Source organism: Oncorhynchus keta, unplaced genomic scaffold (genome assembly GCF_023373465.1).
Source record: "Oncorhynchus keta strain PuntledgeMale-10-30-2019 unplaced genomic scaffold, Oket_V2 Un_contig_20982_pilon_pilon, whole genome shotgun sequence".
Lineage (NCBI taxonomy): Eukaryota > Metazoa > Chordata > Actinopteri > Salmoniformes > Salmonidae > Oncorhynchus > Oncorhynchus keta.
This window is the reverse complement of record NW_026282258.1, coordinates 1-72,089: the sequence shown is the minus strand read 5'-3', so window position 1 is coordinate 72,089 and position 72,089 is coordinate 1. Positions and strand designations below refer to the sequence as shown.

Genomic DNA, 72,089 nt, shown 5'->3' with positions numbered 1-72,089 from the left:
TGTTAGCTGGGACTGACAGGTGTGTTAGCTGGGCCTGACAGGTGTGTTAGCTGGGCCTGACAGGTGTGTTAGCTGGGCCTGACAGGTGTGTTAGCTGGGCCTGACAGGTGTGTTAGCTGGGTCTGACAGGTGTGTTAGCTGGGTCTGACAGGTGTGTTAGCTGGGTCTGACAGGTGTGTTAGCTGGGTCTGACAGGTGTGTTAGCTGGGTCTGACAGGTGTGTTAGCTGGGTCTGACAGGTGTGTTAGCTGGGTCTGACAGGTGTGTTAGCTGGGTCTGACAGGTGTGTTAGCTGGGACTGACTGGTGTGTTAGCTGGGACTGACTGGTGTGTTAGCTGGGACTGACTGGTGTGTTAGCTGGGACTGACTGGTGTGTTAGCTGGGACTGACTGGTGTGTTAGCTGGGACTGACTGGTGTGTTAGCTGGGACTGACTGGTGTGTTAGCTGGGACTGACTGGTGTGTTAGCTGGGACTGACTGGTGTGTTAGCTGGGACTGACTGGTGTGTTAGCTGGGACTGACAGGTGTGTTAGCTGGGACTGGCTGGTGTGTTAGCTGGGACTGGCTGGTGTGTTAGCTGGGACTGACTGGTGTGTTAGCTGGGACTGACTGGTGTGTTAGCTGGGACTGACTGGTGTGTTAGCTGGGACTGACTGGTGTGTTAGCTGGGACTGACTGGTGTGTTAGCTGGGACTGACAGGTGTGTTAGCTGGGACTGACAGGTGTGTTAGCTGGGACTGACAGGTGTGTTAGCTGGGACTGACAGGTGTGTTAGCTGGGACTGACAGGTGTGTTAGCTGGGACTGACAGGTGTGTTAGCTGGGACTGACAGGTGTGTTAGCTGGGACTGACAGGTGTGTTAGCTGGGACTGGGGGAAAAGTGTGACACCAATCAGGCCCCGAGGACTGGAGTTGTCCAGACCTGGTGAAGACAGACATTTCTGCTTTGCAGCCTTCTTCAGTGTGTAGATAGAAACCTTTTCCATTCTAAACAGCATTTATAGGGAACACAGGTGAGCAACGGATGAGCAGCAGGTGCTTCTAATCAGGGTTGCCACTCATCTGCCAATCAAAAGGGATGTGGCTTCTCTGGTCTACCTGTATACAAGTTAACATGTTCAATATAAATCAAATGTTGTTCATATACTTATGGGTTTAGCCTCAGATAAAGATAGAAGACCCATCAACCATGTTTCATTAAAACGAAGACCACATTAGACCAGCCCGGAACTGTTTATTTGTGACTTTATGGTGATATACTGACCCCCAGTGGCAAGTATTATAGCATCCACAACGTAACCTATTGTCGGTCCTATTTGGGAGACACAGGGGCTTGTTCAGGTGAAGGCAATTTTACAATAACATAGAAATACATTGTGAAGAGCAGATATGATTCCCATGTGGACCAGGGAATCTCATCTGCTTTAAGTGACATCAGTTGTTGTATCATATCCGTCGTTGTATTATTGTATTATGTTGTTGTATTGTTGCCTCTACCTTCTTGTCCTTTGTGCTGTTGTCTGTGCCCAATAATGTTTGTACCATGTTTTGTGCTGCCTCCATGTTGTGTTGCTGCCATGCTTTGTTGTAGTCCTTAGGTCTCTTTATGTAGTATTGTGTTGTCTCTTGTCTTGATGTGTGTTATGTCCTATATTTATATGTTAATTATTATTATTTATTTATTTTTAAATCCTAGTCCCTGTCCCCACAGGAGGTCTTTTGCCTTTTGGGAGGCCGTCATTGTAAATAAGAATTTGTTCTTAACTGACTTGCCTAGTTAAATAAAGGTTAAATAAAATATAAGTTATCTGATAGTTATCAGTTATTGTACTGTAACTGTTGTATCATGTCCGTTATCAGCTGGTTGTATCATGTCCGTTATCAGCTGGTTGTATCATGTCCGTTATCTGCTGGTTGTATCATGTCCGTTATCTGCTGGTTGTATCATGTCCGTTATCTGCTGGTTGTATCATGTCCGTTATCTGCTGGTTGTATCATGTCCGTTATCTGCTGGTTGTATCATGTCCGTTATCTGCTGGTTGTATCATGTCCGTTATCTGCTGGTTGTATCATGTCCGTTATCTGCTGGTTGTATCATGTCCGTTATCTGCTGGTTGTATCATGTCCGTTATCTGCTGGTTGTATCATGTCCGTTATCTGCTGGTTGTATCATGTCCGTTATCTGCTGGTTGTATCATGTCCGTTATCTGCTGGTTGTATCATGTCCGTTATCTGCTGGTTGTATCATGTCCGTTATCTGCTGGTTGTATCATGTCCGTTATCTGCTGGTTGTATCATGTCCGTTATCTGCTGGTTGTATCATGTCCGTTATCTGCTGGTTGTATCATGTCCGTTATCTGCTGGTTGTATCATGTCCGTTATCTGCTGGTTGTATCATGTCCGTTATCTGCTGGTTGTATCATGTCCGTTATCTGCTGGTTGTATCATGTCCGTTATCTGCTGGTTGTATCATGTCCGTTATCTGCTGGTTGTATCATATCCGTTATCTGCTGGTTGTATCATATCCGTTATCAGTTGGTTGTATCATATCCGTTATCAGTTGGTTGTATCATATCCGTTATCAGTTGGTTGTATCATGTCCGTTATCTTATCCATTGTTGTATCGTATCAATGATCCGTTATTATATCATATCCGTTATCCGCTGGTTGTATCATATACAGGGTGGTACCAGTACAGAGTCAATGTGGAGACTACTCTCCCACTTAAAAAGATGAGAGAGGCCTGTAATTTTCATCATAGGTACACTTCAACTATGAGAGACAAAATGAGAAAAAAAAATCAAGAAAATCACATTGTAGGATTTTTAATGAATTTATTTGCAAATGATGGTGGAAAATAAGCCTCGGTCTGTGGTGGTATGTAGACAGCTATGACAAATACAGATGAAAACTCTAGGTAGATAGTGTGGGCTATACCTTATCATGAGATGCTCGCCTGAGGTAGAGTATAACCTCGAGACTTCCTTAGATATCATGCACCAGCTGTTATTTACAAAAATACAGACGCCGCCCCTCGTCCTACCAGACGCCGCCCCTCGTCCTACCAGACGCCGCCCCTCGTCCTACCAGACGCCGCCCCTCGTCCTACCAGACGCCGCCCCTCGTCTTACCAGATGCCACTGTTCTATCCTGCTGATACAGCGTGTTGATAATGTCGTCGTTCAGCCACGACTCCGTGAAGCATAAGATATTTCAGTTTTGAATGTCCCGTTGGTAGTTTAATCTTCCTCATAGGTCATCAATTTTATTTTTCAAAGATTGCACGTTTGCTAGCAGAACGGAAGGCAGTGGGTGTTTATTCGATCGCCTACAAATTCTCATTAGGTAGCCCGCCCTCCAGCACCCGCCCTCAAATCACAATACAGGACACACTGACTCAAGCCTGCACGCCTCCGTACCGAGGAGCACGCCTCCGTACCGAGGAGCACGCCTCCGTACCGAGGAGCACGCCTCCGTACCGAGGAGCACGCCTCCGTACACGTATACAAACAGGCACCCACGTATTCCCTCTCCCCCCACCCAGTCCTTTAGCCACACAGTCCCTCCTGCCCCACGTATTCCCTCTCCCCCCAACCCAGTCCTTTAGCCTCACAGTCCTTCCTGCCACTCATTCAAATAAGACCCGTCGTGACCAGACTCACTATTACATTTAAAAAAACAATCATGACAAACTGCACACCATCAGTATGTCTTAACCCTCTACTGCACATCGGTGCCCTCAGCACAATACCATTCTGTAGGTTTCTTTGTGTCGCCTCAGGGCAACGTTGTCAGTTTGGCTACTTTTCAGGGTAATATCATGCTCTATGAAAGTTGATGTAAAATTATAGCATTGGTGAATATTTTTTCCAACATATCCACTGACAGAGACATTCTATGGGCAGAGCGTCACAGAGCAGTTAGGAACATACATGCCCTCTGAGGACAGTGAGCTGAAGGACACTGACAGAGACATTCTATGGGCAGAGCTTCACAGAGCAGTTAGGATCATACATGCCCTCTGAGGACAGTGAGCTGAAGGACACTGACAGAGACATTCTATGGGCGGAGCTTCACAGAGCAGTTAGGATCATTCATGCCCACTGAGGACAGTGATGCAAATTCTTAATCGCTGCCAGTAGGAGACCAATCTTTTATGGTTCTTTTCCAGCAGTCTAATCTCATCTGACAGCCAACCCTCAGCTCAGTCTAGGGAAGAATATAGGTTAAATGCAGCAGTCTAATCTCATTTTACAGCCAACCCTCAGCCCTGAGCTGAGTGGCATCCATCGCTTGAGAAGAAAAATAAAAGCCAACTAACTCAGTTCAGTTACATGGAGCAACTTTTTTTGGTATTCACCTTCGCAGCCAATGAGGTTAACCTCTCCTCCTCTCCCTGTCCATCAAACTCCCTCTGATAACATCCTGTCTCATTTCATTCACATCCTTATAAGAGCTGTCATATTAAGGTACATAGTCCAGCAGTTATATTTGCCTTTGATTATAGTTGGTACAAATGTAAAATAAATATTTTGTAGTAATGTAGTATTGATAAAGGAGTACTGACAGTGTGATATAGTTGGTAGTAATGTGTATTGATAAAGGAGTACTAAAAGTGTGATATAGTTGGTAGTAATGTGTATTGATAAAGGGGTGCTGACAGTGAAATAGTTGGTAATGATGTGTATTGATAAAGGGGTGCTGACAGTGTGATATAGTTGGTAGTAATGTGTATTGATAAAGGGGTGCTGACAGTGTGATATAGTTGGTAGTAATGTGTATTGATAAAGGGGTGCTGACAGTGTGATATAGTTGGTAGTAATGTGTATTGATAAAGGGGTGCTGACAGTGAAATAGTTGGTAATGATGTGTATTGATAAAGGGGTGCTGACAGTGTGATATAGTTGGTAGTAATGTGTATTGATAAAGGGGTGCTGACAGTGTGATATAGTTGGTAGTAATGTGTATTGATAAAGGAGTACTGACAGTGTGATATAGTTGGTAGTAATGTGTATTGATAAAGGAGTGCTGACAGTGTGATATAGTTGGTAGTAATGTGTATTGATAAAGGAGTACTGACAGTGTGATATAGTTGGTAGTAATGTGTATTGATAAAGGAGTACTGACAGTGTGATATAGTTGATAATAATGTCCATTGATAAAGGAGTGCTGACAGTGTGATATAGTTGGTAGTAATGTGTATTGATAAAGGAGTGCTGACAGTGTGATATAGTTGGTAGTAATGTGTATTGATAAAGGAGTGCTGACAGTGAAATAGTTGATAATAATGTCCATTGATAAAGGAGTGCTGACAGTGTGATATAGTTGGTAGTAATGTGTATTGATAAAGGAGTGCTGACAGTGTGATATAGTTGGTAGTAATGTGTATTGATAAAGGAGTACTGACAGTGTGATATAGTTGGTAGTAATGTGTATTGATAAAGGAGTGCTGACAGTGTGATATAGTTGGTAGTAATGTGTATTGATAAAGGAGTGCTGACAGTGTGATATAGTTGGTAGTAATGTGTATTGATAAAGGAGTGCTGACAGTGAAATAGTTGATAATAATGTCCATTGATAAAGGAGTGCTGACAGTGTGATATAGTTGGTAGTAATGTGTATTGATAAAGGAGTGCTGACAGTGTGATATAGTTGGTAGTAATGTGTATTGATAAAGGAGTGCTGACAGTGTGATATAGTTGGTAGTAATGTGTATTGATAAAGGAGTGCTGACAGTGAAATAGTTGATAATAATGTCCATTGATAAAGGAGTGCTGACAGTGTGATATAGTTGGTAGTAATGTGTATTGATAAAGGAGTGCTGACAGTGTGATATAGTTGGTAGTAATGTGTATTGATAAGGGTGCTGACTGTGATATAGTTGGTAGTAATGTGTATTGATAAGGGTGCTGACAGTGTGATATAGTTGGTAGTAATGTGTATTGATAAAGGGGTGCTGACAGTGTGATATAGTTGGTAGTAATGTGTATTGATAAAGGGGTGCTGACAGTGAAATAGTTGGTAATGATGTGTATTGATAAAGGGGTGCTGACAGTGTGATATAGTTGGTAGTAATGTGTATTGATAAAGGGGTGCTGACAGTGTGATATAGTTGGTAGTAATGTGTATTGATAAAGGAGTACTGACAGTGTGATATAGTTGGTAGTAATGTGTATTGATAAAGGAGTGCTGACAGTGTGATATAGTTGGTAGTAATGTGTATTGATAAAGGAGTACTGACAGTGTGATATAGTTGGTAGTAATGTGTATTGATAAAGGAGTACTGACAGTGTGATATAGTTGATAATAATGTCCATTGATAAAGGAGTGCTGACAGTGTGATATAGTTGGTAGTAATGTGTATTGATAAAGGAGTACTGACAGTGTGATATAGTTGGTAGTAATGTGTATTGATAAAGGAGTGCTGACAGTGTGATATAGTTGGTAGTAATGTGTATTGATAAAGGAGTACTGACAGTGTGATATAGTTGGTAGTAATGTGTATTGATAAAGGAGTGCTGACAGTGTGATATAGTTGGTAGTAATGTGTATTGATAAAGGAGTGCTGACAGTGTGATATAGTTGGTAGTAATGTGTATTGATAAAGGAGTGCTGACAGTGAAATAGTTGATAATAATGTCCATTGATAAAGGAGTGCTGACAGTGTGATATAGTTGGTAGTAATGTGTATTGATAAAGGAGTGCTGACAGTGTGATATAGTTGGTAGTAATGTGTATTGATAAAGGAGTGCTGACAGTGAAATAGTTGATAATAATGTCCATTGATAAAGGAGTGCTGACAGTGTGATATAGTTGGTAGTAATGTGTATTGATAAAGGAGTGCTGACAGTGTGATATAGTTGGTAGTAATGTGTATTGATAAGGGTGCTGACTGTGATATAGTTGGTAGTAATGTGTATTGATAAGGGTGCTGACAGTGTGATATAGTTGGTAGTAATGTGTATTGATAAAGGGGGTGCTGACAGTGAAATAGTTGGTAGTAATGTGTATTGATAAAGGAGTACTGACAGTGTGATATAGTTGGTAGTAATGTGTATTGATAAAGGGGTGCTGACAGTGTGATATAGTTGGTAGTAATGTGTATTGATAAAGGAGTACTGACAGTGTGATATAGTTGGTAATAATGTGCTGACAGTGTGATATAGTTGGTAGTAATGTGTATTGATAAAGGGGTGCTGACAGTGTGATATAGTTGGTAGTAATGTGTATTGATAAAGGGGTGCTGACAGTGGGATGTAGTTGGTAATAATGTGTATTGATAAAGGAGTGCTGACAGTGTGATATAGTTGGTAGTAATGTGTATTGATAAGGGTGCTGACAGTGTGATATAGTTGGTAGTAATGTGTATTGATAAAGGAGTGCTGACAGTGTGATATAGTTGGTAGTAATGTAGTATTGATAAAGGAGTGCTGACTGTGTGATATAGTTGGTAGTAATGTGTATTGATAAAGGAGTACTGACAGTGTGATATAGTTGGTAGTAATGTGTATTGATAAAGGGGTGCTGACAGTGTGATATAGTTGGTAGTAATGTGTATTGATAAAGGGGTGCTGACAGTGTGATATAGTTGGTAGTAATGTGTATTGATAAAGGGTTGTTGACAGTGAAATAGTTGGTAATAATGTGTATTGATAAAGGGGTGCTGACAGTGTGATATAGTTGGTAGTAATGTGTATTGATAAAGGAGTGCTGACAGTGTGATATAGTTGGTAGTAATGTGTATTGATAAGGGTGCTGACAGTGTGATATAGTTGGTAGTAATGTGTATTGATAAAGGAGTGCTGACAGTGTGATATAGTTGGTAGTAATGTAGTATTGATAAAGGAGTACTGACAGTGTGATATAGTTGGTAGTAATGTGTGCTGACAGTGTGATATAGTTGGTTGTAATGTGTGCTGACAGTGTGATATAGTTGGTGGTAATGTGTATTGATAAAGGAGTGCTGACAGTGTGATATAGTTGGTAGTAATGTGTATTGATAAAGGAGTACTGACAGTGTGATATAGTTGGTAGTAATGTGTGCTGACAGTGTGATATAGTTGGTAGTAATGTGTATTGATAAAGGAGTGCTGACAGTGTGATATAGTTGGTAGTAATGTGTATTGATAAAGGAGTACTGACAGTGTGATATAGTTGGTAGTAATGTCTATTGATAAAGGAGTACTGACAGTGATATAGTTGGTAGTAATGTGTATTGATAAAGAGGTGCTGACAGTGTGATATAGTTGGTAGTAATGTGTGCTGACAGTGTGATATAGTTGGTAGTAATGTGTGCTGACAGTGTGATATAGTTGGTGGTAATGTGTATTGATAAAGGAGTGCTGACAGTGTGATATAGTTGGTAGTAATGTGTATTGATAAAGGAGTACTGACAGTGTGATATAGTTGGTAGTAATGTGTGCTGACAGTGTGATATAGTTGGTAGTAATGTGTATTGCTAAAGGAGTGCTGACAGTGTGATATAGTTGGTAGTAATGTGTATTGATAAAGGAGTACTGACAGTGTGATATAGTTGGTAGTAATGTGTATTGATAAAGGAGTGCTGACAGTGTGATATAGTTGGTAGTAATGTGTATTGATAAAGGAGTGCTGACAGTGTGATATAGTTGGTAGTAATGTGTATTGATAAAGGAGTGCTGACAGTGAAATAGTTGATAATAATGTCCATTGATAAAGGAGTGCTGACAGTGTGATATAGTTGGTAGTAATGTGTATTGATAAAGGAGTGCTGACAGTGTGATATAGTTGGTAGTAATGTGTATTGATAAAGGAGTGCTGACAGTGTGATATAGTTGGTAGTAATGTGTATTGATAAAGGAGTGCTGACAGTGAAATAGTTGATACTAATGTCCATTGATAAAGGAGTGCTGACAGTGTGATATAGTTGGTAGTAATGTGTATTGATAAAGGAGTGCTGACAGTGTGATATAGTTGGTAGTAATGTGTATTGATAAGGGTGCTGACTGTGATATAGTTGGTAGTAATGTGTATTGATAAGGGTGCTGACAGTGTGATATAGTTGGTAGTAATGTGTATTGATAAAGGGGTGCTGACAGTGTGATATAGTTGGTAGTAATGTGTATTGATAAAGGGGTGCTGACAGTGAAATAGTTGGTAATGATGTGTATTGATAAAGGGGTGCTGACAGTGTGATATAGTTGGTAGTAATGTGTATTGATAAAGGGGTGCTGACAGTGTGATATAGTTGGTAGTAATGTGTATTGATAAAGGAGTACTGACAGTGTGATATAGTTGGTAGTAATGTGTATTGCTAAAGGAGTGCTGACAGTGTGATATAGTTGGTAGTAATGTGTATTGATAAAGGAGTACTGACAGTGTGATATAGTTGGTAGTAATGTCTATTGATAAAGGAGTACTGACAGTGATATAGTTGGTAGTAATGTGTATTGATAAAGGAGTGCTGACAGTGTGATATAGTTGGTAGTAATGTGTATTGATAAAGGAGTACTGACAGTGTGATATAGTTGGTAGTAATGTGCTGACAGTGTGATATAGTTGGTAGTAATGTGTATTGATAAAGGAGTGCTGACAGTGTGATATAGTTGGTAGTAATGTGTATTGATAAAGGAGTACTGACAGTGTGATATAGTTGGTAGTAATGTCTATTGATAAAGGAGTACTGACAGTGATATAGTTGGTAGTAATGTGTATTGATAAAGAGGTGCTGACAGTGTGATATAGTTGGTAGTAATGTGTGCTGACAGTGTGATATAGTTGGTAGTAATGTGTGCTGACAGTGTGATATAGTTGGTGGTAATGTGTATTGATAAAGGAGTGCTGACAGTGTGATATAGTTGGTAGTAATGTGTATTGATAAAGGAGTACTGACAGTGTGATATAGTTGGTAGTAATGTGTATTGATAAAGGAGTACTGACAGTGTGATATAGTTGGTAGTAATGTCTGTTGATAAAGGAGTGCTGACAGTGGATTTATTCAGGTCTCTTGAATACATAAGCAGGGAAGATCATGATATGAAAGTATCACCTCCAAGGAAACATGTTTGACATTGCTTCTCTGGGAACTTGTAGGTTTTTATATGAGTTGTTAAACATTCATGTTTAGCTTTCTAGCTAGCACTCACTAATTTGTTTTTGAAACAAATGAACAAGCTCACTAGCATGTGATCCGACTGCTCTTTGTTCATCTGTGATTTGTCAGCCGATGTTTGTATATTTACTTTTGAATTGTTAAACAAATGTAGGGTGAGGCAAATTGAGCTCAGAGCCGCCGCCTGCCCCCACCCTGCGGCGTCCTACACCTGCGTCTAGCTTTCATTCTACAGAGAGCATGTGGTTCACTAGGACAACAGAACTCAGGAAGCTTTTTGCATGCAGAGCAAAAATGAAAAGGCTAACTATATATGCTTTGCATATAGGTCTAAACTCTTGGAGATGCCTCACACCTGTCATCAGCAGCAGAGTGACTGGTGAATGATTCTGGGTTAGATTTACCTGGATGTGGGGTAAAAGTCATGTTGTGCACTATGGGTGCTGTGTCTATAGGGGGCGCTACCGCTGCAGATACGATGCCCACGATGTACAGGAGTGGTCACTGGAGCGAAGGTAGGAGTGGTTTGTGTTTGTCATGGACTGTTAATGACTGGACTAAATACTGTATGTGATGTGTGATGTGTATTTGTGCTGTGGCAGTGCTCGGTTGGCCTGCTGTTGCTACTCAGCTGGACGAGGGGGACACTGGGCAACAGGACGAGTGGGGAACATGGACTTCACTGGCACCAGTAGGACAAGGGGAAAGGGAACACTGTTACACCATGTTAGAAATAGTTCCGTACCACCACCCACATTGGTCCTAAGAGACAGTTTAGTGATCAAACTGACGGGGCGAGACAGTATTAATACAGACGGGGCGAGACAGTATTAATACAGACGGGGCGAGACAGTATTAATACAGACGGGGCGAGACAGTATTAATACAGACGGGGCGAGACAGTATTAATACAGACGGGCCGAGACAGTATTAATACAGACGGGCCGAGACAGTATTAATACAGACGGGCCGAGACAGTATTAATACAGATGTCTTTCACCCTTTTGATTCCATTATAATAACGTCCGTTACAGTGCAGACCAAACTATTGCCAATTAAAGCCTGCTTGTCCACGTGTGGTGTGTCATATAGTCTCCCCTACAGGCAGATCAACTGTCACTGTATCACGCACTGGACAAAGGAGAGGGAACAAAGTTACATCATGGAGGGAATTATATCAGTGGGTGGGCAATGACAAGCCCTTGGAACAGATTTAATGAAACATTGATGGTAAAGTTGGATGCCTTGGGGCGACACGATATAGACCATCTGTTACGGGAGGAAAGTGCACTAGTCCGGGCTGAATTCAGTCTACACTACTGCAGGTACAGACTATAATATTGACAACTCCATTAAATATGGAACCAAAATGAAATACTGTGAAAATGAATATAGTCAACCATATAATAAACCACTAGTGTGTTCTAGACCAGTTGATTCGTTTTCATTCATCTAAAGACTTGGTGTATAAAGAGATTTCTTTACCCGATATCTATATTTAAATCATTTCCTGCTGTATGGCCAATCCTTGAGACGTGCGAACCTTAAATTGTCCTGCAAATCTCCCATCCTCCTACTGCGTAATGTATATGCGCGCATCGCTCATGAATCTAGTCGGTCATAATTACTCACGTTTTTTTGCACAATTGCTATCGCATTCACTATTGACTTAACTAAATACATTTCCATAGTCCCGCTTACTCACTCAATACAACTATTCGGTTATACTTCTACTAGAACCAGACCAAATCTGATACATAAACCACACATGTATTCATTGTTCTATTTGATAAGACAATTTAAAGTTGACGTTACACTATACAGGCAGACGTAGGTTAAGATAATGTATTACACTTCTAAACGTTTTTATTCTATACACCTGACGTATTTGCATTATAAAAGATGGCAGGGGCACACTATTTGACTTAACGGTTGGCCATCTTCATAGCCCGATATTGAAAAGCGAAAGCACTTGGGAGTTAATACAGAATTTGAAAAGAAACAATCATTTGTGTAAAAGTATTGATTACGTGTTACAGCGTTGGTGTATTACTATACAGCCGTATTAGTGTTAAGGCACAAATCAGAGATCTTCCCCAAATCCCTGTTACGGGCTAGTCAATCGGACCCCCCCCACATTGGTCTCATATCGGAAATATGCTTACATGCTGTAGAATGGATGAGTTGATTTGCATATCGACAGCGAGGGTAATAGCATCTGCATCTCCGTGCGGAATAATGAGCAGTAAATTTAAAGCTCGTGGGATTAGTATATCTACCAACGAGCCATAATGAGGCAGATCTCATAAATGAGTCAGTGTAGGGCTCGTATATAGGTCTACTGCTGCTACAATTTGTTGAGGCACTCTTTCAAGTGCTGTCAAATGGAACGACTGCTGCTCTTGTTTCTCTAGTGTGTGTGAGGGGTGGGCAGGTGGTGTCCCTGTTCATCTCGTTAGCCATTTGAGGGCTCACGAATACAATAAAATGAGCAGAAAGTCCAAATGTAAACTACATTGTTTTAATAGTTTCCCCAGCTACCATTTAAACAATCGCAGAAAACTTAATTGAATTAAAACATAAATTAGTTGAAATCAAATAAAATAATTTATAAACATTGTTACTTTGGCAAAAAACCCAAGCCACCATTTGTGAGTTACATCTTTCGTCCAATGGAAAACAATTGCAAAAGGCAGATCAGCTTAATTTGCTACATAGGTTAAATATCATTTGGGGGCTCACTAATGCAATAAAGTGAGCAGAAAGTCTAAATTGTTCGTCTTTCACAGATGCAATTTCAAACAATCAGACACGTAATAAATTAAAAACACAAGTTCATTGAATTATTATTTTTTAAATACATTGTTACTTTGGCATAAACATATGTTGCTTATTTGGGAGGGTTACTCCATCTTTTTTTGGCCCGAAATGGAAAATATTAACTGCAGAAGCGGCAGATTGTAGCATTTGTCAGCGTGGTTAATCAAAAGGTTCCCTCGTTTCTTCAAGGGGAATTGAGAGAAGAATTGTGCTGGGGGCTAGTCATCTCAGACATTGATCTTCTCCTTGGGAACAAATCTGCAGGGAAGAAGTGCAGAACGGTTAGCCTTCAATTCATACTAGTCAATATTACAATATCAACATTATGTAGTCGGCAAGTCATTAAAACAAGTTTCTCATTAAAGAGTTTGTGTTAGTGACAACTAGTCATTCAGGGCAGGTGGGGCAGCGGAGCCTCACCTGTCTTGTTAAGAAAAATAAACTACAGGGAGAGCTAGAAAGTTCATGCCCCCTCGGGTGCTGCCATAGTTACATTAGACATTCCAATCCAAGAAGCCTCAAAGGCATCGAACATAAACATTACACAAGCTGGAAAATCCCATTTCAACAATGAGTGGTTTGGAAAGAGTCAGAGGCGGAGTTGCAAAACAATCCCTAAAAATGTTGACCTCCACCACCAGCTAGTTGGAGGGTGTGGGGTCCAAGTCTGGGTTTAAGGCTCTTTTCCAAGCTTAAAAGGATAAACATTCACAGCAACACAATGGGCCAGAAAAGGTTCAATATATTCTGCCACATTCAAGACAATTGGTAACTGAGGATTAAAATCAAATCTAAATAAAAAGTGCAGACTGGGAAATGGATGAGCATTCAAAATCTAACTCCGAGTTCCAAGTCTAGAGTGCTGACGATTTAACCTTGTTTCAAACCCCAAGTTCCCAGTGATCTAGAAAGCACCATAAATCCAGAGAATGCCAGACTGACAAAGTCCCTTGACAATTTGCCCACAAAGAACGCTATGCCATCCTCCTGTCCAAAAATGTATTGTATGCTGCATAACTAATGTCATATGCCAGGGAGGTATACTGTAGCTAAGGTATGTTGTGTAGTAAGCCATTAGAGTTGTCACATGGGCTACTAACAATTTGGTCCCTCCCCTCCTCCAATATTACCCTATTTTATGGAACTGTCAGATTATTTTAAGAGCTTTCATTGTCTGTTTTTAAAGGCCCACATTAACTAGGCAAGTCATTTAAGAATTATTTTCAATGACGGCCTAGGAACAGTGGGTTAACTGCCTGTTCAGGGGCAGAACAGGTTTACCGTGGCAGCTCAGGGATTCAATCTTGCAACCTTTCAGTTACTAGTCCAACGCTCTAACCACTAGGCTACCTGCTGGTTACTAGTCCAACACTCTAACCACTAGCCTACCTGCTGGTTACTAGTCCAACACTCTAACCACTAGCCTACCTGTTGGTTACTAGTCCAACGCTCTAACCACTAGCCTACCTGCTGGTTACTAGTCCAACACTCTAACCACTAGCCTACCTGCTGGTTACTAGTCCAACGCTCTAACCACTAGCCTACCTGCCACCCCATTTCAAATTGTCAGTGGAAAAGACTTAGGCAAGTCAGAATCTTTAAAAAAAAAATGTTTACTGGAAAAAAAGGCCGAATGAACCGTTTCGCTGCCAGACAAGACTCCACTGATAGAAAGGTGTCGCAGTGGTAAACTGTTGGGACAGCTGTATGTAGGCCCTAACAGTTTGTCACAGTTAGTGAAATGTGTTGTGTTGCATCTAAAAAAGATATACATTATGTTTGCCCCACCAAAATGCGGACGCTAAAATCGCCACTGTATAGACCTACCTATAATTTTAGTGGCGTTGACTGCACGTTCATAAGATGTTGTCCTCGACCTCTTACACCGAGTTGGGTTATAGTTACATTTCCTCGTATTGGACCAATTCTCTTGGTTAACTTCGTTTGAACAAAGTAAGTCAGAGGGGTTTGGTTGAGGCAACAACCACGCACATGATCAGTGACAACCTCAGCGCTATAGTCTGATGTCACAACCTGAAATTTGGAATTGCGCCAAATGAGGTTCACTTTTGCATACTTGCAGGGGGTTTAATTACGTAACCTTTCTGCACTGCAGGATGGATTGTAGCCTACGTATTTCTGGTGTTTAGGGCTGGATTCAAGCTATCGTTGAAATCGCGGAATATCGGCGTTGAATGGAATTAAATTGTATTTGTCATATCGTCAGCCCACCCTTTATGGGATTAATCGACAAAAACATTCATAATTCACTATGGTAAATAAATTAATTCCAGCGTTCTCTGCATCACAGTGAAAAATAAGAAATCAATACATAGTAAATAAGGTTACAAACAATAATTACAACCCTGGAGCAGTAAACACAAAAAAAAAACATTAGTCACTAGGATCCAGTCTGGCACAAATTACTCATGACAGACAAGCCTGTACACAGAAAGTGTACAATTTAATTCCAGGCTTTATCTAAATATTCCTCAAACGGAAATACAAGGGACAAAAAAAAAAAAAAAAAAATCCTCCTCACTCAGCTACATAGTGCATATCTGGTGTGGTTTCTGGAATAAGAGAAAGCTTATATCATGGGAGAAAAGGGCAATAGAGAATTAAACTAATTTTATCCGGCATTTCTTCAAGGTCACAATAGTTACATAGTCTTTCCTCTTCACCACAATACCGAAGTGTTTCAATACGCAGAGAAAATATCCTGGCTTTTAGAAAGGTCAGACATGTATTACGAATTCACCCTTAACTCAAACAGGCTCATGATTAATCTCCTCCACCCATCGTCTTCATATTGCATCAGTTGTTTAATAATATCCATGTCTCCCTTAAATTAGATTCGTGCAGATGTTCAGTCAGACATTTCAGTTGCCCAGGCGCCCCCTATGGACAGATACCACTGAAACCGCTAACTATTCTGGCAAATAACAACAGTCTATTCCAAAATGTCACCATAGACGCAATCCATCTCACCTGGTTCCCAGCCCATGTCCCCAGTTATTCCAAGTATAGGTGCAAACGTGGACCTAAGTAACGTACTGTTCGGTTATGAACATGTTAGTTTTTAAAATACCTCTTGGCACCCAACACTCCTGCTGAATAGCCCAGAACACAGTTTGGAATACGTAGCGTAACCAATATCTTTGAGTGTTTCCTATAACTCCCAAGAGCCCTACTCGCCGAGGCGGCCAGGGCAGATGTTGCGTATAGAAAGGTCTGTTTATCAATAAAAAAATGTTTTAATGTTTTAAAATGTTTTAATAAATGACCACCAAAACGGAAACTTTAGTAGCTGGTTATCTGCGTGTTTGGTTCGTCACGAGTCGACATTTTACACACATACCATGTTCTGCAGTTCTTGTTTAGTTCACCATCAAAATAAGAAGCACAGGCAGTCTTATCACGCTGTTTTTTAATGATTCATACACCGTTCTTTTATTCCCATTTTTACACTAACAATAGGTACTCAGCCTTGCGCATTACTGACCCTAGATCCATTAACTCGTCATTCCAATAAGGCTTTTTAGGCTTGATAAATTCAAACCTCCCATTTCAGAATATATTACGTCGTCATTTTTCATACCACACATCCAAATCAAAATGTTTCTAGGCATCGTCACAGTTGAAAAGGCAATGAGCGGAGACTGCGTTCACGGTGAACCCTGGGTATGTCGGCTCAATCGGAAATTACATTTACATTTTAAGGCCGATCTTCCGCGATACAAATTCAATCTAGCCTTAAACAAGTGTATATTTTAAATAGGCTTTATACCGTGTAGACCGACACCTTTCTAAAAAAAAAAACTTTACTTTGAAATTGTACCTGATCCTCAGTGGAACAGGTACAGCTAATAGGTTTCAGAACATATGCCGTTATTTGAAGCTTGTTCCAATGACATACTGGTTATTACTTTAAGCGTTTCTGCCCATCTAAACTGTAGGACCATTTGGAGAATCTATTGAAAACATACTCAAGCGGGGGAAAAAGTCGTGGCCTTTCAAAAGAGGAACATCGGACTCGCCTAGAAGTTAAGTTGGTGCGTAAAACCCGTAATTTTAGATATGATCAAATGTGATGGCCCGCATTCATAAAGTAGTTGCTTAACGTTCACTTAATTTCGTATTGTCGCTGCGTCAGGGAAGCGTACACACGTTTCTGCTTTAGCCTTCAGTGTGGGTATTCATCATTTTCAATCAAACCAGCACAGGGAACAGGTGAGCAGCAGGTGTTTCTAATCAGGGTTACCCCTCATCTGCCAATTAAAAAGGATGTGGCTTCTGGTCTACCTGTAGACAAGCAGGATGTGTGGTGGCCTCGTGGTTTATTAATATATATCATTTCTTTAAAAACGTGGGTTTAGCTAAGTGGTGGTGCGGCAAGCAAGCAGCAAATAGGAACATTGTGCCATGATTGGCTCAGTGTTCTGTCACTCATGGGGACAGTACATAGTCCAGATTAAATACTTAGTAAGGATACACATTAGAGCTGTTGGGTCAAGCCATGTAATATAGTTCTAAGTGGCCTTCTAAAAGAAAAGGCTCAGTCATTGGCCACAGAAAATGAAGTCAAATTAAATGTACAGTAGCTTTGGACTGAACAGGTCAATATTTTAGCTAGTGGTCATCATTAAATCAAACCAGTGTTTACCATGAAGCTAGAGAAGCAACCACTAGCCTGCTATTCAATGGAGTGGTGTGTTTAGCATAAAGCTAGAGAATGCCAGACTAACAAAATGCCCACAATCTTCCTGTTTACGTGATCAGATCACAAGGAGAGTCAAAAAAACATTGTATGGTGCTGCATCGATGATGTAATATGCCAGGGAGAAATGTATACTGTAGATAAAGTAATACTAAGTGCATGTTGTGTATTAAACTGATAGTAGCACATATGCCTCAACCTAATAATTTGGTCTATTTTCACCTCCTGCTCTGACTTGGTGGTGCACATGTAGCCTATAACCCGTTCGAGAAATGGCATCTAATGTTGTATGAGACTTCATTCGCTCCATTGTGCTGGAAAGAACTCTGCTGGGATAACTATATGTAAGCCCTAAGTTTGTGGGAACGCTTGTCGTGGTTAGTGCAATTAATGTATTGTGGCTTTGCTGGTATGCATAAGAAATTAAATATGGAGTTCGCACCACCAAGATTTACATAACGTCGCCACTGAGCTCAGTGAAGACTGAGTGGTCAGAAAAAGGCTTACCTGCGTGCTCCAACTTCCGACACCTGGTAGAAGGCAGGCATCGACTCCGCTGACATTCCTTCCCATTCATAAATCCCGGGAATTGGTGTGTTTGTCTCGAAGTGGAAATTCCATCGACGCTGGTCTCGTTCAGATATTTCCTTCAGCTTCGCCGTCAACTCGCGGCTCAGCGCATCATGGTCGACGGGTCCAAATAAGTTCCGACAAACGCTTGAATGGCGACGGGGAAGCGTTGCTCTCTCTGCCACCGCGCTCTCCAAACCAGTTGGTGTCGGAACGTTCGTCATGACGTCCTGCAATATGTCCAGATTTAAGAAATAAAAAATGGATGTTATCTCCCGATGCGATCACTGACATTTTGTGAGCGGTAAGCTATTTAAAGGCCCGAGGATGCCGACTATATTATTGTCCGGTCTTGATTATTGGTTGTCCATTTGAGGGAAAACACGCCCCTTTCACCTTTTAAATGGCGTGACTGTAGTCTAATTAGGAGTTTTTGCCGTTTGATCAGTTCATTGGGCAATTTCAGGTTAATATTACTCAGAGAGAATATATGAAGGTTTGCAAAGCAATTCCACTTTCTTTACTTGGACTTATTATGAACACTTTGTTATTTGTCAGCTCGGGGATTCGATCCAGCAACCTTTCAGATATTCAATGAAATGTATTTATAAAGACCATTTTACCTCAGCCGATGTCACAAAGTGCTATACTAAATTCAAAAGGCACTCGCTCATCTGAGCAATCTTATTTGCAGGTGCATGGCAACAATTGAACAAGATGAAGGGAAAAGCTAACCGCACACTGCTCTTGATAGTATCACAGTTATTTAATAAGATTATGTATCGGCCTCACGGCCTACGTCAGAGCTTTTGTGAATTTTTAACCCTAACCCTAATTTTTTTAAATTTACAAAAGCTCTGACGATACGTAAGCTTATTAAATATCAGTGATACTATCGAGAGCAGTGTGCGGTGGTCAGTACATGGCCAAGATGTTCAAACGTTCATAGATGACCAGCAGGGTCAGATAATAATAGTCACAGTGGTTGTAGAGCAGGGGTGTCAAACATACGGCCCGCGGGCCGGAACCGGCCCCCAAGGAGGTTCGATCAGGCCCGCAGGATAATTTGAAAGTGGAAAAAAATGCATAAAAGACATGGAATTAATATTTTTTTTTTTTAAGACAAGCCGCATCACTGAGACAGACTGAAAACAGCAGACGGTATCAATGCGCCATCTGCTGCTTGTTACGACGTTGTTAAGATTGTTAATGTCTCTACCTCTCCACTACACCCTCATTAGCCAAAATGTCGTTATCCAAACGGAGAAAAGTAGATAAGGAGTGTAGAATTTTCTAAGAAAAATGGACCACGTCCTATTTATTTACAGAGATGCACGGAAAACCTTTGTGCTTGGTGTGTTTGCAACAAGTTTCGGTATTGAAGGAATATAATATTCGACGCCACTACGAGACTCATCACAGCGAAAAATATGACGGCTTGCAAGGACAACTGAGAAGAGATAAGATTAACGAATTGCTGGCGGGTCTGAGGAAACAGCAGTCAACTTTCATCCAGAGCCGAGAAGTCAGTGAAGCAGCGGTAAAAGCCAGCTACCTAATTGCTAGCGAAATAGCATTAGCATCGAAGCCGTATTCCGACGGTGACTTTGTTAAACGATGCATGATGAAGGCGGCTGAACTTGTATGTCCCGAGAAGCGACAAGCTTTTGCCAATATTAGCATGACGAGGAATACTATAGCAGAGAGGATTTCGGAACTATCGGCAGATTTAGACAGTCAATTGAAACAGAGAGTCAAGTCATTTATTGCATTTTCCGTGGCAATTGACGAGAGCACTGACATCACAGACGTGGCCCAACTGGCCATATTTATTCGAGGAGTTGATGAGACATTGACTGTTACTGAAGAGTTTCTTGAGTTGGTGCCAATGATGGACACCACAACAGCCGAGGACATTTTCGGCTCTGTCCTTGCTGCATTGGACAGAGTTGGAGTGGACTGGTCCCGCGCTGTCAGCCTGGCTACAGACGGCGCGCCATCCATGGTCGGAAAGAAAGCAGGTGTCGCGACAAAGTTCAAAGACAAAGTACAAGCCCTTAATGGAGGAGATCGTTTCTGGACATTTCACTGTATTTTGCACCAGGAGGCATTGTGTTGCAAGTCGCTGAAAATGGACCACGTCATGGAGGTGGTTGTTCGCACTGTAAATTTCATCCGGTCCAGAGGTCTGAACCATCGTCAGTTTGACAAACTTCTCAGCGACAGCAACATTACCCACAGCCTGCCATACCACACTGAAGTGAGATGGTTAAGCCGAGGCGCTGTGCTGAGGCATTTCTTTGATCTACGAGAGGAAATCGGACAGTTCATGGAGAAAAAGGAAAACCGGTGTTGGAATTACAATCTCAGGAATGGCTACGGGACCTTGCATTCTTGGTTGATATTACTGAACACTTGAACAATCTGAACAAAATGTTGCAAGGCCGCAAAAAGTTGTCACACAGTTTTCTGACAACATACATGCATTTAAGTTGAAGCTGACTTTGTGGGAGATGCAACTGGCAAATGGCAACCCTGCTCATTTCCCTGTCTGAGAGATGTGTGTGTGACCAGACCTGATGCGGACATGAAACGGTACAAAGACAAAATTGCAGGACTACTGCGGGAGTTTGAGAAACGTTTTCAGGTATTTGGTGAACTTGAGACAGAATTTTCAGTTTTTCGCTCACCTTTCACAGTTAAAGCTTCTGATCTGCCGGTCGAAATTCAGCTAGAGATAATTGATTTGCAGTGTGATGCAGATTTGAAGGGCAAATTTGCCTCTGTAGGTCTGGACAGATTTTATCAGTATCTACTACCAGGGTACCCCAAATTAACAGCCCTGGCTGCTAAAATTTTGTGCATGTTTGGGACAACCTACCTTTGTGAACAAATTTTCTCAGTGATGAATATCAATAAAACAAAAATGCGTTCAAGGCTCACAAACAAGCACTTAAATGACATTCTGAAAGTGACAGCTAGTCAGGACATGACACCTGGTGTTGATGCACTTGTACAGGCCAAAAGATGCCAAGTTTCAGGTACAAATACAAGTCCAGACTAGACTAACACCTTTAAAATGCTGCCTTAGATACTGTTTGCATTGAAAGAATACAGCTCTGTGAAGATGAATCCTTACTGTGGTGATTTAAAAAATGTGCACTTTAATGTTAGTCAGCAGCTTCAAAACAAAAGTTGTGTGATGGAATTGTACTGTTCATACAACTCCATACATTTTCAGTATGTATTGTATGTGTATGTATGTTTCATGTATGAAGTTTACAGATTTACAGGACAGGCGAACACTTTCTTCATTACACATTTAAAATCACTCTCCTTAGTTTGTAAGGTGTACGCAGGGATTACATTTAGATTTTATATGCGTATGTGTAAGTGGTTTAAAAATTCCTTTCTTTAAAAGTCTCATTTAATCTTAAAGTGCATTACTATATTTTTCAGTACCAATTAAAGTTTTGTGCCTTTGTACAATCAGTGGGATCAGTTGCAATGCATATTTGTGAATGATAAAAGTAAATTGCACATTTGTCTAAGGAAATATGAGGTGTTTCATGAAATGTTTTGTAAAAGGATAGTTCATTAAATTTCAATATTTTCCTAATGTTCTTGTGCTTCTTTACACCAAAACAAAGGAAAGACATGATATTTTGGTTATTTATAGCAGAGTATGGTATAATTTTAATGGTCCGGCCCACTTGACATCTCCCTAGGCCGTATGTGGCCCACGATGCGAAATGAGTTTGACACCCCTGTTGTAGAGGGTGCAACAGGTCAGCACCCCAGGAATAAATGTCAGTTGGCTTTTCATAGCCGATCATTCAGAGTTAGAGACAGCAGGTGGGGTGGAGAGAGAGAGAAAAACAAGTCTAATTGGGTGGCTTGGTGGGGGGGTATTTGGAATGGCACCAAATGAGGTTCACTTTTGCATCCTTGCAGGAAGTTTAATGACAGACTTTCTGCACTCCAGGAGTGATTGTAGCCTACTTATTTCTGCTGTTTGGGGCAGGATTCCATCTGTATCGTCGAAATCGCGGAAGATCCGCGTTATAGCTGGATTGAAATGTAAAAGGAATGAGCAGAGACGGTATTAACTGTAAACGCTGTTATATCGGCTCAATCTTAAATTGCCTTTACATTTCAACGCAGATTATCTGCGATATTTCCGCGATACGGATTGATTCCAGCCTTTAATAAATTCGTCTGTTTTAAAATGTTTTAAACCGTGTTGGCCTTTACCTTTTAACAAAAGACAACTTTGCTTCGAAAATGTGTCATATCCTCAGTGGAACAGATAAACAGCTAATAGGTTTCAGAACATTACAGAGGTTATACAGAGGTTATGTTCAAATGATAGACGAGGATATGCTTGTCAATATACTGGTTATTACCAGTATTTATTACGCTCATATTTCAGGAGTTTCAGTCTATCCAAGCTGAAGGACAATTTGGAGAAAGAAATATCTATTGAAAACTTGGAATGATTCAAGCTGAAACTTGTATGGTGCCGTGGCCTATCAAAAGGGGACCGTCAGGCTCTCCCAGAAGTTTGGTTTGTTCGTGAAAACCCGTAAAATCAGATGAATAAAAATGGGTAATGTGTCCGCATTCAAAAACATGTCGTTCAAAGCTTACTTAATTGTTATTATTATTGTCACTGCATCAGTGTTCACATACACAGACGTGTTTGCTTTGCAGCCTTCTTCAGTGTGTAGATATAAACCTTTTCCATTCAAAATAGCATTTATAGGGAACACAGGTGAGCAACGGATGAGCAGCAGGTGCTTCTAATCAGGGTTGCCACTCATCCGCCGATCAAAAAGGGATGTTACTCACCGTTTTTGCACGATTGCTATCGCATTCACTATTGACTTAGGTATGTGCATGTACATGACATTATACATTAACATATAGTCACGCTTACTCCTTATTCTCACAATAAAACTATTAGTTTATACGTTATTCTCCCACTAGAACCAGATCAAATCTGACTAACGTCAGTGGTATATTTATTTTTCAGTCCATTTGATATGGACCGTTAGGTCAATTTGACACATTCATCTTCTATACCGTCAGATGTAGGAGAAGATACAATGTATTGCACTTCTAAACTTGTTTATTTACGACAGACGTGTTTGCTTTAGAAAAGGTAAGTCAAATAGTGTGCACATGCCATTAACGGTTGGCCATCTTCGTAGCCTGTTATTGAAAAGTGAAAGCATTTGGTGTTAACACAGAATTTGAAAAGAAACGACAATCATTTGTGTAAAAGTCTTGGTGTTACATTGTATGGTTATTACTATACAGATGTATTGGGTGTTAAGCCACAAATCAGAGATCTTCCCCAATACCGTCATTCAGAAAAACCCCACATCGATCTCAAACCGGAAATATGCTTATGCTGTTGAATGGAGTATTCATGTACACATCGACAGTGCCAGGGGGTGTCCCTGCGCATTGCTGTTGAGGGCTCACTAATGCAATAATAAAATGAGCAGAAAGTACAAATGCAACATTTGTTTGTCTTTTCCCCAGCTACCATTTAAACAATCTCAGAAAAACCTGTTTAATTCAACTAAGTTAGCTCAAATAAAATATTTTACATACAATATTTTATACAATATTTTATTGTATTAGCCTTCAATTACATTCCAATCAATAATACAAGAACATCAACGTTACATAGTTGGCAAGTCATTAAAACAAGTTGCTCCTTAAGGAGTTAGTGTCAGTGGCCACTAGTCATTCAGGGTAGGTAGGGCAGTTGAGTGTCAGTGGCCACTAGTCATTCAGGGTAGGTGGGGCAGTTGAGTGTCAGTGGCCACTAGTCATTCAGGATAGGTGGGGCAGTTGAGTGTCAGTGGCCACTAGTCATTCAGGGTAGGTGAGGCAGTTGAGTGTCAGTGGCCACTAGTCATTCAGGGTAGGTGGGGCAGTTGAGTGTCAGTGGCCACTAGTCATTCAGGGTAGGTGGGGCAGTTGAGTGTCAGTGGCCACTAGTCATTCAGGGTAGGTGGGGCAGTTGAGTGTCAGTGGCCACTAGTCATTCAGGGTAGGTGGGGCAGTTGAGTGTCAGTGGCCACTAGTCATTCAGGGTAGGTGGGGCAGTTGAGTGTCAGTGGCCACTAGTCATTCAGGGTAGGTGGGGCAGTTGAGTGTCAGTGGCCACTAGTCATTCAGGGTAGGTGGGGCAGTTGAGTCACATGTTTAGTTAAAAAACGAAGAATACAGGGAGAGCTGGAACGTTCCTGCCCCGTCGCCATAGTTACATTACCTTCCCATCCAAGAAGGCTCAACGTCATTGGCCACAGATAAAATGATGTCAAATCTACTGTTGCTTTGATTTGACTGATCATGTCAACATACTTTCAGAATCACATATACATATATATTTTTTTAATTTAACTAGGCAAGTTAGTTAAGAACAAAATTCTTATTTACAATGACATTCTACCGGGGAACAGTGGGTTAACTGCCCAGTTCAGGGGCAGAACACTTGATTTTTTTTACCTTGTCAGCTCGGGGATTCGATCCAGCAACCTTTCTGATACTCAAATATATTTATAAAGCCCTTTTTACATCAGCCGATGTCACAAAGTGCTATACTGAAACTCAGCCTAAAACCCCAAACAGCAAGCAATGCAGATGTGGAAGCACGGTGGCTAGGAAAAAGTCCTTAGAAAGGCAGGAACCTAGAGGAACCAGGCTCTGAGGGGTGGTCAGTCCTCTTCTGGCTGTGCCGAGTGGAGTTGATAACAGTACATGGCCAAGATGTTCAAACGTTCATAGATGACCAGCAAGATTTCCCTCACAGCACGAACCCGAGGGGGTGTCAACCCAGACAGGAAGATCACGTCAGTAACTCAAACCACTCAGGTGACACACCCCCCTAGGGATGGCATGGTAGAGAACCAGTAAGCCACTGACTCAGCCCCCGTAATTGGGTTAGAGGCAGAGAATCCCAGTGGAAAGAGGGGAACCGGCCAGACAGAGACAGCAAGGGCGCTTTGTCGCTCAAGTGCCTTTCCGTTCACCTTCACACTCCTGGGCCAGACTACACTCAATCATAGGACCTACTGAAGCGATGAGTCTTCAATAAAGGCTTAAAGTTGAGACCGAGTCTGCGCCTCTCAAATGGATAGTCAGACCATTCCATAAAAATGGAGCTCTATTTTTTTATTTTTTTTATTTCACCTTTATTTAACCAGGTAGGCTAGTTGAGAACAAGTTCTCATTTGCAACTGCGACCTGGCCAAGATAAAGCATAGCAGTGTGAACAGACAACACAGAGTTACACATGGAGTAAACAATTAGCAAGTCAATAACACAGTAGAAAAAAATGGGCAGTCTATATACAATGTGTGCAAAAGGCATGAGGAGGTAGGCGAATAATACAATTTTGCAGATTAACACTGGAGTGATAAATGATCAGATGGGCATGTACAGGTAGAGATATTGGTGTGCAAAAGAGCAGAAAAGTAAATAAATAAAAACAGTATAAAAACAGTATGGGAATGAGGTAGGTGAAAAAGGGTGAGCTATTTACCTATAGACTATGTACAGCTGCAGCGATCGGTTAGCTGCTCGGATAGCTGATGTTTGAAGTTGGTGAGGGAGATAAAAGTCTCCAACTTCAGCGATTTTTGCAATTCGTTCCAGTCACAGGCAGCAGAGTACTGGAACGAAAGGCGGCCAAATGAGGTGTTGGCTTTAGGGATGATCAGTGAGATACATCTGCTGGAGCGCGTGCTACGGATGGGTGTTGCCATCGTGACCAGTGAACTGAGATAAGGCGGAGCTTTACCTAGCATGGACTTGTAGATGACCTGGAGCCAGTGGGTCTGGCGACGAATATGTAGTGAGGGCCAGCCGACTAGAGCATACAAGTCGCAGTGGTGGGTGGTATAAGGTGCTTTAGTGACAAAACGGATGGCACTGTGATAGACTGCATCCAGTTTGCTGAGTAGAGTGTTGGAAGCCATTTTGTAGATGACATCGCCGAAGTCGAGGATCGGTAGGATAGTCAGTTTTACTAGGGTAAGCTTGGCAGCGTGAGTGAAGGAGGCTTTGTTGCGGAATAGAAAGCCGACTCTGGATTTGATTTTTGATTGGAGATGTTTGATGTGAGTCTGGAAGGAGTTTGCAGTCTAGCCAGACACCTAGGTACTTATAGATGTCCACATATTCAAGGTTGGAACCATCCAGGGTGGTGATGCTAGTCGGGCATGCGGGTGCAGGCAGCGATCGGTTGAAAAGCATGCATTTGGTTTTACTCGCGTTTAAGAGCAGTTGGAGGCCACGGAAGGAGTGCTGTATGGCATTGAAGCTCGTTTGGAGGTTTGATAGCACAGTGTCCAATGACGGGCCGAAAGTATATAGAATGGTGTCGTCTGCGTAGAGGTGGATCAGGGAATCGCCCGCAGCAAGAGCAACATCATTGATATATACAGAGAAAAGAGTCGGCCCGAGAATTGAACCCTGTGGCACCCCCATAGAGACTGCCAGAGGACCGGACAGCATGCCCTCTGATTTGACACACTGAACTCTGTCTGCAAAGTAATTGGTGAACCAGGCAAGGCAGTCATCCGAAAAACCGAGGCTGTTGAGTCTGCCGATAAGAATTTGGTGATTGACAGAGTCGAAAGCCTTGGCGAGGTTGATGAAGACGGCTGCACAGTACTGTCTTTTATCGATGGCGGTTATGATATCATTTAGTACCTTGAGTGTGGCTGAGGTGCACCCATGACCGGCTCGAAACCAGATTGCACAGCGGAGAAGGTACGGTGGGATTCGAGATGGTCAGTGACCTGTTTGTTGACTTGGCTTTCAAGACCTTAGATAGGCAGGGCAGGATGGATATAGGTCTATAGCAGTTTGGGTCCAGGGTGTCTCCCCTTTGAAGAGGGGATGACTGCGGCAGCTTTCAATCCTTGGGGATCTCAGACGATATGAAAGAGAGGTTGAACAGGCTGGTAATAGGGGTTGCGACAATGGCGGCAGATAGTTTCAGAAATAGCGGGTCCAGATTGTCAAGCCCAGCTGATTTGTACGGGTCCAGGTTTTGCAGCTCTTTCAGAACATCTGCTATCTGGATTTGGGTAAAGGAGAACCTGGAGAGGCTTGGGTGAGGAACTACGGGGCGGAGCTGTTGGCCGAGGTTGGAGTAGCCAGGCGGAAGGCATGGCCAGCCGTTGAGAAGTGCTTATTGAAGTTTTCGATAATCATGGATTTATCGGTGGAGACCGTGTTTCCTAGCCTCAGTGCAGTGGGCAGCTGGGAGGAGGTGCTCTTGTTCTCCATGGACTTCACAGTGTCCCAGAACTTTTTGGAGTTGGAGCTACAGGATGCAAACTTCTGCCTGAAGAAGCTGGCCTTAGCTTTCCTGACTGACTGCGTGTATTGGTTCCTGACTTCCCTGAACAGTTGCATATCACGGGGGCTATTCGATGCTATTGCAGTCCGCCACAGGATGTTTTTGTGCTGGTCGAGGGCAGTCAGGTCTGGAGTGAACCAAGGGAGAAAGCCCTGCCTCCAGCTGTTTGCTTAGAAATTCTAGGGACAATAAGGAGGCCTGCATCTTGTGACCATAGTGTACGTGTAGGTATGTACAGCAAGACCAAATTGGAAAGATAAGCGCAAGCCCATGTAATGCTTTGTATGTTAGTTAGCCCTAAAACCTTGAAATCAGCCCTAGCCTTAACAGGTAGCCAGTGTAGAGAGACTAGCACTGGAGTAATATGATCACATTAATTGGTTCTAGTCAGGATTCTAGAAGCTGTGTTTAGCACTAACTGAAGTTATTTAGTACTTTTGGTTCTAGTCCAGATTCTAGAAGCCGTGGTAAGCACTAACTGAAGTTATTTAGTGCTTTTGGTTCTAGTCCAGATTCTAGAAGCCGTGATAAGCACTAACTGAAGTTATTTAGTGCTTTTGGTTCTAGTCCAGATTCTAGAAGCCGTGTTTAGCACTAACTGAAGTTATTTAGTGCTTTTGGTTCTAGTCCAGATTCTAGAAGCCGTGATAAGCACTAACTGAAGTTATTTAGTGCTTTTGGTTCTAGTCCAGATTCTAGAAGCCGTGTTAAGCACTAACTGAAGTTATTTAGTGCTTTTGGTTCTAGTCCAGATTCTAGAAGCTGTGTTTAGCACTAACTGAAGTTATTTAGTGCTTTTGGTTCTAGTCCAGATTCTAGAAGCCGTGTTAAGCACTAACTGAAGTTATTTAGTGCTTTTGGTTCTAGTCCAGATTCTAGAAGCTGTGTTTAGCACTAACTGAAGTTATTTAGTGCTTTTGGTTCTAGTCCAGATTCTAGAAGCCGTGTTAAGCACTAACTGAAGTTATTTAGTGCTTTTGGTTCTAGTCCAGATTCTAGAAGCCGTGTTAAGCACTAACTGAAGTTATTTAGTGCTTTTGGTTCTAGTCCAGATTCTAGTCCAGATTCTAGAAGCCGTGTTAAGCACTAACTGAAGTTATTTAGTGCTTTTGGTTCTAGTCCAGATTCTAGAAGCCGTGTTAAGCACTAACTGAAGTTATTTAGTGCTTTTGGTTTTAGTCCAGATTCTAGAAGCCGTGTTAAGCACTAACTGAAGTTATTTAGTGCTTTTGGTTCTAGTCCAGATTCTAGAAGCCGTGTTAAGCACTAACTGAAGTTATTTAGTGCTTTTGGTTCTAGTCCAGATTCTAGAAGCCGTGTTAAGCACTAACTGAAGTTATTTAGTGCTTTTGGTTCTAGTCCAGATTCTAGAAGCCGTGTTAAGCACTAACTGAAGTTATTTAGTGCTTTTGGTTCTAGTCCAGATTCTAGAAGCCGTGTTAAGCACTAACTGAAGTTATTTAGTGCTTTTGGTTCTAGTCCAGATTCTAGAAGCCGTGTTAAGCACTAACTGAAGTTATTTAGTGCTTTTGGTTTTAGTCCAGATTCTAGAAGCCGTGTTAAGCACTAACTGAAGTTATTTAGTGCTTTTGGTTCTAGTCCAGATTCTAGAAGCCGTGTTAAGCACTAACTGAAGTTATTTAGTGCTTTTGGTTCTAGTCAGGATTCTAGAAGCCGTGTTAAGCACTAACTGAAGTTATTTAGTGCTTTTGGTTCTAGTCCAGATTCTAGAAGCCGTGTTAAGCACTAACTGAAGTTATTTAGTGCTTTTGGTTCTAGTCCAGATTCTAGAAGCTGTGTTTAGCACTAACTGAAGTTATTTAGTGCTTTTGGTTCTAGTCCAGATTCTAGAAGCCGTGTTAAGCACTAACTGAAGTTATTTAGTGCTTTTGGTTCTAGTCCAGATTCTAGAAGCCGTGTTAAGCACTAACTGAAGTTATTTAGTGCTTTTGGTTCTAGTCCAGATTCTAGAAGCCGTGTTAAGCACTAACTGAAGTTATTTAGTGCTTTTGGTTCTAGTCCAGATTCTAGAAGCCGTGTTAAGCACTAACTGAAGTTATTTAGTGCTTTTGGTTTTAGTCCAGATTCTAGAAGCCGTGTTAAGCACTAACTGAAGTTATTTAGTGCTTTCGGTTCTAGTCCAGATTCTAGAAGCCGTGTTAAGCACTAACTGAAGTTATTTAGTGCTTTTGGTTCTAGTCCAGATTCTAGAAGCCGTGTTAAGCACTAACTGAAGTTATTTAGTGCTTTTGGTTCTAGTCCAGATTCTAGAAGCCGTGTTAAGCACTAACTGAAGTTATTTAGTGCTTTTGGTTCTAGTCCAGATTCTAGAAGCCGTGTTAAGCACTAACTGAAGTTATTTAGTGCTTTTGGTTCTAGTCCAGATTCTAGAAGCCGTGTTAAGCACTAACTGAAGTTATTTAGTGCTTTTGGTTCTAGTCAGGATTCTAGAAGCCGTGTTAAGCACTAACTGAAGTTATTTAGTGCTTTTGGTTCTAGTCCAGATTCTAGAAGCCGTGTTAAGCACTAACTGAAGTTATTTAGTGCTTTTGGTTCTAGTCCAGATTCTAGAAGCCGTGTTAAGCACTAACTGAAGTTATTTAGTGCTTTTGGTTCTAGTCCAGATTCTAGAAGCCGTGTTAAGCACTAACTGAAGTTATTTAGTGCTTTTGGTTCTAGTCCAGATTCTAGAAGCCGTGTTAAGCACTAACTGAAGTTATTTAGTGCTTTTGGTTCTAGTCCAGATTCTAGAAGCCGTGTTTAAGCACTAACTGAAGTTATTTAGTGCTTTTGGTTCTAGTCCAGATTCTAGAAGCCGTGTTAAGCACTAACTGAAGTTATTTAGTGCTTTTGGTTCTAGTCCAGATTCTAGAAGCCGTGTTAAGCACTAACTGAAGTTATTTAGTGCTTTTGGTTCTAGTCCAGATTCTAGAAGCCGTGTTAAGCACTAACTGAAGTTATTTAGTGCTTTTGGTTCTAGTCCAGATTCTAGAAGCCGTGTTAAGCACTAACTGAAGTTATTTAGTGCTTTTGGTTCTAGTCCAGATTCTAGAAGCCGTGTTTAGCACTAACTGAAGTTATTTAGTGCTTTTGGTTCTAGTCCAGATTCTAGAAGCCGTGTTAAGCACTAACTGAAGTTATTTAGTGCTTTTGGTTCTAGTCCAGATTCTAGAAGCCGTGTTAAGCACTAACTGAAGTTATTTAGTGCTTTTTTCGGGTAGCTGGAAAGTAGAGCATTGCAGTAGTCTAATTGTCACGACTTCCACCGAAGTTGGTCCCTCTCCTTGTTCCAGCGGCGTTCTGCGGTTGAAGTCGCTGACCTTCTAGCCATCGCTGATCCTCTTTTCATTTTCCTTTGGTTTTGTCTTGTCTTGTATCACACCTGGTTTCAAACCCATTCATTACATGTTGGGTATTTAACCCTCTGTTCTCCTCATTGTCCTTGTCGGGGATTGTTTGTTTGTAAGCATTGTGCAAGTTATGTTCTGGTGTGCGACGGGTTTTGTACCCAACTGAAGTTATTATTTTGGTTTTCAGAGTTTTTGAGCACTTATTAAACTGCTCCGTTTTATACCAAGTTCGATCTCCTGCGCCTGACTTCCCTGCCACCAGCACGCACCCTTACACTAATCTAGAAGTGACAAAAGCATGGTTGAAACAGTAATCAGGGCCCAGAGAAACAGTAATCAGGGCCCAGAGAAACAGTAATCAGGGCCCAGAGAAACAGTAATCTGGGCCCAGAGAAACAGTAATCAGGGCCCAGAGAAACAGTAATCAGGGCCCAGAGAAACAGTAATCAGGGCCCAGAGAAACAGTAATCAGGGTCCAGAGAAACAGTAATCAGGGTCCAGAGAAACAGTAATCAGGGCCCCATCGCTGATCCTCTTTTCAGAGAAACAGTAAGCAGGGTCTTTAAAACAGTAATCATTGTCCAGAGAAACAGTAATCAGGGTCCAGAGAAACAGTAATCAGGGTTTTCCAGAGAAACAGTAATCAGGGCCCAGAGAAACAGTGATCAGGGACTCCAGAGAAACAGTAATCATGGTGACAGAGAAAACAGTAATCAGGGTCCAGAGAAACAGTAATCAGGGCCCAGAGAAACAGTAATCAGGGCCCAGAGAAACAGTAATCAGGGCCCAGAGAAACAGTAATCAGGGTCCAGAGAAACAGTAATCTGGGCCCAGAGAAACAGTAATCAGGGCCCAGAGAAACAGTAATCAGGGCCCAGAGAAACAGTAATCAGGGCCCAGAGAAACAGTAATCAGGGTCCAGAGAAACAGTAATCATGGTCCAGAGAAACAGTAATCAGGGCCAGAGAAACAGTAATCAGGGCCCAGAGAAACAGTAATCAGGGCCCAGAGAAACAGTAATCAGGGCCCAGAGAAACAGTAATCAGGGCCCAGAGAAACAGTAATCATGGTCCAGAGAAACAGTAATCAGGGTCCAGAGAAACAGTAATCAGGGCCCAGAGAAACAGTAATCAGGGCCCAGAGAAACAGTAATCAGGGCCCAGAGAAACAGTAATCAGGGTCCAGAGAAACAGTAATCAGGGCCCAGAGAAACAGTAATCAGGGCCCAGAGAAACAGTAATCAGGGCCCAGAGAAACAGTAATCAGGGCCCAGAGAAACAGTAATCAGGGCCCAGAGAAACAGTAATCAGGGCCCAGAGAAACAGTAATCAGGGCCCAGAGAAACAGTAATCAGGGTCCAGAGAAACAGTAATCAGGGCCCAGAGAAACAGTAATCAGGGCCCAGAGAAACAGTAATCAGGGCCCAGAGAAACAGTAATCAGGGCCCAGAGAAACAGTAATCAGGGCCCAGAGAAACAGTAATCAGGGCCCAGAGAAACAGTAATCAGGGCCCAGAGAAACAGTAATCAGGGTCCAGAGAAACAGTAATCAGGGCCCAGAGAAACAGTAATCATTGTCCAGAGAAACAGTAATCAGGGTCCAGAGAAACAGTAATCAGGGCCCAGAGAAACAGTAATCAGGGCCCAGAGAAACAGTAATCAGGGCCCAGAGAAACAGTAATCAGGGCCCAGAGAAACAGTAATCAGGGTCCAGAGTAACGCTGAGGTCCTACAGTTTTATTTGAGACGACTGTACAACCATCAAGATTAATTGTCAAATCCAATAGAAGATCTTTGTTTCCTGGGACATAGAACAAGCATCTCTGTTTTGTCCAAGTTTAAAAGTAAAACATTTGCCTTCATCCACTTCCTAATGGCTGAAACACAGGCTTCCAGGGAGGGCAATTTTGGGGCTTCATGTTTCATCTAAATGTACATCTGTATCGTCCGCATAGCTGTGAAAGTCAACATTATGTTTCCGAATGATATCACCAAGAGGCAAAACATATAGTGAAAACAATAGTGGTCCTAAAACGGAACCTAAAGGAACACCGAAATGTACAGTTGATTTGTCAGAGGACAAACCATCCACAGAGACAAACTGATATCTTTCTGACAGATAAGATCTAAACCAATGGCTAACTGAACTGAGCAAAAAAATAAAATGTCTTCTCACTGTCAACTGCGTTTCTTTTCAGCAAACTTAACGTGTAAATATTTGTATGAAAATGACAAGATTCAAGAACTGAGACAAACTGAACAAGTTCCACAGACATGTGACTAACATAAATGGAATAATGTGTCCCTGAACAAAGGGGGGAGTTCAAAATCAAAAGTAACAGTCAGTATCTGGTGTGGCCACCAGCTGCATTAAGTATTGCAGTACATCTCCTCGAGATCCGGGCTCGTCACTGGTAATGGCAGAACACTGACATTCTTGTCTTGCAGGAAACCACGCACCGAATGAGCAGTATGGCTGGTGGCATTGTCATGCTGGAGGGTCATGTCAGGATGAGCCTGCAGGAAGGGTACCACATGAGGGAGGAGGATGTCTTCCCTGTAACGCACAGCGTTGAGATTGCATGCAATAACAAGCTCAGTCCGATGATGCTGTGACACACCACCTCAGACCATGACGGACCCTCCACCCTGATCCCGCTCCAGAGTACAGGCCTCGGTGTAAAGCTCATTCCTTCGACGATAAACGTGAATCCGACCATCACGCCTGGTGAGACAAAACCGTGACTCATCAATGAAGAGCACTTTTTGCCAGTCTTGTCTAGTCCAGCAACGGTGGGTTTGTGCCCGTAAGCAACAGTGTGTTTGTGCCCGTAAGCGACGTTGTGGCAGATGATGTCTGACAAGCCCTCAGTCCAGCCTCTCTCAGCCTATTGCGGACAGTCTGAGCACTGATGGAGGGATTGTGCGTTCCTGGTGTAACTTGGGCTGTTGTTGTTGTCATCCTGTACCTGTCCCGCAGGTGTGTTGTTCAGATGTACCAATCCTGTGCAGGTGATGTTACACGTGGTCTGCCACTGCGAGGACAATTAGCTGTCCATCCTGTCTCCCTGTAGCGCTGTCTTAGGCATCTCACAGTACGGACATTGCAATTTATTGTCCTCATGCCTCTTTGCAGCATGCCTAAGGCACGTTCACGCAGATGAGCAGGGACCCTGGGCATCTTTCTTTTGGTGTTTTTCAGAGTCAGTAGAAAGGTCTCTTTAGTGTCCTAAGTTTTCATAACTGTGACCTTAATTGCCTACCGTATGTAAGCTGTTAGTGTCTTAACGACCGTTCAGCAGGTGCATGTTCATTAATTGTTTAAGGTTCATTGAACAAACATGGGAAACAGTGTTTAAACCCTTTACAATGAAGATCTGTGAAGTTATTTGGATTTTTACCAATTATCTTTGAAAGACAGGGTCCTGAAAATGGGACGTTTCTTTTTTTGTTGCAAAGCAATCCTTAACAATATGTTTGCTTCCCCTGCCTGCTAGTCAGTGGAGGGTGTGTGTGGTCCAAGTCTGGGTTTAAGGGTCTCTTTTCCAAGCGTATAAAGGATAAACATTCACATGCATCACTGTGGGACAGAAATAATTCAATACATTCTGCGGTCAGGCCAATTGGGAACTCAGAAAAAAAAACAAGTGCTGACTGGGAAAATAGGTTTTAAACGTCTAGAGTGTAAAAAGTCTAGAGCGCTGACCTGAAGATCCCTGACTTAATGATTCAACCTTGTTCTCAAAATCTATATTACTCCTAACTTCCGCTACGATCACTGACATTTTGTGAGCGGAGGTAGTCTATTTAAAGGCCCGAGGATGCCGACTATATATTGCCCGGCCTTGATTATTGGTTGTCCATTGGCGTGAAAACACGCCCCTTTTACGGCCCCTTTCACCTTTTAAATGGCGTGACTGTAGTCTAATTAGGAGTTTTTGCCGTTTGATCAGTTCATTGGTAAATTTCAGGTTAATATTACTCAGAGAGAATATATGAAGGTTTGTGAAGCAATTCCATGATTGGCAGTTAATGAAGTCATTTTTGGTGATTATAATTGAATATATAGCTATGGAAGTGACCAACCCCCATGCTATGGTCAAATGCGACTACATTTTACCTTAATGATTTCATGCACAAAATATACAATTTTGTCAAAATGCCTTGTGTTTTATGTTCATTTGATTTAGAATCTATAGAGCACTTATTTTTTTCGTGCCGCCATCCTAGTGAACTATGGATTGAAATTCATGAATGGTCGTGTATAAAATCTCCAGGATTTCCTAGGTTTACCTTTCATGGCATTATGCTTATCCTTGTAATTCCCATCATAACTATTTTATTAACATTATTATTATCTTGGCCTGATATTATATTCACAAATGTACATGTAATGTAAATGTACATGTATATTTATTTTCATTGAACTGTTACAATTTTATAAATCCCTCAGACTTGTGAAACGTAAAAAGTAGGAACAATTATTAGAAGTCATGTCTCTGAATGTCTCTGAATGTCGCATATAAATGATGTCATGGTGTTCTTTTTTTTCTGATTGTTTCATTGTATTCACAGGAACGTCCCATTATTGATGTGTAGTATTGTTATTATTGTTTCAATAAATAAAACTATATATTTAAAATGTCTCTGAATGTAGTCTAATTGGGTGGCCATTTGGTCTCTGAATGTCTCTGCATGTCTCTGCATGTCTCTGAATGTCTCTGAATGTCTCTGAATGAGGTTCACTTTTGCATCCTTGCAGGAAGTTTAATGACAGACTTCTGCACTGCAGGAATGATTGTAGCCTACTTATTTCTGCTGTTTGGTGCAGGATTCAATCTGTATCTTCTGTGTTGGTATCTTCGAAATCGCGGAAGATCCGCGTTATAGCTGGATTGGAATGTAAAAGGAATGAGCAGAGACGGTATTAACTGTAAACGCTGTCTATATCGGCTCAATCGGAAATTGCCTTTACATTTCAACGCAGATCTTCTGCGATATTTCCGCGACAGGGATTGATTCCAGCCTTTAATAAATGCGGCTGTTTTAAATGGTTTTAAACCGGGTTGGCCTTTACCTTTTAACAAAAGACAACTTTGCTTCGAAAATGTGTCATATCCTCAGTGGAACATATAAACAGCTAATAGGTTTCAGAACATTACAGAGGTTATACAGAGGTTATGTTCAAATGATAGACGAGGATATGCTTGTCAATATACTGGTTATTACCAGTATTTATTACGCTCATACTTCAGGCGTTTCAGTCTATCCAAGCTGAAGGACAATTTGGAGAAAGAAATATCTATTGAAAACTTGGATGGATTCAAGCGGAAAATTGTATGCTGTCGTGGCCTATCAAAAGGAGACCGTCAGGCTCTCCCAGAAATGTGGTTTGTTCGTGAAAACCCGTAAAATCAGATGAGCAAAAATGGGTAATGGGTCCGCATTCAAAAATATATCTCGCTTAAAGCTTAATAAAAAAAAACATTTTTATTATTATTATTGTTGTTGTTGTTGTTGTTGTTGTTGTTGTTATTATTATTATTATTATTGTCACTGCATCAGTGTTCACAACGTTTTTGCTTTGCAGCCTTCTTCAGTGTGTAGGTAGAAACCTTTTCTGTTCAACACAGTATTTATAGGGAACACAGGTGAGCAACGGATGAGCAGCAGGTGCTTCTAATCAGCGTTGCCACTCATCTGCCGATCAATATATGCCATTTAGCAGACGCTTTCATCAAAAGGGATGTGGCTTCTCTGGGCTACCTGTATACAAGTTAACATGTTCAATATAAATCAAATGTTCTTCATATACTTATGGGTTTAGCCTCAGATAAAGATAGAAGACCCATCAACCATGTTTCATTAAAACTAAGACCACATTAGACCAGCCTGGAGCTGTTTATTTGTGCCTTTATGGTGATATACTGACCCCCAGTGGCAAGTATTATAGCATCCACAACCAAACCCAGTGTTCAAATCAAAATATATTTGTCACATGCGCCGAATACAACAGGTGTAGTAGACTTTACAGTGAAATGCTTACTTACAAGCCCTTAACCAACAATGCAGGTAAGAAAAAAACTAAGAAAAAAGTATGAGATAAGAATAACAAATAATGAAAGAGCAGCAGTAAATAACAATAGCGGGGCTATCAGTACAGAGTCACAGGTGTTGAGGTAAGATGTACATGCAGGTAGAGTTATTAAAGTGACTAAGTATACATAATAACAGAGAGTAGCAGCAGCGTAGAAGGGGGTTGGAGCAATGCAAATAGTCTGGGTAGCCATTTGATTAGCCGTTCAGGAGTCTTGTGGCTTGGGGGTAGAAGCTGTTTAGAAGCCTCTTGGACCTAGACTTGGCGATCCGGTACACTTGCCGTGTGGTAGCAGAGAGAACAGACTAGGGTGGCTGGAGACTTTGACCATTTTTAGGGCCTTCCTTTGACACCACCTGGTATAGAGGTCTTAGATGGCAGGAAGCTTTGCCCCAGTGATGTACTGGGCCGTACTCACTACACTCTGTAGTGCCTTGCGGTCGGAGCCCGAGTAGTTGCCGTACCAGGCAGTGATGCAACCAGTCAGGATGCTCCCGACTGTGCAGCTGTAAAACCTTTTTGAGGATCTGAGGACCCATGCCAAATCTTTTCAGTCTCCTAAGGGGGAAAAGGTTTTGTCGTTCCCTCTTCACAACTGTCTTGGTGTGTTTGGACCATGTTAGTTTGTTGGTGATGTGGAACTTGAAGCTCTCAACCTGCTCCACTACAACCCTGTCGATGAGAATGGGGGCGTGCTCGGTCCTCCTTTTCCTGTAGTCCACAATCAGCTCCTGTGTCTTGATCAGTTATCAGTTATTGTATTATATCAGTTATTGTATTATATCAGTTATCAGTTATTGTATTATTTCAGTTATCAGTTATTGTATTATATCAGTTATCAGTTATTGTATTATTTCAGTTATCAGTTATTGTATTATATCAGTTATCAGTTATTGTATTATTTCAGTTATCAGTTATTGTATTATATCAGTTATCAGTTATTGTATTATATCAGTTATCAGTTATTGTATTATATCAGTTATCAGTTATTGTATTATTTCAGTTATCAGTTATTGTATTATATCAGTTATCAGTTATTGTATTATATCAGTTATCAGTTATTGTATTATATCAGTTATCAGTTATTGTATTATATCAGTTATCAGTTGCTGTATTCTAGCCCATTGAATCATTCCCTGTAGTGTAGCCATGTGTATCACATTGTTCTGATGGGACTCCTGTACAGGTGCACTGGTGGTGCAGATAATGACGCAAAGATAATGGAGCTCATTGGAGACTGTGATTGGTCAGAGGAAGGCCAGGGCGTGGCTTACCTACCTGCTGCTTCCTGGAGTCTCCAAGGGCTCACCTTCCCCAGGACAGAGATCGCTGACTGGGGTGAAGCTGACTGCACATTAGACCACAGCGATGCCAGAGAGACAAGACACGCCTCTGGTAAGTAACTATGTTAGTGACTGTAAGTGGATCATATTTTATGAGGCACTGTTGAACAGGTTGACCAATCTCTCCAACGTGTCTGTTGATTTGTCATCATTTTTGAATTGATTTTTAATTTGAGTGTGCAGGCACTATTCTATATGTATGTCTGTGATAAAGTGTTCAGCTTTTAAGAATCACTTCCTCTGACATTTATTTGGTTCTTGGAAATATTATTTCACAACCTGTTACAGAGATGGCAAATTGTATATTTTTTACAGTTTGGATGCACTACAGCATTCTTCTTTGTGATTTGTAGACATGTAATCATATGATTCATGGTGTAATGTGGCTCTTGTCTAGTGGAATGTCACTACGGATATTATCTGTAGTATATAATCATAGAATATAATCAAGTGCTATATTTACTTTTTGAAAAAGTCTTGAAATGCCACTTGGAATATGGTTCCTGTCAGTGGACCCAGTCTGATGGTAAACACATCTTACCGTGTGGCTTTCATTCCTGTTGGGGGGTTTAAACAGTGATACTCAAATAGCTGTGGGACAAATTCAGGTTTAATTCAACATTTCCTGTGGGCCTTAACATACATGACTAGTTTTAGAAGGAAAGTCAACAGGACTCTACCTACCAAATATGCTTCATTATTAAAGTGGTAGAACACTTGAGCTCATAGAAAAATCAGGATTCATTTGTAAACACGTTATGACGTACTGTGTATCAGCAGTTAACCCACTGTTCCTAGACCAGTTAACCCACTGTTCCTAGACCAGTTGACCCACTGTTCCTAGACCAGTTGACCCACTGTTCCTAGACCAGTTAACCCACTGTTCCTAGACCAGTTAACCCACTGTTCCTAGACCAGTTAACCCACTGTTCCTAGACCGGTTAACCCACTGTTCCTAGACCAGTTAACCCACTGTTCCTAGACCAGTTAACCCACTGTTCCTAGACCAGTTAACCCACTGTTCCTAGACCAGTTAACCCACTGTTCCTAGACCAGTTAACAACTGTTCCTAGACCAGTTAACCCACTGTTCCTAGACCAGTTAACCCACTGTTCCTAGACCAGTTAACCCACTGTTCCTAGACCTGTTAATCCACTGTTCCTAGACCGGTTAACCCACTGTTCCTAGACCGTTAACCCACTGTTCCTAGACCAGTTAACCCACTGTTCCTAGACCAGTTAACCCACTGTTCCTAGACCAGTTAACCCACTGTTCCTAGACCAGTTAACCCACTGTTCCTAGACCAGTTAACCCACTGTTCCTAGACCAGTTAACCCACTGTTCCTAGACCAGTTAACCCACTGTTCCTAGACCAGTTAACCCACTGTTCCTAGACCAGTTAACCCACTGTTCCTAGACCAGTTAACCCACTGTTCCTAGACCAGTTAACCCACTGTTCCTAGACCAGTTAACCCACTGTTCCTAGACCAGTTAACCCACTGTTCCTAGACCAGTTAACCCACTGTTCCTAGACCAGTTAACCCACTGTTCCTAGACCAGTTAACCCACTGTTCCTAGACCAGTTAACCCACTGTTCCTAGACCAGTTAACCCACTGTTCCTAGACCAGTTAACCCACTGTTCCTAGACCAGTTAACCCACTGTTCCTAGACCAGTTAACCCACTGTTCCTAGGCCAGTTAACCCACTGTTCCCTAGACCAGTTAACCCACTGTTCCTAGACCAGTTAACCCACTGTTCCTAGACCAGTTAACCCACTGTTCCTAGACCAGTTAACCACTGTTCCTAGACCAGTTAACATGCACTGTTCCTAGACCAGTTAACCCACTGTTCCTAGACCAGTTAACCCACTGTTCCTAGACCAGTTAACCCACTGTTCCTAGACCAGTTAACCCACTGTTCCTGAGACAGTTAACCCACTGTTCCTAGACCAGTTAACCCACTGTTCCTAGACCAGTTAACCCACTGTTCCTAGGCTGTCATTGAAAATAAGAATTTGTTCTTAACTGACTTGCCTAGTTAAATAAAGGTAAAATAAAAACTTCCTGAGACTGTAGAGTTGGTTGAAGTTACCTCGTCAAACTATTGGCCCGTGACCATCATTATTTGAGTGATAACAGCCCACTAATGTAGTGGAGCAGAAGCATCACAATACAGGACATACAGGAAGCAGGTACACTGGAGCATCAACTGAGGAGCATGCCTCTATACTGAGGAGCATACCTCTATACTGAGGAGCATACCTCTATACTGAGGAGCATACCTCTATACTGAGGAGCATACCTCTATACTGAGGAGCATACCTCTATACTGAGGAGCATACCTCTATACTGAGGAGCATACCTCTATACTGAGGGAGCATGATACTGAGGAGCATGCCTCTATACTGAGGAGCATGCCTCTATACTGAGGAGCATGCCTCTATACTGAGGAGCATACCTCTATACTGAGGAGCATACCTCTATACTGAGGAGCATGCCTCTATACTGAGGAGCATACCATGCCTCTATACTGAGGAGCATACCTCTATACTGAGGAGCATACCTCTATACTGAGGAGCATACCTCTATAGGAGCTGAGGAGCATACCTCTATACTGAGGAGCATGCCTCTATACTGAGGAGCATGCCTCTATACTGAGGAGCATACCTCTATACTGAGGAGCATGCCTCTATACTGAGGAGCATACCTCTATACTGAGGAGCATACCGTATACAAACAGGCACCCACGTATCCCCCCTCCACCTCACACACACCCTCTTCACTTGTTGTCACTTGAACTCTTCCTGACCTTGCATGTAAATGTTATGTTTGCATGGACAATGGTCCTTTCCCCTCACACAGTCCCTCCTGCCCCACATTCAAATAAGACCCGTCGAGATCAGACTCACTTTTACATAAAAAAGTGATTGTGACAAACTGCACACCATCAGTATGTCTTAACCCTCTACTGCACATCGGTGCCCTCAGACAACACAACACCGTTTGGTAGCTTACTTTGTGTTGCCTAGGGCAATGTTGTGCCATACCTCTACTTTGTTGTGTTGCCTGGGGCAAAGTTGTGCCATACCTCTACTTTGTTGTGTTGCCTAGGGCAACGTTGTGCCATACCTCTACTTTGTTGTGTTGCCTAGGGCAACGTTGTGCCATACCTCTACTTTGTTGTGTTGCCTAGGGCAACGTTGTGCCATACCTCTACTTTGTTGTGTTGCCTTGGGCAACGTTGTGCCATACCTCTACTTTGTTGTGTTGCCTAGGGCAACGTTGTGCCATACCTCTACTTTGTTGTGTTGCCTAGGGCAACGTTGTGCCATACCTCTACTTTGTTGTGTTGCCTAGGGCAACGTTGTGCCATACCTCTACTTTGTTGTGTTGCCTAGGGCAACGTTGTGCCATACCTCTACTTTGTTGTGTTGCCTAGGGCAACGTTGTGTCATACCTCTACTTTGTTGTGTTGCCTAGGGCAACGTTGTGCCATACCTCTACTTTGTTGTGTTGCCTAGGGCAACGTTGTGCCATACCTCTACTTTGTTGTGTTGCCTAGGGCAACGTTGTGCCATACCTCTACTTTGTTGTGTTGCCTAGGGCAACGTTGTGCCATACCTCTACTTTGTTGTGTTGCCTAGGGCAACGTTGTGCCATACCTCTACTTTGTTGTGTTGCCTAGGACAACGTTGTCAGTTTACTTTGTTGTGTTGCCTAGGGCAATTCATGCTCAATGAAAGATTTGATGTAAAATGCCTGGGATTGGTCAATATCATACTAACCTTGATGTGTGAGGACAGTGACCGAGAAGAAGACTGGACCCCAGAATCAGGTTTGAGAAGCAGTGAAATACTAGTTTGAAATACTTTTGGGGTGAAATATGAAATATTTTTGAGGTGAAAACCTAAATGTTCACAGTAGAGGATTAAATGAGTTGTGGGGGTTGGATCTTTGCCCATAACCTGTCCAAACTATTGGCCATGTACCAATACATTTTACTGAGTGGCCAGTGAGGCCAAATACAGTAATAAGCTGAAGCTGCATGTTGTTTTTGCTGTGCAGGCATGAGCCTCGAATCTCTTCCCATTTCTGATGATCATCTTTTTGTTGGCATCCCAGGCAAATGAGCACCGTCAAGTAATGTTGACTCAGATGCAAATTCTTAATTGCTGCCAGTAGGAGACAAATCTTTTTGGTTCTTTTGCCAGCAGTCTAATCTCATCTGACAACCAACCCTCAGCTCAGTCTAGGGAAGAATATAGGTTAAATGCAGCAGTCTAATCTCATTTTACAGCCAACCCTCAGCCCTGAGTGGCATCCATCGATTGAGAAGAAAATTAAAAGCCAACTAACTCCTTTCAGTTACATGGAGCAACTTTTCTGGTATCCAACATCGCATCCAATGAGGTTGTTACGTGCCTCCTAAGAGGAGGGAGGTGCAGGAGTCAGGAGCAGGAGAGCAAGGAAGTCCCAGTAGCACAATCGTTTATTAGAAGTCCCAACTCAACGACAACAGGTGGAGGAACACACCCAAACGAAGTGCCACACACAGGGAATAAACGCAACACACGGAGGAGAAACCGCTTGTGTTGCTCTAATTACAGTCCAAAACGGTACAACGACCCTGAGAAAGCCCTGTGGCGCAAACACGCACCCCTAACAGAGCAAACACGCACTCTAACAGAGCAAACACGCACCCTCTAACAGAGCAAACACGCACCTCTAACAGAGCAAACACACACCCTAACAGAGCAAACACGCACCCCTAACAGAGCAAACACGCACCCCTAACAGAGCAAACACGCACTCCTAACAGAGCAAACACGCACCCTACTAACAGAGCAAACACGCACTCTAACAGAGCAAACACGCACCCTAACAGAGCAAATTGTGCACCCTAACAGAGCAAACACGCACCCTAACAGAGCAAACACGCACCCCTAACAGAGCAAACACGCACCCTACTTTGTTGTGTTAACAGAGCAAACATGCACCCTAACAGAGCAAACGCGTTGCCTAACAGAGCAAACACGCACTTTGTTGTGTTGCCTAACAGAGCAAACACGCACTCCTAACAGAGCAAACACGCACCCTAACAGAGCAAACACGCACCCCTAACAGAGCAAACACGCACCCCTAACAGAGTGTTGCCTAAACACGTTGTGCACCCTAACAGAGCAAACATACACCCTAACAGAGCAAACACGCACCCTAACAGAGCAAACATACACCTCTAACAGTTGTGCAAGGGCACGCACCCTAACAGAGCAAACACGCACCCCTAACAGAGCAAACACGCACCCCTAACAGAGCAAACACACACCCTCTAACTTTGAGCAAACACGCACCCCTCTAACAGAGCAAACATACACCTCTAACAGAGCAAACACGCACCCCTAACAGAGCAAACATACATCCCTAACAGAGCAAACACGCACCCCTAACAGAGCAAACACGCACCCCTAACAGAGCAAAACGCACCCCTAACAGATCAAACACGCACCCCTAACAGAGCAAACACGACTGGACCCCAGAACAGAGCAAACATACACCTCTAACAGAGCAAACATGCACCCTAACAGAGCAAACACGCACCCCTAACAGAGCAAACACGCACCATGTACCAATAACAGAGCAAACACGCACCCCTAACAGAGCAAACACGCACCCTAACAGAGCAAACACGCACCCCCATAACAGAGCAAACACGCACCCCTAACAGAGCAAACACGCACCTCAAGTAACAGAGCAAACACGCACCCAGTAACAGAGCAAATCATGCAAATAACCCCTCAAAAGACTAGACAGGCAGCAGAGGTTAATAAATATAGGTTAAATAAACTAATAGGACACAGGTGTAAATAAAAAACAGACAGACACAAACGAAAAGGAACAATGCCATTGGTTTCAGTTACAGGAGCATTTTCTGGGAGAGGAGCCACCTTCAACAGACCAGTCGCACCAATGAGAGCAAATTACGTCCCCTAACAGGGAGGGACAGCCACCTTCTAGCAGGCCGGCAACCCAGTAGCACAATCGCCGAAATCCGCCCGAACAGGGAGAGGAGCCACCTTCTAACAGACCGGCAGGGAAAAACGCAACGACCGCAGAGCTCCGCCCGAACAGGCAGAGGAGCCACCTTCTAGTAGACCGCTGACGACGACCGCTGTGGAGCTCCGCACCCTAACAGGGAGCAGGAGCCACCTTCTAACAGAGCTAACGACCGCCGAGCCCGCCCCTGAACAGGGAGACACGCCACCTTCTAACAGACCGGCTACGACACCTACCGCAGAGCAAACCGCCCCTAACAGAGCAAAGCCACACCTTCTAAGGCAGAGCAACACGCACCCGCCCCGAACAGGGAAGGAGCCACCTTCTAACAGAGCAAGACCGCACCCTAACAGAGCAAGCTCCGCCCTAACAGAGCAGAGGAGCCACCTTCTAACAGACCGCAAACATACCGCCGACCCGCCCGAACAGAGCAAACACGCACCCGCCGAGCTAACAGAGGAAAGGAGCCACCTTCTAACAGAGCAAACTACGCACCCCGCAGAGCAAACCGCCCCTAACAGGGAGAGGAGCCACCTTCTAACAGGCAAACTACGACGACCTAACAGAGCAAACCGCCCCCTAACAGGCAGAGGAGCCACCTTCTAACAGAGCAAACACGCACCGCCAGAGCTCCGCCCGAACAGGGAGAGGAGCCACCTTCTAACAGAGCAAACTACGACACCGCCGAACTCCGCCCCGAACAGGAGAGGAAACCACCTTCTAGTAGACCGGCTACCTCTAACAGAGCAAACACCGCCCGAACAGGAGAGGAGCCACCTTCTAATAGACCCCTCACAAAGACTACCGCCGAGCTCCGCCCGGACAGGAATAAATCCACCTTAAACTAATAGGACACAGGTGTAAATAAAAACAGACAGAGCTCCGCCCGAACAGGAACAGGAGCCACCTTCTCAGTTGACTTCTTCTAGTAGACCGGCTACGACGACCGCCGAGCTCCGCCCGAACAGGGAGAGGAGCCACCTTCTAGTAGACCGGCTACGACGACCGCCGAGCTCCGCCCGAACAGGAGAGGAGCCACCTTCTAGTAGACCGGCTACGACTACCGCCGAGCTCCGCCCGAACAGGGAGAGGAGCCACCTTCTAGTAGGCCGGCTACGACTCCCTGTCCAGCTCCGCCCTGATAACATCCTGTCTTAGCCACCTTCTAAGAGCGGCTATTACTACCGCCGCAGCTCCATTTGCCCGATTACAGGGTAGAAAGCCACCTTAATATATTTTGATTTGTTTAACACGGTTTACTACATGATTCCATATGTGTTATTTCATAGTTTTGATGTCTCCACCCAATGAACAAAATAGAGAAATGAAAGAAACCACCTTGAATGAGTCAGTGTGTCCAAACTTTTGACTGGCTACGACTAAACTCTTGCCGATGCTCCGCCCGTCATCAGCAGGGACTGGTACTGTAGCCTAAACCTTCTAGCCTAGACCCTGTCATCAGCAGAGTGACTGGTACTCCGCCCTAAACAGGGAGATGCCTCCACCTTCATAGCAGCAGAGTGACTGGTACTGAGGTCTAAACTCTTGGAGATGCCTCCACCTGTCATCAGCAGAGTGAGACTGGCCACCTTCTAGTAGACCGGCTAGCGACTGACCGGAGATGCCTCCGCCCGAACAGGGAGAGGAGCCACCTGGTACTAGTAGGTCGGCTCTTGGAGATGCCTCACCCTGTCATCAGCAGAGGACTGGTACTGTAGAGCCAAACTCTTCCTCACACTGTCATCACCAGAGTGACTGGTACTGTAGGTCTAAACTCTTGGAGATGCCTCCGCCCTGTCAACAGGGAGAGGAGCCACTGGTACTGTAGGTCTAAGCTCTTGGAGATGCCTCACACCTCTCATGTCCATCAACAGAGTCTGATAACATCCTGTCTTATTTCATTCACATCCTTATAAGAGCTGTCTATTAAGGTCTAAACTTTGTGCAGCAGTTACATTTGCCTTTGATTATAGTTGGTACAAATGTCAAATTAATATATTTTGATTTGTTTAAACTTTTTGTTTACTACATGATTCCATATGTGTTATTTCAAGCTTTTGATGTGCTTCACTATTCATTCTACAATGAAGAAAACTAGTAAAAATGAAAGTCTAAACCCCTTGAATGAGTCAGTGTGTCCAAACTTTTGACTGGTACTGTAGGTCTAAACTCTTGGAGATGCCTCACACCTGTCATCAGCAGAGTGACTGGTACTGTAGGTCTAAACTCTTGGAGATGCCTCACACCTGTCATCAGCAGCAGAGTGACTGGTACTGTAGGTCTAAACTCTTGGAGATGCCTCACACCTGTCATCAGCAGAGTGACTGGTACTGTAGGTCTAAACTCTTGGAGATGCCTCACACCTGTCATCAGCAGAGTGACTGGTACTGTAGGTCTAAACTCTTGGAGATGCCTCACACCTGTCATCAGCAGAGTGACTGGTACTGTAGGTCTAAACTCTTGGAGATGCCTCACACCTGTCATCAGCAGAGTGACTGGTACTGTAGGTCTAAACTCTTGGAGATGCCTCACACCTGTCATCAGCAGCAGAGTGACTGGTACTGTAGGTCTAAACTCTTGGAGATGCCTCACACCTGTCATCAGCAGCAGAGTGACTGGTACTGTAGGTCTAAACTCTTGGAGATGCCTCACACCTGTCATCAGCAGCAGAGTGACTGGTACTGTAGGTCTAAACTCTTGGAGATGCCTCACACCTGTCATCAGCAGCAGAGTGACTGGTACTGTAGGTCTAAACTCTTGGAGATGCCTCACACCTGTCATCAGCAGCAGTGACTGGTACTGTAGGTCTAAACTCTTGGAGATGCCTCACACCTGTCATCAGCAGAGTGACTGGTACTGTAGGTCTAAACTCTTGGAGATGCCTCACACCTGTCATCAGCAGAGTGACTGGTACTGTAGGTCTAAACTCTTGGAGATGCCTCACACCTGTCATCAGCAGCAGAGTGACTGGTACTGTAGGTCTAAACTCTTGGAGATGCCTCACACCTGTCATCAGCAGAGTGACTGGTACTGTAGGTCTAAACTCTTGGAGATGCCTCACACCTGTCATCAGCAGAGTGACTGGTACTGTAGGTCTAAACTCTTGGAGATGCCTCACACCTGTCATCAGCAGCAGAGTGACTGGTACTGTAGGTCTAAACTCTTGGAGATGCCTCACACCTGTCATCAGCAGAGTGACTGGTACTGTAGGTCTAAACTCTTGGAGATGCCTCACACCTGTCATCAGCAGAGTGACTGGTACTGTCAGGTCTAAACTCTTGGAGATGCCTCACACCTGTCATCAGCAGAGTGACTGGTACTGTAGGTCTAAGCTCTTGGAGATGCCTCACACCTGTCATCAGCAGAATGACTGGTACTGTAGGTCTAAACTCTTGGAGATGCCTCACACCTGTCATCAGCAGAGTGACTGGTACTGTAGGTCTAAACTCTTGGAGATGCCTCACACCTGTCATCAGCAGCAGAGTGACTGGTACTGTAGGTCTAAACTCTTGGAGATGCCTCACACCTGTCATCAGCAGAGTGACTGGTACTGTAGGTCTAAACTCTTGGAGATGCCTCACACCTGTCATCAGCAGCAGAGTGACTGGTACTGACTCTTGGGTTAGATTTCACCTGTCATCAGGTAAAAGTCATGGTACTGTGCAAACTCTTGGGTGCCTGTGTCATCAGCAGAGGACTGGTACTGTACTAAACTCTTGGAGAGACGATGCCCACATGCAGGGGATGTACTGGGAGATGGTCACAGGGACTGGTACTGTAAAACTCTTGGTAGTCATCAGAGTGGTTTGTGTTTGTTTGTTTGTTTGTCATCTTGGAGTGGATTGTGAATGACTGGAGTCTAAACTCTTGTAAATCAGCTGACTGTATGTGATGGAGATGCCTACATTGTTTCTATTTGTATAATGTGTATTCTGTATGTATCTTGGAATGCCTGTGTCTGTGCCATGTCATCAGCAGCAGAGTGACTGGTACTGTTGGCCTAAACTCTTGGAGATGCCTCTCAGCTGGATCGAGGCCTGGTACTGTGGCTGAAACTCGGAGATGCCTCACACCTGTCATCAGCAGAGGGACAAGGAGAGGGGTCACTGGGCATGCAGGACCTGTCATCAGGGACATTGACTTCACTGGCACCAGTAGGACAAACTCTTGGAAAGGCCTCACACTGTCATCCAGCAGAGTGACTGGTACTGTTACAAACCTTGGAGGCCTCACACTGTTACAACCACAAGGCAACACTGTTACAACCACAAGGTAACACTGTTACAACCTCAAGGCAACACTGTTACAGCAGCAGAGTGACTGGTAACTGTGTTACTCTTGGAACCTCACAAGGTAACACTGTTACAACCACAAGGCAACACTGTTACAGAGTGACTGGTAAGGTAACACTGTTACAACCACAAGGCAACACTGTACAAACTCTTGGTAATGCCTCACTGTCACAGCCACAAGGCAACACAGCAGAGTGACTGGTACTGTTACAAACTCTTGGAGATGCCTAACACTGTTACAACCACAGGTGACTAACACTGTTACAACCACAAGGTGCTATAACCAGATGGCAACACTGTTACAACCACAAGGTGCTATAAACTCAGATGGTAACACTGTTACAACCACAAGGTGGTACTATAACCAGATGGTAACACCTGTTACAACCAGCAGAGGTGGTACTGTTAAACTCAGATGGTAACACTGTCATACAACCTGGTACTGTGCTAAACTAACCAGATGGCAGCACTGTTACAACCACAAGGTGTCATAGCCAGATGGCAACACTGTCACATGTCCACAAGGTGCTATAAACCAGATGGTAGCACTGTTACAACCACAAGGTGCTATAACCAGATGGTAACACTGTTACAACCACAAGGTGTTATAACCAGATGGTAACACTGTCATCACAACCACAAGGTGTTATAACCAGATGGTAACACTGTTACAACCTCACACCTGTCACAAGGTGCTATAACCAGATGGCAACACTGTTACAACCACAAGGTGCTATAACCAGATGGCAACACTGTTACAACCACAGAGTGACTGGTACTGCTATAACCAGATGGTAACACTGTTACAACCACAAGTGTGTTATAACCAGATGGTAACACTGTCACAAACACAAGGTGTTATAAACCAGATGGCAACACTGTTACAACCACAAGGTGTTATAACCAGATGGTAACACTGTTACAACCACAAGGTGACTGGTACTATAACCAGATGGTAACACTGTTACAACCACAAGGTGTTATAACCAGATGGTAACACTGTCACAACCACAAGGTGCTATAACCAGATGGCAACACTGTTACAACCACAAGGTGTTATAACCAGATGGTAACACTGTTACAACCACAAGGTGTTATAACCAGATGGTAACACTGTTACAACCACAAGGTGTTATAACCAGATGGTAACACTGTTACAACCACAAGGTGTTATAACCAGATGGTAACACTGTTACAACCACAAGGTGCTATAACCAGATGGTAACAATGTTACAACCACAAGGTACTATAACCAGATGGTAACACTGTTACAACCACAAGGTGTTATAACCAGATGGTAACACTGTTACAACCACAAGGTGCTATAACCAGATGGTAACAATGTTACAACCACAAGGTGCTATAACCAGATGGTAACACTGTTACAACCACAATTTGCTATAACCAGATGGCAACACTGTTACAACCACAAGGTGCTATAACCAGATGGCAACACTGTTACAACCACAAGGTGCTATAACCAGATGGTAACACTGTTACAACCACAAGGTGTTATAACCAGATGGTAACACTGTCACAACCACAAGGTGTTATAACCAGATGGCAACACTGTTACAACCACAAGGTGTTATAACCAGATGGTAACACTGTTACAACCACAAGGTGCTATAACCAGATGGTAACACTGTTACAACCACAAGGTGTTATAACCAGATGGTAACACTGTCACAACCACAAGGTGTTATAACCAGATGGCAACACTGTTACAACCACAAGGTGCTATAACCAGATGGTAACAATGTCACAACCACAAGGTGTTATAACCAGATGGCAACACTGTTACAACCACAAGGTGTTATAACCAGATGGCAACACTGTTACAACCACAAGGTGCTATAACCAGATGGCAACACTGTTACAACCACAAGGTGCTATAACCAGATGGCAACACTGTTACAACCACAAGGTGCTATAACCAGATGGCAACACTGTTACAACCACAAGGTGCTATAACCAGATGGTAACACTGTTACAACCACAAGGTGTTATAACCAGATGGTAACACTGTTACAACCACAAGGTGCTATAACCAGATGGCAACACTGTTACAACCACAATGTGCTATAACCAGATGGCAACACTGTTACAACCACAAGGTGCTATAACCAGATGGTAACACTGTTACAACCACAAGGTGCTATAACCAGATGGCAACACTGTTACAACCACAAGGTAACACTGTTACAACCACAAGGTGCTATAACCAGATGGCAACACTGTTACAACCACAAGGTGCTATAACCAGATGGTAACACTGTTACAACCACAAGGTGCTATAACCAGATGGCAACACTGTTACAACCATAACCTTGGAGATGGTAACACTGTTACAACCACAAGGTGCTATAACCAGATGGCAACACTGTTACAACCACAAGGTGCTATAAACCAGATGGTAACACTGTTACAACCACAAGGTGTTATAACCAGATGGTAACACTGTTACAACCACAAGGTGCTATAACCAGATGGCAACACTGTTACAACCACAATGTGCTATAACCAGATGGCAACACTGTTACAACCACAAGGTGCTATAACCAGATGGTAACACTGTTACAACCACAAGGTGCTATAACCAGATGGCAACACTGTTACAACCACAAGGTAACACTGTTACAACCACAAGGTGCTATAACCAGATGGTAACACTGTTACAACCACAAGGTGTTATAACCAGATGGTAACACTGTTACAACCACAAGGTGCTATAACCAGATGGTAACACTGTTACAACCACAAGGTGCTATAACCAGATGGTAACACTGTTACAACCACAAGGTGCTATAACCAGATGGCAACACTGTTACAACCACAAGGTGCTATAACCAGATGGCAACACTGTTACAACCACAAGGTGCTATAACCAGATGGTAACACTGTTACAACCACAAGGTGCTATAACCAGATGGTAACACTGTTACAACCACAATTTGCTATAACCAGATGGCAACACTGTTACAACCACAAGGTGCTATAACCAGATGGCAACACTGTTACAACCACAAGGTGCTATAACCAGATGGTAACACTGTTACAACCACAAGGTGCTATAACCAGATGGTAACACTGTTACAACCACAAGGTGCTATAACCAGATGGTAACACTGTTACAACCACAATTTGCTATAACCAGATGGCAACACTGTTACAACCACAAGGTGCTATAACCAGATGGCAACACTGTTACAACCACAAGGTGCTATAACCAGATGGTAACACTGTTACAACCACAATGTGTTATAACCAGATGGTAACACTGTCACAACCACAAGGTGTTATAACCAGATGGTAACACTGTTACAACCACAAGGTGTTATAACCAGATGGTAACACTGTTACAACCACAAGGTGCTATAACCAGATGGTAACACTGTTACAACCACAAGGTGTTATAACCAGATGGTAACACTGTTACAACCACAAGGTGTTATAACCAGATGGTAACACTGTTACAACCACAAGGTGCTATAACCAGATGGTAACACTGTTACAACCACAAGGTGCTATAACCAGATGGCAACACTGTTACAACCACAAGGTGTTATAACCAGATGGTAACACTGTTACAACCACAAGGTGTTATAACCAGATGGTAACACTGTTACAACCACAAGGTGTTATAACCAGATGGTAACACTGTTACAACCACAAGGTGCTATAACCAGATGGTAACACTGTTACAACCACAAGGTGCTATAACCAGATGGTAACACTGTTACAACCACAAGGTGCTATAACCAGATGGTAACACTGTTACAACCACAAGGTGTTATAACCAGATGGTAACACTGTTACAACCACAAGGTGCTATAACCAGATGGTAACACTGTTACAACCACAAGGTGCTATAACCAGATGGTAACACTGTTACAACCACAAGGTGCTATAACCAGATGGCAACACTGTTACAACCACAAGGTGTTATAACCAGATGGCAACACTGTTACAACCACAAGGTGCTATAACCAGATGGTAACACTGTTACAACCACAAGGTGTTATAACCAGATGGTAACACTGTTACAACCACAAGGTGCTATAACCAGATGGTAACACTGTTACAACCACAAGGTGTTATAACCAGATGGTAACACTGTTACAACCACAAGGTGCTATAACCAGATGGTAACACTGTTACAACCACAAGGTGCTATAACCAGATGGTAACACTGTTACAACCACAAGGTGTTATAACCAGATGGCAACACTGTTACAACCACAAGGTGCTATAACCAGATGGTAACAATGTCACAACCACAAGGTGTTATAACCAGATGGCAACACTGTTACAACCACAAGGTGTTATAACCAGATGGCAACACTGTTACAACCACAAGGTGCTATAACCAGATGGTAACACTGTTACAACCACAAGGTGCTATAACCAGATGGCAACACTGTTACAACCACAAGGTGCTATAACCAGATGGCAACACTGTTACAACCACAAGGTGCTATAACCAGATGGTAACACTGTTACAACCACAAGGTGTTATAACCAGATGGTAACACTGTTACAACCACAAGGTGCTATAACCAGATGGCAACACTGTTACAACCACAAGGTGCTATAACCAGATGGCAACACTGTTACAACCACAAGGTGCTATAACCAGATGGTAACACTGTTACAACCACAAGGTGCTATAACCAGATGGCAACACTGTTACAACCACAAGGTGCTATAACCAGATGGCAACACTGTTACAACCACAAGGTGTTATAACCAGATGGCAACACTGTTACAACCACAAGGTGCTATAACCAGATGGCAACACTGTTACAACCACAAGGTGCTATAACCAGATGGCAACACTGTTACAACCACAAGGTGCTATAACCAGATGGTAACACTGTTACAACCACAAGGTGCTATAACCAGATGGCAACACTGTTACAACCACAGTTGGTGCTATAACCAGATGGTAACACTGTTACAAACTGTGGTGCTATAATACCAGATGGTAACACTGTTACAACCACAATGTTGCTATAACCAGATGGTAACACTGTTACAACCACAAGGTGCTATAACCAGATGGTAACACTGTTTCAATTTCACATGTGCAGGTGTTATAATTTCAGATGGTAACACTGTTTCCATTTCAACCACAAGGTGTTATAACCAGATGGTAACACTGTTACAAAGGTGCTATAACCAGATGGTAACACTGTTACCACCACAGTATGTGAAGGATGTGTTCCATTTTACCCACATGTGCATATTGGTGTTCCATTTCAGTATGTAACATTACTGTGCTCCATTTCAGTATGTGCAACTGTTACCATTTCCCATGTGCAGGACTGTGTTCCATTTCAGTATGCATGTATATACTGTGTTCCATTTCTATGTGCATCGACTGTGTTCCATTATTGTATGTGCATGTGTTTCATTAGCCAGTATGTAACTGTGTTCCATTTGTTTATACTCATTTAGTATGTGCATACTGCACTTCAATACCATCAGGACTGTGTTCCATTTCCTATGCTGGACTGTGTTCCATTTCACTATGTGCAGGACTGTGTACATTTCTTTATTCCACACTGTGTATAAGACAGTATGTTTAGGACTGTGTTCCAGATTAGTATGTGCACTGTGTTCCATTATTAGTATTGTGCAGACTAGAAGTTCAAGCATTTCAGTATGTGCAGGACTGTGTTCATTTTACATGTGCAACCATGTTAGTATGTGACAAATAAAATGTGATTTGATTTTGATTTGATGATTTTCCATTTCTAAGTGTTATTTCCATTTCAACACTGTGCAGGACTGTGTTCCATTCCAGTATGTGCAGGACTGTGTTCCATTTCAGCACTAACATGGCCTGAATTATCAAAACAATGCAGATTGATAATTAATGCATATTCTCATTCAGTCATTTTAGTTTAAGTTATCCATGTTTCTCATCATTTTACAAAACTATTTCAAGTCAAGAAAGAGATGAAAGAAATATGAAAGAGGACCTGTTCCTTGACCATGTACATCTCTCAGTAAATACCACACTGTGCTTCTCTGTCCAGTTTGTGAGGGTTCACAGCTCCACAGATCCAGTGTTAATCTACCAGATGCTGACAGAGCAGTGGGGACTAGCCCCTCCACACCTGGTGGTGGCTCTGGTGGGGGGAGACGAGCTGGCTCAGATGAAACCCTGGCTCAGGGACACCGTGAGGAAAGGACTGGTCAAGGCTGCTCAGAGCACAGGTGGGACACGCGCACACACGCACACACACACCTGGTGGTGGCTCTGGTGGGGGGAGACGAGCTGGCTCAGATGAAACCTGGCTCAGGGACACCGTGAGGAAAGGACTGGTCAAGGCTGCTCAGAGCACAGGTGGGACACCAGGGTACACACACACCTGTGTGGTGGCTCTGGTGGGGAGACACAGATGAAACCCTGGCAGGGACACCGTTATAACCACTGGTCAACATACACACACGCATGGGACACACACACGCATACACACATACACACACGCATACACACATACACACACGCATACACACACACACACACGCGCAAGCACACACACAACACACGCATACACACATACACACATACACACGCACACGCGCAAGCACACACACACACACACACACACACACACACACACACACACACACACACACACACACACACACACACACACACACACACACACACAATTCACTTTTGTTTTTACGAAGATAATCTTGGGCAGCATTAAATCAGCCAATGGGCCACGTTGAGTTCCCTGCTCTAAAGTGAGCATGTTGGACAAAGTGAGATGATGTCTCTACCTCACAGGTGCCTGGATCCTGACCAACGGGCTTCGTAACATCACCAAGCACCTGGGCCAGGCTGTCCGTGACCACTCTCTGGCCAGCACCTCCTCTAAGGTCAAGGTGGTGGCCATCGGCATCGCTCCCTGGAACATGATCCACAACAGAGACGCTCTGCTTGCTGCTAAGGTCTCCATACACATCCATGCAGAAGATCATATGAGTTCAGAGTAGATGTTGATTACATTTAACATGTGATTAGACTAGACAACGAGGTCCCAGTAAAACGTCTGTGTGTCTGTGTGTGAGTTGCTGTTACGCGCTCCTCTGAAATCTGTTCTCTGACCGACGTGTCTCCTCCTGCAGCCAGACCAGCCTGCCGTGGTGGAGCCCCAGGACCTGTCCCATGGGGGCGGTGTACTCCCTGGACTGCAACCACTCCCACTTTGTCCTGGTTGAGGAGGACCCTCAGCGCCCCTGGGCCACCAAAACAAATGAGGGTCAAGCTGCTCAAGCATATCTCCCTGCAGCGCACCGGTTATGGAGGTGAACCTACTTCAACTTAAACATACTTACTCTTTTTTAACCTTTATTTAACTAGGCAAGTCAGTTAAGAACAAATTCTTATTTACAATGACTGTCTACCAGGAGCAGTGTGTTAACTGCCTTGTTCAGGGGCAGACATTTTTTACCTTGTCAGCTCGGGGGATTAGATCCAGCAACCTTTGGTTACTGGCCCAACGCTCAACCACTAGGCTACCTGCTGGTTACTGGCCCAACGCTCCAACCACTAGGCTACCTGCTGGTTACTGGCCCAACGCTCCAACCACTAGGCTACCTGCTGGTTACTGGCCCAACGCTCCAACCACTAGGCTACCTGCTGGTTACTGGCCCAACGCTCCAACCACTAGGCTACCTGCTGGTTACTGGCCCAACGCTCCAACCACTAGGCTACCTGCTGGTTACTGTTACTGACTGGCCCAACGCTCCAACCACTAGGCTACCTGCTGGTTACTGGCCCAACGCTCCAACCACTAGGCTACCTGCTGGTTACTGGCCCAACGCTCCCCACTAACTTATTTGAAGGTTGTTAATGTTTACTGTGCGTCATATTTGACACAGCACACTTGTATTTCTTCAGGAAGAATGCTTCTTTTTGACTTTAATGAGTGGTTTTAAGGAATCAACCAGGGCCCTTGTTGATATTCTGCATCGCTACAGGTGCAGGCAGCTTTGAGATCCCAGTGCTGTGTCTCCTGGTGCATGGAGAACCTCGGATCCTACAGGTTTGTCACATTTTGGAAAATATTAGTTTCCCATTAATTCAACTTTTCAGTATAATGTGTTATTATATTACATGTCATAAGATGTATGAACGTGTATACATTTCATATGACGAGGCCTATTATATATTATGTTGCCATAGCAACATTTCAATTGATCAAAGTGTCTATTTAGTCAGAATCATACTGTAGCTGTGTTACCGTAGTTTCTATATTGCTGCGTGAATTACCAGCACATCATACTGCGTTATACTGTAGCTGTGTTACCATAGTTTCTATATTGCTGCGTGAATTACCAGCACATCATACTGGTTATACTGTAGCTGTGTTACCATAGTTTCTATATTGCTGCGTGAATTACCAGCACATCATACTGCGTTATACTGTAGCTGTGTTACCATAGTTTCTATATTGCTGTGAATTACCAGCACATCATACTGCGTTATACTGTAGCTGTGTTACCATAGTTTCTATATTGCTGCGTGAATTACCAGCACATCATACTGCGTTATACTGTAGCTGTGTTACCATAGTTTCTATATTGCTGGTGAATTACCAGCACATCATACTGCGTTATACTGTAGCTGTGTTACCATAGTTTCTATATTGCTTCGTGAATTACCAGCACATCATACTGCGTTATACTGTAGCTGTGTTACCATAGTTTCTATATTGCTGTGAATTACCAGCACATCATACTGCGTTATACTGTAGCTGTGTTACCATGTTTCTATATTGCTGCGTGAATTACAGCACATCATACTGCGTTATACTGTTTGACTTTATTGCTGTGTTACCAGGGCACATAGCATTTACTAGGCAGCTTTGAGATCCCAGTGCTGTGTCTCCTGGTGAATTACCAGCACATCATACTGCGTTATACTGTAGCTGTGTTACCATAGTTTCTATATTGCTGCGTATACCAGCACATCATACTGAACGTGTATACATTTCATATGCTGTGGCCTATGCTGCCATGAATTACCAGCACATCATACTGGTTATACTGTAGCTGTGTTACCATAGTTTCTATATTGCTGCGTGAATTACCAGCACATCATACTGGTTATACTGTAGCTGTGTTACCATAGTTTCTATATTGCTGCGTGAATTACCAGCACATCATACTGCGTTATACTGTAGCTGTGTTACCATAGTTTCTATATTGCTGCGTGAATTACCAGCACATCATACTGCGTTATACTGTAGCTGTGTTACCATAGTTTCTATATTGCTGCGTGAATTACCAGCACATCATACTGCGTTATACTGTAGCTGTGTTACCATAGTTTCTATATTGCTGCGTGAATTACCAGCACATCATACTGTGTTATACTGTAGCTGTGTTACCATAGTTACTATATTGCTGTGTGTGCTGTGTGTGCTGTTTGGGTAAGCAGACCTCCTCTGTCTCTGGGTACAGAGGATGTATAAGGGCATAGGGAACGCCATGCCCTGGCTGATACTGGCGGGGTCGGGGGGCGTGGCCCACATCCTGGTCACGCTGATGAACCGGGGCTGCTGGGACATGGACAGCGTGCAGGAGCTCCTGCTAGACACCTTTCCCAGCGTGCACCACAGCACTGACATCACTAACTGGACCAAGCTGGTAAGGAGCATAGAGAGAGAGCAGAGCGAGAGAGCAGAGCGAGAGAGCAGAGCGAGAGAGCAGAGAGAGAGAGCAGAGCGAGAGAGCAGAGAGCAGAGAGGATGGCAGAGAGGCAGAGTGAGAGAGCAGAGTGAGCAGAGTGAGAGGCAGAGTGAGCAGAGAGAGCAGAGCAGAGAGCAGAGCGAGAGCAGAGAGAGAGAGCAGAGCAGAGAGGCAGAGAGCAGAGCGAGAGGCAGAGAGAGAGGCAGAGCGAGAGAGCAGAGAGAGAGAGCAGAGCAGAGAAGAGAGCAGAGCGAGAGAGCAGAGGAGAGAGAGCAGAGAGAGAGAGCAGAGCGAGAGAGCAGAGAGAGAGAGTAGAGAGAGGTTGAATGACTGACTTCCTCCTGATCTTCAGATCCAGAAGATACTGGACAACGGCCACCTCCTGACAGTTCATGACCCCGAGCAGGAGAGCTCTGAGCTGGACACAGTCATCCTCAAAGCTTTGGTCAAAGGTACTGGATGGAATGCTTCTACTACGGCTGACAGCACTTACATCAATCCTAAAAAGGGCTTGTATAGAAGCAGATGAAAGATATCCATCAAAAGATCAATACATTTACAATTATGCTCCATATAAAAAGGTTTGAGGAGTTACTGGAAGCCATCCGTCAACATAGAAAAGAAATACGCTCATTCTGTTTTTGATGGATATCAACTTTCTTTCTGAACGGGGGTTAACCCATAACCTTTGACCCCTAACATCTAACTTTTGACCCCTAACATCTAACCTTTGACCCCTAACATCTAACATTTGCCCTGTGTGTGGCATGCAGCCTGTAAGAGCCAGAGTCAGGAAGCTCAGGACTTCCTGGATGAGCTGAAGTTGGCGGTGGCCTGGAACCGGGTGGACATCGCTAAGAGCCACATCTTCAATGGGGACGTGGAGTGGACGGTGAGAATGAAAGACAGCATGAGATGTCCCTCCTTCATTCATTCTCTCTCTCCTATTGGTCCTGAACTTTGTACTGCTAGTGCTGATTATTGTTAATGTAATATATTTGCTGCCACATCAAGGATCATTAAAAAACGTATCTTACCTTAGTATAATAACGGAATGTAAAAGCCTATATGCAGCATAAATATTGCTTAGTAAAACAGAATATTGGAATTGTATTGGTAGTTTACTACAAAGTTAGTAATATATAACACTATCTACTGACCCTCGCAGGCAGGTGACCTGGAGGAGGTGATGATGGACGCGCTGGTCAATGATAAGCCCGACTTTGTGCGTCTATTTGTGGACAACGGCGTGTGTCTGGGCGAGTTCCTGACATACGGCCGCCTGCAGGAGCTCTACTGCTCCGTGTCAGAGAAGAGCCTCCTTCATCTCCTCCTCCTGAAGAAGCACCAGGAGAAACAGCTCCTACTGAAGGCTACACGGACCCCTGGACCCCCTCACGACCACCACAAGGCCGAGTCCGGGGACCGGAAGGCCCGCTTCACCCTGCATGAGGTGTCCAAAGTGCTGAAAGACTTCCTGCACGACTCGTGTAAAGGCTTCTATCAGAAGCTGCCCACGGTGGGTACTGGGTAGGCTCTTCCTGAGGTAACGCGGAGTGAGTTTATCACATCATGGATAACAGATAGTTCCTCATGGACCACAGATAGTTCCTCATGAATCACAGATAGTTCCTCATGGACCACAGATAGTTCCTCATGAATCACAGATAGTTCCTCATGGACCACAGATAGTTCCTCATGGATCACAGATAGTTCCTCATGAATCACAGATAGTTCCTCATGGATCACAGATAGTTCCTCATGGATAGTTCCTCATGGATCACAGATAGTTCCTCATGGATCACAGATAGTTCCTCATGGATCACAGATAGTTCCTCATGGATCACAGATAGTTCCTCATGAATCACAGATAGTTCCTCATGGATCACAGATAGTTCCTCATGGATCACAGATAGTTCCTCATGGATCACAGATAGTTCCTCATGGATCACAGATAGTTCCTCATGGATCACAGATAGTTCCTCATGGATCACAGATAGTTCCTCATGGATCACAGATAGTTCCTCATGGATCACAGATAGTTCCTCATGAATCACAGATAGTTCCTCATGGATCACAGATAGTTCCTCATGGATCCCAGATAGTTCCTCATGGATCACAGATAGTTCCTCATGGATCCTCACACAGATAGTTCCTCATGGACCACAGAGTTCCTCATGGATCACAGATAGTTCCTCATGGATCACAGATAGTTCCTCATGGATCACAGATAGTTCCTCATGGATCACAGATAGTTCCTCATGGATCACAGATAGTTCCTCATGGATCACAGATAGTTCCTCATGGATCACAGATAGTTCCTCATGGATCACAGATAGTTCCTCATGGATCACAGATAGTTCCTCATGGATCACAGATAGTTCCTCATGGATCACAGATAGTTCCTCATGGATCACAGATAGTTCCTCATGGATCACAGATAGTTCCTCATGGATCACAGATAGTTCCTCATGGATCACAGATAGTTCCTCATGGATCACAGATAGTTCCTCATGGATCACAGATAGTTCCTCATGGATCACAGATAGTTCCTCATGGATCACAGATAGTTCCTCATGAATCACAGATAGTTCCTCATGGATCACAGATAGTTCCTCATGGATCACAGATAGTTCCTCATGGATCACAGATAGTTCCTCATGAATCACAGATAGTTCCTCATGGATCACAGATAGTTCCTCATGAATCACAGATAGTTCCTCATGGATCACAGATAGTTCCTCATGGATCACAGATAGTTCCTCATGGATCACAGATAGTTCATGGATCACAGATAGTTCCTCATGGATCACAGATAGTTCCTCATGAATCACAGATAGTTCCTCATGGATCACAGATAGTTCCTCATGAATCACAGATAGTTCCTCATGGATCACAGATAGTTCCTCATGGATCACATATAGTTCCTCATGGATCACAGATAGTTCCTCATGGATCACAGATAGTTCCTCATGAATCACAGATAGTTCCTCATGTTCCTCATGGATCACAGATAGTTCCTCATGGATCACAGATAGTTCCTCATGGATCACAGATAGTTCCTCATGAATCACAGATAGTTCCTCATGGATCACAGATAGTTCCTCATGGATCACAGATAGTTCCTCATGGATCACAGATAGTTCCTCATGGATCACAGATAGTTCCTCATGGATCACAGATAGTTCCTCATGAATCACAGATAGTTCCTCATGGATCACAGATAGTTCCTCATGGATCACAGATAGTTCCTCATGGATCACAGATAGTTCCTCATGGATCACATATAGTTCCTCATGGATCACTAATAGTTCCTCATGGATCACAGATAGTTCCTCATGGATCACATATAGTTCCTCATGAATCACAGATAGTTCCTCATGGATCACAGATAGTTTCTCATGAATCACAGATAGTTCCTCATGAATCACAGATAGTTCCTCATGGATCACAGATAGTTCCTCATGGATCACAGATAGTTCCTCATGAATCACAGATAGTTCCTCATGAATCACAGATAGTTCCTCATGGATCACAGATAGTTCCTCATGAATCACAGATAGTTCCTCGTGAATCACAGATAGTTCCTCATGGATCACAGATAGTTCCTCATGGATCACATATAGTTCCTCATGAATCACAGATAGTTCCTCATGGATCACAGATAGTTCCTCATGAATCACAGATAGTTCCTCATGAATCACAGATAGTTCCTCATGGATCACAGATAGTTCCTCATGGATCACAGATAGTTCCTCATGGATCACAGATAGTTCCTCATGGATCACAGATAGTTCCTCATGGACCACAGATAGTTAGTTCCTCATGGATCACAGATAGTTCCTCATGGATCACAGATAGTTCCTCATGAATCACAGATAGTTCCTCATGGATCACAGATAGTTCCTCATGAATCACATATAGTTCCTCATGGATCACAGATAGTTCCTCATGGACCACAGATAGTTCCTCATGGATCACAGATAGTTCCTCATGGACCACAGATAGTTCCTCATGAATCACAGATAGTTCCTCATGGATCACAGATAGTTCCTCATGAATCACAGATAGTTCCTCATGGATCACAGCTGAACACAGAATTGTGTCTGGAGAAAGAAAACCTCACAGATTCCAAGGCTTTTCTGAAGAACAGATTGCAACCATGTCAAGATGTCCAGCAGAGACACGTTTTCTCTGCATTTCTATGTGTCTGTCAGAGTTCACTCTTCTTCATCCTTAAGTGTGTGTGTCTCACTGTGTGTGTTTGTGTTGTCTCCAGGAGAAGACAGGCAAGAAGGCAGGCCGTCTCTTTAACAACCAGAAGAGCCTTGCTGAGTTGGAGGAGCGCTGTGAGCACCCCTGGAGGGACCTGTTCCTCTGGGCTGTTCTCCAGAACCGGCAGCAGATGGCTAACTACTTCTGGGCCATGGTCAGTCCCCTCCCTCCCAGAGAGTTAGTTCTGATCTCCAGGAGGATTATTCAAATGAAGGTCAAGCCCAGTAGTTAGTGTAGGTTTTATTGCTGGCTAGTGTCAATACAGGCAGTTTAAAAGATAATGTAGATATCATCAGCATGGTGTTACAGCCAGACAGACACACACACACGCACACACTGACTCTCTCTCTCTCTCTCTCTCTCTCTCTCTCTCTCTCTCTCTCTCTCTCTCTCTCTCTCTCTCTCTCTCTCTCTCTCTCCCTCTCTCTCTCTCTCTCTCTCTCTCTCTCTCTCTCTCTCTCTCTCTCTCTCTCTCTCTCTCTCTCTCTCTCAATTCAATTCAAAGGGCTTTATTGGCATGGGAAACATGTTTACTTATCCAAAGCAAATGGAATAGACAATAAACAAAAGCAAAATAAACAAGGGACACATTAGTGTACATTACACTCACAAAAGGGTGGTTAGTCTCTCTCTCTCTCTCTCTCTCCCTCTCTCCCTCTCTCTCTCCCTCTCTCTCTCTCTCTCTCTCTCTCTCTCTCTCTCTCTCTGTTTCTGTCTCTCTCTCTCTCTTTCTCTCTCTCTCTCTCTCTCTCTCTCTCTCTCTCTCTCTCTCTCTCTCTCTCTCTCTCTCTCTCTATTCTCTATTCTCTCTCGCTATTCTCCCTCTGTATCCCCTTCTATTTATCTGTCTCTCTCTCTCTCTCTCTCTCTCTCTCTCTCTCTCTCTCTCTATTCCCTCTCTGTACCCCCCGTCTCTCTCAATTCAATTCAAAGGGTTTATTGATATGGGAAACATGTTTACATTGCCAAAGCAAATGGAATAGACAATAAACAAAAGGGAAATGAACAAGGGAAACATTAGTGAACATTACACTCACAAAAGGATGATCAGTCTCTCTCTCTCAATTTCAATTCAATTCAAAGGGCTTTATTGGGATGAGAAACATACAGTTTAAATGGGAAGTTTACATACACTTAGGTTAGAGCCATTAAAACTTGTTTTACAACCACTCCACAATTATCTTGTTTACAAACTATTGTTTTGGCAAGTCGGTTAGGACATCTACTGTTTTATGATTTTAGAAGCTTCTGGTAGGCTAATTGACATCATTTGAGTCAATTGGAGGTGTACCTGTGGATGTATTTCAAGGTACAAAAGTATCTACAGTGGGGCAAAAAAGTATTTAGTCAGCCACCAATTGTGCAAGTTCTCCCACTTAAAAAGATGAGAGGGCCTGTAATTTTCATCATACACTTCAATTATGACAGGCAAAATGAGAAGAAAAACAAATCCAGTAAATCACATTGTAGGATTTTTAATGAATTTATTTGCAAATTATGGTGGGGAAAAAATACTTTTTTGCCCCACTGTATATCCATAGTAAAAAACGAGTCCTATATCGAAATAACCTGAAAGGCTGCTCAGCAAGGAAGAAGCCATTGCCCCAAAACCGCCACAAAAAGCCAGTCTACTGTTTGCAACTGCACATGGGGACAAAGATTGTACTTTTGGAGAAATTTCCTCTGGTCTGATGAAACAAAAATATAACTTTTTGGCCATAATGACCATCGTTATGTTTGGAGGAAAAGAGGAGGCTTGCAAGCCGAAGAATACCATCCCAACCGTGAAGCACAGGGGTGGCAGCATCATGTTGTGGGGGTGCTTTGCTGCAGGAGGGACTGGTGCACTTCACAAAATAGATGGCATCATGAGGCAGGAAAATTATGTGGAAATATTGAAGCAACATCTCAAGTCATCAGTCAGGAAGTTAAAGCTTGGTTGCAAATGGATCTTCCAAATGGCCAATGACCCCAAGCATACTTCTAAAGTTGTGGCAAAATGGCTTAAGGATAACAAAGTCAATGTATTGGAGTGGCCATCACAAAGCCCTGACCTCAATCCCACAGAACATTTGTGGACAGAACTGAGAAAGTGTGTGCGAGCAAGGAGGCCTTCAAACCTGACTCAGTTGCACCAGCTCTGTCAGAAGGAATGGACCAAAATTGAAATTCCCAACTTACTGTGGGAAGCTTGTGAAAGGCTACCTGAAATTAAACTATTTAAAGGCAATGCTACCAAATACTAATTGAGTGTATGTAAACTTCTGACCCACTGGGAAGGTGATGAATGAAATAAAAGCTGAAATAAATAATTATATTATTAATACTATTATTTTGCCATTTCACATTCTTAAAATAAAGTGGAGATCCTAACTGACCTAAGAGAGGGAATCTTTACTAGCATTAAATGTCAGGAATTGTGAAAAAGTGAGTTTAAATGTATTTGGCTGCGGTGTATGTAAACTTCCAACTTCAACTGTATGTTTACATTGCCAAAGCAAGTGAAATAGATAATAAACAATAAAAAACAGTAAACATTACACTCACAAAAGCTCTAAAGGAATAGAGACATTTCAAATGTCATAGTATGTCTATATTGTAACGGTTTTCCTTCTCTTCTGACGAGGAGCATGAAGGATCGGACCAATGTGCAGCGTGGTCAGTGTTCATGTTATTTATTAGGAACAGAAACACTAAACAAAATAACAAAGAGAGTGAAATGAAAACGAAACATTCCTGTAAGGTGCAGCAACACAAAACAGGAAACAACTACCCACAACCCATAGTGGGAAAACAGGCTGCCTAAGTATGGTTCTCAATCAGAGACAACCATTGACAGCTGCCTCTGATTGGGAACCATACCAGGCCAAAAGCAGAAATACAAAACATAGAACAAAAACATAGAATGCCCACCCCAACTCACGCCCTGACCAAACTAAAATATAGACATAAAAAGGAACTAAGGTCAGGGCGTGACATATATACAGTGTTGTAACGATGTGCAAATAGTTAAAGTACAAACAGGAAAATAAATACACATAAATATTAAGGGAAAATAAATAAACATAAATATAGGTTGTATTTACGATGGTGTTTGTTCTTCACTGGTTGCCCTTTTCTTGCGGAAACAGGTCACAAATCTCGCTGCTGTGATGCACACTGTGGTATTTCACCCAATAGATATAGGAGTTTTTCAAATTTGGATTTGTTTTTCAAATTCTTTGTGGGTCTGTGTAACCCGAAGGAAAATATGTGTCTTTAATATGGTCAGACATTTGGCAGGAGGTTAGGAAGTGCAGCTCAGTTTGCACCTAATTTTGTTGGCAGTGTGCAAATCGCCTGTCTTCTCTTGAGAGCCATGTCTTCCTATGGCGTCCTCTCTCAATAGCAAGGCTATGCTCACTGAGTCTGTACATAGTCAAAGCTTTCCTTAAGTTTGGGTCAGTGACAGTGATCAAGTATTCTGCCACTGTGTACTCTCTGTTTAGGGACAAATAGATTTCTAATTTGCTCTGTTTCTTTCCAATGTGTAAAGTAATTATGTTTTTGTTTTCTCATGATTTGGTTGGGTCTAATTGTGTTGCTGTCCTGGGGCTCTGTGGGGTCTGTTTGTGTTTGGGAACAGAGCCCCAGGACCAGCTTGATTAGTGGACTCTTCTCCAGGTTCATCTCTCTGTAGGTGATGGCTTTGTTATGGAAGGTTTGGGAATAGCTCCATTTTAGGTGGTTGTAGAATTTAACGTCTCTTTTCTGGATTTTGATAATTAGTGGGTATCGGCCTAATTCTGCTCTGCATGCATTATTTGGTGTTTTACGTTGTTCACAGAGGATATTTGTGCAGAATTCTGCACGCAGAGTTTCAATTTGGTATTTATCCCATTTTGCAAGTTCTTGGTTGGTGAGCAGACCTCAGACCTCACAACCATAAAGGGCAATGGGTTCTATAGCTGATTCAACTATTTTTTGCCAGATCCTAATTGATGTGTCAAATTTTATGTTCCAATTGATGGCGTAGAAGGCCCTTCTTGCCTTGTCTCTCAGATCGTTGTTACCTGTGGTGCTGATGTTTAGGCCAAGGTAGGTATAGTTTTTTGTGTGCTCTAGGGCAATGGTGTCTAGATGGAATTTGTATTTGTGTTCCTGACAACTGGACCTTTTTTGGAACACCATTATTTTTGTCTTACTGAAATTTACTGTCAGGACCCAAGTCTGACAGAATCTGTGCAGAAGATCTAGGTGCTGCTGTAGGCCCTCCAGGTCTGACAGAATCTGTGCAGAAGATCTAGGTGCTGCTGTAGGCCCTCCTTGGTTGGGGACAGAAGCACCAGATCATCAGCAAACAGTAGACATTTGACTTCAGATTCTAGTAGGGTGAGGTTGGATGCTGCAGACTGTTCTAGTGCCCGCGCCAATTAAATTATATACATGTTGAAGAGGGTGGGGCTCAAGCTGCATACCTATCTCACCACACGACCCTGTGGAAAGAAGTGTGTTTTTTTTGGACAATTTTAACCTCACACTTGTTATGTTTATACATGGATTTTATAATGTTGTATGTTTTCCCCCAACACAGCTTTCCATCCATTTGTATAGCAGACCCTCGTGCCAAATTGAGTCAAAAGCCTTTTTGAAATCAACAAATCATGAGAAGACTTTGCCTTTGTTTTGATTTGTTTATTTGTCAATTAGGGTGTGTAGGTTGACTACGTGGTCTGTCGTACGGTCATTTGTTAAAAAGACAATTTGATATTTGCTCAGTATATTGTTTTCACTGAGGAAATGTACAAGTCTGCTGTTAATGATAATGCAGAGGATTTTCCCGAGGTTGCTGTTGACACAAATCCTACTGTAGTTATTGGGGTCAAATTTGTCTCAACTTTTGTGGATTGGGGTGATCAGTCCTTGATTCCAAATATTGTGGAAGATGTCGTAGCTGAGGATGATGTTAAAGAGTTTAGCCAATTGTAATTTGTTGTCTGTATATTTTATCATTTCATTTAGGATACCATCAACACCACAGGGCTTTTTAGGTTGGAGGGTTTGAATTTTGTGCTGTCTCTGTCTCTGTCTCTGTCTCTGTCTCTGTCTCTGTCTCTCTCTCTCTCTCTCTCTCTCTCTCTCTCTCTCTCTCTCTCTCTCTCTCTCTCTCTCTCTCTCTCTCTCTCTCTCTCTCTCTCTCTGTCTGTGTCTGTCTGTCTGTCTGTCTGTGGTCCAGGGTCCTGAGGCTGTAGCAGCGGCTCTAGCTGGTTGTAAGATCCTGAAAGAGATGTCTGGCCTGGAGTCAGAGGCAGAGTCAGCACGTAGCATGAAGGAGGCCAAGTATGAGCAGTTTGCCCTAGGTGAGAGACACGAGGAGCGTGTAGGCACATGCACCACACATACACGCACACACACACACACGCACACACACACACACACACACACACACACACACACACACACACACACACACACACACACACACACACACACACACACACACACACACACACACACACACACTGGATATAACATGCAGCGTCACACTCTGCGATGACATAATGCTCTGGGATCACAAACCATCACTTAGTTGAAATATACCACGAAGACAAAGATGTTCCCTGAAAGTATCTATTTCCTAGGAAATTCTCCAAGGGTTAAAATTCACAGTGAGATCATCACAAGATAAGAATCTAGATACAACCAATGCCTATATAATATAATAATATAATAATAATAATAATAATAATATTATATTATATAACAAACAGACAAAAGCCCAATTTGAATGGTGTGAAGTCTTGGTAAGTGTGTTGAGTCTGGTGTGTGTGTGTGTGTGTGTTGCCAGATCTGTTTGGGGAGTGCTACTCTAACAGTGAAGACAGGGCCTATGCTCTTCTGGTGAGAAGGACCCGCTGCTGGAATCAATCCACCGTCCTCAACCTGGCAACCGAGGCTGACGCCAAGTGCTTCTTCGCCCACAATGGAGTTCAGGTAGGCCACGGTAACACGTGCAGAGGCACGCATAGACACACTGAAACAGACACGTGACCTCCTTACTTTTCATCTCTGTGTTCCATAAACAAATTATACATTAGATAGATGTGACTGTGTACACAGACAATGTACACAGAGTCCTCTTGGTGTGTGACTGTGTACACAGACAATGTTCACAGAGTCCTCTTGGTGTGTGACTGTGTACACAGACAATATTCACAGAGTCCTCTTGGTGTGTGACTGTGTACACAGACAATGTACACAGAGTCCTCTTGGTGTGTGACTGTGTACACAGACAATGTACACAGAGTCCTCTTGGTGTGTGACTGTGTACACAGACAATGTACACAGAGTCCTCTTGGTGTGTGACTGTGTACACAGACAATGTTCACAGAGTCCTCTTGGTGTGTGACTGTGTACACAGACAATGTTCACAGAGTCCTCTTGGTGTGTGACTGTGTACACAGACAATGTTCACAGAGTCCTCTTGGTGTGTGACTGTGTACACAGACAATGTACACAGAGTCCTCTTGGTGTGTGACTGTGTACACAGACAATGTACACAGAGTCCTCTTGGTGTGTGACTGTGTACACAGACAATGTACACAGAGTCCTCTTGGTGTGTGACTGTGTACACAGACAATATTCACAGAGTCCTCTTGGTGTGTGACTGTGTACACAGACAATGTTCACAGAGTCCTCTTGGTGTGTGACTGTGTACACAGACAATATTCACAGAGTCCTCTTGGTGTGTGACTGTGTACACAGACAATATTCACAGAGTCCTCTTGGTGTGTGACTGTGTACACAGACAATATTCACAGAGTCCTCTTGGTGTGTGACTGTGTACACAGACAATATTCACAGAGTCCTCTTGGTGTGTGACTGTGTACACAGACAATGTTCACAGAGTCCTCTTGGTGTGTGACTGTGTACACAGACAATGTTCACAGAGTCCTCTTGGTGTGTGACTGTGTACACAGACAATATTCACAGAGTCCTCTTGGTGTGTGACTGTGTACACAGACAATGTTCACAGAGTCCTCTTGGTGTGTGACTGTGTACACAGACAATGTTCACAGAGTCCTCTTGGTGTGTGACTGTGTACACAGACAATGTTCACAGAGTCCTCTTGGTGTGTGACTGTGTACACAGACAATATTCACAGAGTCCTCTTGGTGTGTGACTGTGTTTTAATATTCACAGAGTCCTCTTGGTGTGTGACTGTGTACACAGACAATATTCATGTGCAGAGTCCTCTTGGTGTGTGACTGTGTACACAGACAATGTTCACAGAGTCCTCTTGGTGTGTGACTGTGTACACAGACAATGTACACAGAGTCCTCTTGGTGTGTGACTGTGTACACAGACAATGTTCACAGAGCCCTCTTGGTGTGTGACTGTGTACACAGACAATATTCACAGAGTCCTCTTGGTGTGTGACTGTGTACACAGACAATATTCACAGAGTCCTCTTGGTGTGTGACTGTGTGTTGTGTTTTATGGGCTGATGTGCCCTCTGCTGGTTTCAGTGTTGATAGGTGTGTTTTATGGGGTGATGTGCCCTCTGATGGTTTCAGTGTTGATAGGTGTGTTTTATGGGGTGATGTGCCCTCTGCTGGTTTCAGTGTTGATAGGTGTGTTTTATGGGGTGATGTGCCCTCTGCTGGTTTCAGTGTTGATAGGTGTGTTTTATGGGGTGATGTGCCCTCTGATGGTTTCAGTGTTGATAGGTGTGTTTTATGGGCTGATGTGCCCTCTGCTGGTTTCAGTGTTGATAGGTGTGTTTTATGGGGTGATGTGCCCTCTGCTGGTTTCAGTGTTGATAGGTGTGTTTTATGGGGTGATGTGCCCTCTGCTGGTTTCAGTGTTGATAGGTGTGTTTTATGGGCTGATGTGCCCTCTGCTGGTTTCAGTGTTGATAGGTGTGTTTTATGGGGTGATGTGCCCTCTGATGGTTTCAGTGTTGATAGGTGTGTTTTATGGGGTGATGTGCCCTCTGCTGGTTTCAGTGTTGATAGGTGTGTTTTATGGGGTGATGTGCCCTCTGCTGGTTTCAGTGTTGATAGGTGTGTTTTATGGGCTGATGTGCCCTCTGCTGGTTTCAGTGTTGATAGGTGTGTTTTATGGGGTGATGTGCCCTCTGCTGGTTTCAGTGTTGATAGGTGTGTTTTATGGGGTGATGTGCCCTCTGCTGGTTTCAGTGTTGATAGGTGTGTTTTATGGGCTGATGTGCCCTCTGCTGGTTTCAGTGTTGATAGGTGTGTTTTATGGGCTGATGTGCCCTCTGCTGGTTTCAGTGTTGATAGGTGTGTTTTATGGGGTGATGTGCCCTCTGCTGGTTTCAGTGTTGATAGGTGTGTTTTATGGGGTGATGTGCCCTCTGCTGGTTTCAGTGTTGATAGGTGTGTTTTATGGGCTGATGTGCCCTCTGCTGGTTTCAGTGTTGATAGGTGTGTTTTATGGGCTGATGTGCCCTCTGCTGGTTTCAGTGTTGATAGGTGTGTTTTATGGGCTGATGTGCCCTCTGCTGGTTTCAGTGTTGATAGGTGTGTTTTATGGGGTGATGTGCCCTCTGCTGGTTTCAGTGTTGATAGGTGTGTTTTATGGGGTGATGTGCCCTCTGCTGGTTTCAGTGTTGATAGGTGTGTTTTATGGGGTGATGTGCCCTCTGCTGGTTTCAGTGTTGATAGGTGTGTTTTATGGGGTGATGTGCCCTCTGCTGGTTTCAGTGTTAATAGGTGTGTTTTATGGGGTGATGTGCCCTCTGCTGGTTTCAGTGTTAATAGGTGTGTTTTATGGGGTGATGTGCCCTCTGCTGGTTTCAGTGTTGATAGGTGTGTTTTATGGGGTGATGTGCCATCTGATGGTTTCTGTGTGTTCTACACTTTTACAGTAGTAAAAGTGTAGTAAAACAATTCACAACATCCTCTTAGATTACGGCTGAACTACCTCTTTTAACCTCCCCAAGAGACTAAACTGTGCTCGCCTCACTTGAAAAAAATATATATATGTTAAACATGCAATACAATTAGTATGACCTATGTAATACAATTAGTATGACCTATGCAATATAATTAGTATGACCTATGCAATATAATTAGTATGACCTATGTAATACAATAGTATGACCTTATATATTAGTATGACCTATGTATAATTAGTATGACCTATGTAATACAATTAGTATGACCTATGTAATATAATTAGTATGACCTATGTAATACAATTAGTATGGCCTATGTAATATAATTAGTATGACCTATGTAATATAATTAGTATGACCTATGTAATATAATTAGTATGACCTATGTAATACAATTAGTATGACCTATGTAATATAATTAGTATGACCTATGTAATATAATTAGTACCTATGTAATATAATTAGTATGAC

At 43.0% G+C, this 72,089-nt stretch overlaps 1 protein-coding gene, 1 long non-coding RNA gene and 1 pseudogene across 2 annotated transcripts; 2 read left to right on the top strand and 1 right to left on the bottom strand.

The window, feature by feature from the left end:
* Positions 1 to 12,596: 12,596 nt before the first annotated feature.
* On the bottom strand, positions 12,597 to 18,504 carry LOC118382452 (cyclin-dependent kinase inhibitor 1B-like). Its single transcript, XM_052504886.1, has 2 exons — positions 18,139 to 18,504; positions 12,597 to 13,169 (listed from the first exon to the last, which is right to left on the bottom strand). The coding sequence occupies exons 1-2, from the start codon at positions 18,423 to 18,425 to the stop codon at positions 13,139 to 13,141; spliced, it is 318 nt and encodes a 105-aa protein (XP_052360846.1). The 5' UTR covers positions 18,426 to 18,504; the 3' UTR covers positions 12,597 to 13,138.
* Positions 18,505 to 49,914: 31,410 nt separating this feature from the next.
* On the top strand, positions 49,915 to 53,604 carry LOC127920859 (uncharacterized). Its single transcript, XR_008107708.1, has 5 exons — positions 49,915 to 50,727; positions 51,315 to 51,792; positions 51,831 to 51,982; positions 53,313 to 53,464; positions 53,503 to 53,604. It is a non-coding gene; the product is annotated as an uncharacterized LOC127920859 (long non-coding RNA).
* A 911-nt stretch (positions 53,605 to 54,515) lies between these two features.
* Positions 54,516 to 70,096, top strand: LOC118383071 (transient receptor potential cation channel subfamily M member 5-like; annotated as a pseudogene).
* Positions 70,097 to 72,089: the final 1,993 nt, after the last annotated feature.

Bases quoted from the DNA above. Each gene is read 5' to 3' on its own strand.
- LOC118382452 (XM_052504886.1), bottom strand. From the start codon at position 18,425: ATGACGAACGTTCCGACACCAACTGGTTTGGAGAGCGCGGTGGCAGAG. The intron at 13,170-18,138 runs GTAAGCCTTTTT...TCTTCCCTGCAG, and splicing joins TCGGAAGTTGGAGCACGCAG to ATTTGTTCCCAAGGAGAAGA.